Source organism: Anopheles moucheti, chromosome 2 (assembly GCF_943734755.1).
Source record: "Anopheles moucheti chromosome 2, idAnoMoucSN_F20_07, whole genome shotgun sequence".
NCBI lineage: Eukaryota > Metazoa > Arthropoda > Insecta > Diptera > Culicidae > Anopheles > Anopheles moucheti.
The window spans coordinates 10,393,456-10,465,544 of NC_069140.1; the positions used below are offsets into that span (position 1 = coordinate 10,393,456).

At 48.7% G+C, this 72,089-nt stretch overlaps 1 protein-coding gene across 1 annotated transcript; it reads right to left on the bottom strand.

Moving 5' to 3' along the window:
* Positions 1-13,981: 13,981 nt before the first annotated feature.
* Positions 13,982-40,371, bottom strand: LOC128299030 (homeobox protein B-H1-like). Its single transcript, XM_053034864.1, has 4 exons — positions 39,195-40,371; positions 14,358-14,536; positions 14,104-14,279; positions 13,982-14,030 (listed from the first exon to the last, which is right to left on the bottom strand). Exons 1-4 carry the CDS (start codon positions 40,369-40,371, stop codon positions 13,982-13,984), a joined length of 1,581 nt encoding a protein of 526 aa, XP_052890824.1.
* Between the last annotated feature and the right edge of the window lie 31,718 nt (positions 40,372-72,089).

Sequence of the window (72,089 nt, forward strand, 5' to 3'; positions counted from 1 at the left end):
ATTAATTAAACTTTGTAATCAGTTCTGTACATCGTTTATTGTACAATGTTTCAATCTTCGTAAAATATTGAATTTTATATTTCTACTCTTGAACCTGCGTACAGGTAAACTGGCCGAATTAACGTTCACTTAATCCTATTTGATGAAATGTTCACTAAATTGTGATATCTCGTTTTACCTTATCTATTTTTAAACTATTGTATAATCATGTAAAATTAACCGAAATCAATTTTGTATTGAAGAAACGAACCCTGTATTTTAAATTAGGATTTATTAAACTACAGACATGCATTTGCCGGTAGATAGCTTCCAAATAATTTTAGATATTAGTTCATTATTTGAGACTCATTATATGGAAAGAGAAAAGAGAGAAAGAGAGAACGAGAGAAAAAGAGAGAGAGAGAGAGAGAGAGAGAGAGAGATCTACACATAAATATTCTGTTGACCTTCCCTGATTCTATGCTTCTCTTCAGTGATACCGATTGCTACATTTACGCATCGTGAAGGAAGAGCAGAATTGCACAATCAAGAACGTAATGTAATGAAACGGCCATCAAATCGATACTGAACGGTACTTAATTTCAACAATCAAACTTTTGTTCCCTTTTCTGCTGCTCCACGTTAATTGTCTGACTTATTTTGCATTCCGCGCGAACGGCATCTATCGGCACGATCGTTGAGTTCGAACGTGGCGCAATGAAGATTTCCCTGGCTCGGGAAATGGTTCGGACCACCGTTTGGTGGAGGTGTTGCGTAGCTACAACTGCTACTGCCACTAGCTCTGGTTGAGTGATCGCATCAGCGGCAGACTCACACGTGCACAGTGCGGAGAGTGCTTCATATTTTTCGGCACCGTTCATCATCCCCAGCACCAGTGCGGCCGGTTGCTGCTGGCGAACATTTTCAGCATCATCAGCATAAATGGATAATGAATGAGCGGCAACACGAAATGAGGCCCTGTGCCATCGTATTTTACACTTCCTACTTTATGTTTTTGATCTTCGGCCACGGGGGCTGCACTGATTTCACGAGTGCCGAGTGGCCCACCGTGTGAGTGGATGGGTGAGCTTGTTTTTTTGGTCAGGTCAGCATGCAGGTGTGGCCTTTAGTGAAGATTGCAACCATACGTTGCGCTGGTGTATCTGGAACATAATTATATTTCCACACAACATTCGATACGCAACGCTGTTGAATGGGTATTGTAAATTAGAATTTATAAACTAACTTACTGGTTCAGGCATGATTTTTGTTTCGTACTGTGTCTATCCTAATTTCGAGTTGACTCTAAACAACCCCCATTTGTCCCACCAGCTTCCATAGAAGGTGCTGCATACTGTAAAAAATAAACACTTGTAAGCAACGTAATTAAATTCTTCAAAGGCAAACAATCGTGACAAACAATCGGCAGAAGATAAATTATCAACCATCATCACTGTCCTATCGCTGTTCCGTCCCGAAAAGGGCTTCAGCTTCACCAAATATGATGGAAAAAAACATGTAATGTACAAGTGTCCGTAACAGATTCACCGATTTGTGTTGGTGACGCCTCTCGCCATCGCCGGTGATAAGAATTTATCATCGTACACTAAACTAATGTACACAAATTCCAGCGAGTGTAGCAAAGCGGCCGGGCGACACAGGGATACAAGTGCCCCGTCATGGATTGTCACGAATTTCCACTCCGGGCCCGGGGCAACGGTAGCGCCGAGGTTTCGGGCGAGATTGAAGGCAATTTTTGATGGTCGATTTCACGCCGGCTTTTTATGAGGTGCTGAAATGAAGTGCCCATCCTATCGCTGACGCGAAGGGTGTTTTTATGAGCAAAAGGCATATAAATCTCCTCTCGCGGGCAGCTACCGCGCGCAAAAGGGCCGCATCGTTTCGGCGGGTCTTGTATCGAGGCAACACCGATAGAAGGGTACGTCGCTAAACCAGACGCCCAGGACGTGTCTCACGTTTTCTCGAAGAACTTTATAGGCTGAAAATAATCACAACAGTGAGTGAGCACGGAACGCAATTAAACCATTGGCCAACGATTTTAGTGAAAATTTACTGATAGATTGTATGGTTTATCAGGTTACAGGCTCTACAGAAGATGAAGCGTGTGTAGAAAACATATGTATGTATGTGTAATAAAGTAGTTTTGTTTTGTAAACAATTTAGTAACTAAACGCTTCTTTTGTGACTCCTTTGAAACTTAACGCCAAAAAATATCTTTCGTAAGGTTAACAATTAAATCGTGCATTGTTGCTCATGGCCCTCGCTAAATTGTATTAATTGCTGTAAATTACTTAAGCTTAAATCTCCTTGTAATCTCCCGCTCTGTTGTTGCAAAAAACCCTCTATTAGACATCATTAAACTGTTAAACAAACAAATAAATCACATTGCTGTCTCTGGCGGGCTTCATCCAGCTGCTCGCGTTAATAAAAACATTAGGGTGCAGAAACTCCGTTTCGATACCGAGCAACCCATACATAAGCAGTTGAATGACTCGTTTGAATGTGCAAAAAAAAACATTGGGAACAGTTAAAAAACGAATCAACATGGAAACATCATTATGATCGAATTGGATACAAATTTCAACAAGTTAAATAAAGATTTTTAAATTATTATATCTAAAAATTTACGACTAAATACAATTTAACAACATTCTAGTTTACTGCTATATTATTCCTATTCTTAAAACTTGGCAATTCTCTACCTGCACCAAATTAAACAGTTTCGTGAAGTGATAAAACTATAAAAAAAAATAGAGGAATTAATAATAAACTCGTCAAACCCTCAGATAATCCTTTATGAGTACAAAATAAGTAGACGAGGATAAAAAAAATCTAACATATGGTCAAAGCCTTGCGAAAACTGAAGCGAAAAGAGAAAAAATATGTAAGTTTTTTTGTGAAGTTGTATTTAGAAGTTAATAAAGAAAATGCGATGCAGTCTACTTTTGCTGTAACGAAACATGAGGTATTTATTTTTGGAATAACAATCACGGATGCTTGAAATGATTGAAGAACGATAACAATGTCAAAACAATATTGTTACTTTTTTTGTTCTTCTAATTTCAATTACCGAAACAGTTACTAAACGGATTGTCCTGCAACTCATTGATATTCTTATTTGGTCAAATGATGAAAAATGAATTTCAATGTTTATTAACAAACATCCAGAGCCAGTACTAGCAACTCCATTGTACTAGCAAACGAGTTTTCCCACAATGCGCTTCCACACAAATGGATGGGTGTTAAATGGGATGTAACAAACAGTTTCCTCTAATATTCTCACGATCTTTTTTGACAAGTTTTTCATCTTGCGGAACAATGACGATTTCAATTTACCGTGGTTCAAATTATCATCAGGTTTACGATCGTTTAAATGTTGACACGGGGAACCATTGCTGGACCATTTATAAGCTCTCTTTGTTAGTTCAAAGAATTACACCATCGAGTTGTATTGTTGTTACTTCGAAAATTAGCTTAATTCTAGGTAACATAAAATGTAAACCGAAAGTAAACATGAAATCAAAACTAACATGATCTCTAGTTAAAATGTTCCTTAACTGATCGCATTGCACCGATTTCCTCTTTTGCGCTGCGCTTTTTTCCCCACGCGAGATGAAATTAAAAAAGTAAAAAAAAACAAATAATTAAGATTGAAATCTTTAATTAACGATCCGGCAAGAAAAGCGGCGTAAACGTTTCTGTGCAAACACTTGCCGCTGCTGGTGCTGCCGTTGCTGCCGCCTTTGGCTGCTAATCGAACATGAGCTCCATCTCAGGCAGCACGGAGCTGATCGTTGGTTGAAATTGGTTTCCAAAGCCCGTTGCAGTCGATCCATCATAAATATGCTTCCGACCCGAGTATGCCACCGTCTGGCAGACCGGGTGTTGCCGCCCGTTTTCGGTTTGTGGTTATTTGTCGAATTTCCTCCCTAATATTGCCGACATCCTCGCCGCGATCATCTTCGCCGATCATCGGCCCAAACGATCATGGCTAAACGAAGGCAATTACAGACGATCGACAGCGGCTGCAGCGGCCGCAGCGCTACAGGACAGCGTCGTTGATGATCATTTGGCGGAAGGGAAAGCAGCAATAGACGATCGATTTGAAGTTTTCAGCGATTTTGTCGATTAAAGACGCAAGTGGAACCTTGTTTCGCCGTAACACCAGCACCGGGACCGTTCTTCGATTGGCCGGCTCGGAAGCGATATTAAATATATTTTTAGCAATTAGTAAATCGAGATGAAAAGCAGACGAGCTGTTGTTTCTATTTCTATGTGCCTTTGGCTCCCCTTCCAGAAGATACAACCGTAGAAATCGGTTCCAAATTGAGATTTACCGCATCCTCACTTTCCTCGATCGGTTTTTTTTTGAAGAGCTGCACACTATGATGTGAAGCCAATCGTTAATTTAGAATTGTGAAACATTTATTGACCTCTGGGAGAGCACTGTTACACGTTGGCTGTAGATTGTAAATGATGATTCCAAAAGAAGGATCACAATATCACTCGTCTATTTGTCATATATTTGCGCTTTGCTGCTAAATAGTTGAGTTGTTTGTTATGACTGACATGAATAGTGAACTTATCTCCTAATCCATGGAATAATGGTACTAATCTCATTTAGATGAAATGGGATTGATCTAACTTCGGAAAAGGACTCTAGCTCCATATCCTAACGACCAACTAAAAATATGCGAGGATCTCCTTTGTCTATGGATGTTTTTACCCACTCTTATGATACTTTACCCAAAAATGTTGTCTTCAGGTACTCTGGACAGCAGTCCGCAGCATTCTGATGAGCTAGTATCAACTCCTTGAAAAGAATCCGGGCTTGTAGTTGTAAATTCGAAGTTATTCCGTTCCGCATTCTCCATAACATTCAGGACTTTAGATATGTTGGGCCAAACACATTAAACATGGATTTCAACCTCATTTTTTATCATCTTTCGCTTAACTAGTCTAGCTGTTATACTTAACCAGCACATCGCCGCCAGCAACAATGCACTAACACACACCCATTTGCCCTTCTGGAGCCATGTACAGGAGGCTACTAATTAGACTAAAACATACCGATATGCTGCCACCATCGAACACCATTAATCGTGGCGCATTAATTAAAGGTCGCTGTTCCGTCCACGTACGGTCCTGTTCGCCCTGTTGTCGGTTGACAGCTGTCAAGTCGTCATACGATTGCCATGCTGACGCTTCAGTCTCCAATTGTGCCGTGCGGTATCTGCCGTGCCCGAACAAAAAGCAAACCGAGCTGAACGTTGTTAGTGTTTCACGTTACCGCACATGCAATGCTATCTTTATGCTCCAGTTCGCTACCGCTATCCTGGTGCAGGTCGAGCTTTTCGTCTCGAAGAAAATTCATTAAAACTGAATGATTTGTATACGGGAGCGTACGAGCGAGCGGTTTCGGTGCGGGTTGGAAGTAATGAGGCAGTCACGAGGCAAATATCGATTTACTAATTGGAATTGAATCCTTCCTACCCTACGACGGCCCATGATAACTTTTCTTGTGAGCGAAACAAAAAACCCACACGTTGTGGGATGGTGCTCCGGATCCTGTTGCGGGGATGAGGAAAACAGTGCTAAATCAACATAAAATTAATACCGATATTACATGAACTCAGTCAATATTTTACATATTTAACGAAGCAGCAAACATTACCCCATTGTCGACCAGGTACCGCGGCTATACCCCATGTTGCTTCATTCGTGTCTGATATCGCTTAGAACAAAAGCCAAAACAACAAAAACTGAAGTCCTACCAATCAGGCTAGCGCTGCAAGAAAGGAGTGCGTCTTGTGGTATCACCCTGAAAGGTGTAGTTTGCATTTTTAATAACGAGACATCCGTCATCTTCCACCCATGCGCCGCATTTCGGGTCCGGCCACGCAACGTTTCAGCAAACAAACAAGGTAGTCAGCATGGGCGTTGTTATCGTAATTATTCCTTGTGTTTTTTTTTGTGTTTGGTTTTTGGTAAATACATTCGATGAAACTCAACGAGAGCGGTATCACTAACGGTGTTTGGAAGTTAACAAGGGACCATACCGAAAAAAAACTCAAGAGCGGACTCTTTACAGGGCAGAGAAAGACACGTGGCCCTCAGCGGGAACTTCGGCTGGGTGTAACACAATGCACAAGGTGTACGAATTAATTAAGAGACTTTCATTTCTTGGGCTCCGGTTCTTCCCCTCCCAAAACGCGATACTGCTAATTTGTGACCTCTGGTCCGGGTGGCCAGATTGGCCCGACATGCCAATCTTGTTGCTCCCTGGTTGTCCCGATCGGTTGTACACCATTGTCGCTATTCGTATGGGTATTCTCATTCTTTTTTAATCAGTCCACATTTAATTAAAACGCCAAACATTGAACAACTACCCTGTGCATGTCCGTTTTCTTTGTCGTGTAGGTTTTCTAGCAAATGCTTTGTTTCCTACTGGCTACTGGCCGGAAGCCGGAACGATTCGTTCATCACGTGCGCCAAACTCCCACCGGGGTGTCCATAAATAATCGCATCTACATAACAAATCGTGTGACTAAGATGGTGTTTAAAAGGCAGTTTGTCTTTATTTATGTTGCAGTGCAGTCGGACCGGAAATCACGCCAAGCCCTTTTCTGCCCTAACCTCCGAACCACCTTCTTCCGCACCCTGCCGCAGCTTCCTTGTGGGGCGAAGTTCTAGTGGTTATGTAACGGTTCGTTTGGCGATTGTGCTCAAATAGAATAAAGAAATCTGCTCGCCCGTTCAGCCGGCAAGTGGTGTGATTGATATTGATTTGGTACATAAATAAATCAATTTCGGTGTAAACCATTTTCCTTTCCTTTGGGGTGTAAAAACAGGTGACTTTATCGGGTGTGTAAATTTGTAACCGTACACCGGGGAATAATATTTCTTCCCTTTAAGCAATGTTTAATTGTTGCAGTTCTGCTTATTCACATACTGAATTCAGTCCCCCACTCACGCATGTATGCAAATTAGTTAGTAAATTGTTACTCAATTAACTGGTTGATTATATATAGAAAAGTTTTTAACAATTTCTCAATTAAACCGACTCAAGCTTCTTCCTTCCGTAATGAAATGAAGCAATCATACTTTGCAAAACCTAAACCATCACTTAGCCCTTGTATTATTGTAATTGACTTTTGCCCGCTACGGTACTGTTAACCACAAGAAGTAATAATTATGTACCAAATGGCAACGTTCAGTGTGGATCGAATGTTACGTGGGGAACGCGAGGTACCCCGATAAAGATGTCAAGTACCAAGGGTATCGAGTTTCTGTGTCACTTGGTAAGAATGTAATGAAACCACCCTTATTTGTTTGAACAATACGCTAAGAATTCGAAATGAAGATGACCAACTGGATCGATGAAGTGCTTGTGGTAGTGAGCAGTTTTCCTTTGCATGTAGAATCATGCTTTAGACATTAAACTCGCAAGACTCGGACGATCAGTTACACCCTTTCATAAACACTTCCAAGCTCTTGTTTCTCTCCCCGGCAAAAGGTGCTGAAGATCGGCATGAGAAAAACATACAAACACCATTTTTAATCGATTCCCTAACCTTACCACAATCGTATGGTTTTTACTGCGGCCGATTGGAAGCCTTTCCCATTGGTCGGTTTTGCTGCGTGTTTTTATTTAGTTCAATCAAACACCATTTGTACGAATGCATTGGAGTGTGTAAATGGTACATACATTCACTCGTATCCTCTTTCGACCCTTTGCTGCGTTTAATACGCTCATTGTTCGTCCAGCAGCTGGTGCGATTCCCGGTGCGAAAGAAAAGGCGATGCTTTCCACCAGCAGAATATAGATTGGTAGCCACTGTTCCAGTTGTTATTCCTTCTCTGATAAAATAACACCAACAACAACAAGGATCCGTATGTTATTGTCGTGAACTAAGCAGCATCGTTTTTCCCCCGGTGTGGCCCACACACCGGTGGTGGGCTGGTGTTGCTTGTTCAAGGGCGTTTCGATTAACAGCGGCTAATAGCACCTTCGTGAATATTCGACTTTTCCACGTTCGTAACACCTTCGCCGAGAATTGCTTCCCCCCCACCCCCTGCTCTCCCTACGGAACACACACCAGCCCAGTGAACGGATCGTGTGTAACGAATTGTTATTAAATTTGATAATTTCTCGGTGTTCGTGTTTCGCGGCCTCGCTTTTGTACGCCACCCCGGATCTAACCGATTGGATTGGAGCCGCGTGTGGTCCCAGCGTTGGAAAATCACCCTTCACCGGCCATCGGGTGCCTGCACCAGCCCACCAGCACACGTACTCCCGTTTGGGGACCACACCGTTCTAAAGAAGGGTAGGTACCGAAAAGATGCTCAAGATGAACCGTTCGGTCAGCGCTTCTACTCAATTATTTAATAAAGCCATCATAATTCTCCCATGCTGCCCGGCACTGTGGTTTTGTTTTCCAAATATCATCCTCCTCTGCCCCATCATCACGCACACGGTGTGGCGGGTATGGTTGTGGTGTGGTTGTCGCACCGGGTGGCATTCGTCCGCTGTTTGGATAATTTCTTTTTTTTCGTTCGGGTGTTTTTTTTTCCTGGTTGTTCCGTGATACACCGTGATCGCCAAACCAAACAGCTGTAAGCAAGAGCTGTGAGCTCATTGGGTAGGATAATAAGCTAACCCATCATTATTTGGGAGTTTTTCTTCCCAAAGCAAACTCTCCCAGCGCACGGCCCAATCGAGGGCGGTAGGGACAGAACCCTTTCGGATGGAAAATGATGCTTAAATGGAATGCCGCACGGTCCACCCTTTTTGGGCCCCGACTCCTTCATCGTCAGCTGGCCAGTATCTCAGGATATTTGATACTGGAAATCTAACCGATCCCACCATGGCGTGCACTTTTGGGCAGTTTCAACGCTACGCGACTAGGAATGATTGAAGTTAATTGAGATCATAACCGTGCGGCTGATTGGATAAATGGGGGAAAAATTAACGCAAAGGAGGAAAATCTCGTAAACGGGCACAGTGCTGGTTGAAGTTTAACGTGTCCTACACAGGCAAGGGCTGCATTAAGGGATATTTATAAACAAGCTGTTGTTGTTGCACTATGGACAATTGAAGTAAAGGATAGGTTTAACAGACAGATAACAGTACATGACGATCAATGTTGGTAGAATTATATTAAAATAAATGTAATAAATCATTTAAAAAACCTTTAAAAATTGCAATAAATTCTGCCTGTAAGAATATAAATTCATACGACTACACTAACCGTGTTAAGTATTGCTACGAAACATGTAATTGGAAGTAAATATTATTTCATAAATTATTGTTAATTGCGAAACATAAATTTTAAAGTAATATTTTCTACATATAACATGTAATAACTTTAACATCTTGCAATAACAATATTTAAGGCCTCTTGTCTGGTATTGAGATTACAAACTTACCATAATGTCGATAAGTTGGCAACAGTTTGGCTGTTCTCGTTTCCTTACATCCAGTGGAGGATCAATCCCCTTGGAGACCCAGGGCGGAATTTTACAAGGGGGGCCCATAATTTTGCTACGGCATTATCGGTGTTAGGAAGGTGTACTTCAAACATGATTTAACAACACCAGCAAAGTCTCGGAAAGAAAGCTCCCTTGCGTACACCTCAGAGTTCTGTTGCGTAGCCCTGTAAACGGGCCTAGTAAGCTATCTCTATATATAAACGTTTGTATGCGCTAAGGAGAACCATAACGCCACTACTTGGATCACATTTTCTACGATTTACGTACATTTACGATTCCTGATTAGTCCAGCGCCTGCTACGATTTTTCGCCTAAGGTACAGTTTTCAATCGGTTTACTTTACGGTAACAATCAGAGAAATTTCTTAGAAACCTGTTTCGCTCATGTTGAAGATTTAGGCGATGAACAACACAATTGTTTTCAGATTTGCGAAACCAGGAAAGCATGTTTTTCAAGAGGTGGCACCTGCAGTATGGAATAAATTTGCCCATCACTATTGCATTGCATACTAACAAATTCGTGAGAGCGATCGCTAGTGTAAGGAAGATGGATGAAACGGAAAGCATCCTTTATTTCGCTCAAACTTTCCGTCGGCTGGTACGAAATTCCATAGAAAACCAGCTGTTTTCAGCTTTCCGATAACAGGAGAGCATACCACAGAAGAGGTAGCACCTAGTACAGCAATTTTGCTCGAAAACCACCGAAAAAACTGTTTCTAAAACTACCAGTTTTCGAATGTTTAGTACCAGGAGAGCATCCATGGAAGAGGTAGCACCTAGTACAGCAATTTTGGTCGAAAACCGCCGAATAGTATGCAATATTTAAACACTAACTTTCCCGTTGGTCGTGAAAAATTTCTTCGAAAACTACCAGTTTCCGAATTTAAAGTACCAGGAGAGCATGCACGGAAGAGGTAGCTCCTGGTACTGCGCCGTAAGGTATGCAATGTTTATACACTAACCTTGCAACCAACTTGCAATGCAAGTTTGGTGCATGCCAGAAACTTGCAGCAAGATGGCGCGCAAGATGGCGCCCAACTTCGTACTTGCATGCAACAAACTTGCATGCAAGCTTGCATGCAAACTTGCATGCAAGTTCTTGCAAGCAAATTCTTGCATGCAAACTTGCATGCAAGTTTGCATGCAAGTTTGTATGCAAGGACTTGCATACAAGAACTTGCATACAACAACTTGCATGCAAACTTGCATGCAAGAACTTGCATACAAGAACTTGCATGCAAACTTGCATGCAAGTTTGCATGCAAGAATTTGCTTGCAAGAACTTGCATGCAAGTTTGCATGCAAGCTTGCATGCAAGTTTGTTGCATGCAAGTACGAAGTTGGGCGCCATCTTGCTGCAAGTTTCTGGCATGCACCAAACTTGCATTGCAAGTTGGTTGCAAGGTTAGTGTATAAACATTGCATACCTTACGGCGCAGTACCAGGAGCTACCTCTTCCGTGCATGCTCTCCTGGTACTTTAAATTCGGAAACTGGTAGTTTTCGAAGAAATTTTTCACGACCAACGGGAAAGTTAGTGTTTAAATATTGCATACTATTCGGCGGTTTTCGACCAAAATTGCTGTACTAGGTGCTACCTCTTCCATGGATGCTCTCCTGGTATTATACATTCGGAAACAGGTAGTTTTCGAAGAAATTTTTCTCGACCAACGGGAAAATTAGTGTCCTGGTCCTGGTGCAATTTCGTTTATACTTTAAAGTCACAAAGTCGATATTCTTCTCTGCATTTAATTTATCACATAGAAACAAATGTTTTATATAACCAAGGAAGATATTTTTGATCAATTTTCTACCTTGTAAATTAATTTTTTTTGCAATAAATTAACTTTGTTGTAAAATTTTCAAAAATCGCACAATCGGCACAAATTTTTTGGGGCCCCCAACACGGCGAGGCCCTAGGCGACCGCCTACTCCGCCTACCGTTTGATCCGCCGCTGCTTACATCATTTGTGTAATGGTGAATGGTGAATGTCATGAACTGTACTGCTTCGTCAGCATGAGGGTTGAAAATTCCGATTTACTTTATATGGAAAATTTAAATAAGATAAAACTCTTCAAATAATACAAAACATATAGTCAAACGTTACTGTATCCCACACATACGTGTCTCTCCTTTTCAGTAATATTTGTGGGATGGTATCGAAACGATGGTTGTCATCATTTTATTTTGGGATATTCCATTTAACTTATGAAACTCTTTTGTTAATGGGGAGAGTGAATATGCTTAAGTTTAAGGATATTTCATTGAAAATTACTTATATTCCGGATGAGAATAAACATTAATTTTAATTCTTGAAAAATTATAACATAAATAACTAATGAAAATAAAATAAAACATTATTTTTCTACGAGGTTTATCTTAAAATTGAGCAATCATTTTATACACGGGGAAATATATATTTCTGGTGGCATTTTCGTACGAAAATAAATTTACAATGTCATAATTTTAATCATTTTTTAATAATTAGTACGTGATACACTCGTGTCGTCAATTTTCTATCAAGCACTCATATTCGTTAGAAATAAAAATTCAATCTTAAAAACATTAAAAAGAAAGATCGAAAATAGTGTCAGATTTTTCGTGTAAAAGGAAGGATTTACTCTGTTTATATATCACAAAATCATTATTATTCCTACTTATGAGGTGAGACTCACTGTATCGACGTCAGCAGTTAGGGTGCCACATACCGCAAGTTTGGTGTACAGCGCTAATATACGATAATCCGAACATGCGGTAAACATAATAGGTCTAGCAAACCGATACAACCGAGACATGACCTAGCAAGTTGGGATAGGTAATTGTGGAGTTGTCATGTGAGCTTTTTGTCAGTTGCAAGAACATTCCTCCAAATCCTTTGGGCATAATACAAGAAAACTCATTGCACATGTAGCAGCAAAGACTCCAACATTAATCTGTTAACAAACTTCCCCGGTGCTGAAGAAAATCACTTCAAGCAATTAATGTAACGATCACAATGAAAGCCAACTTTTATTACAACCGCAACGCAACGGTTCAACGCCAGAGGAACCTACGTTTGTCAACACTTCATTACGTTTCTTTCAAGGTTCGGCCCGGTTTCTTTCGTGCGCGTCACGCGTTCTTCGACACTTACCCTTGTTTTCCCGCGAGGGAATTCACGTTTCGAAAAATGGACAGGAATTATGTTCAGCTATCAAAAAACACGGTACACGGAGGGTTTTTCAATTTTAGAGCCGTAACAGCTCGTACGTTCATTTTCATGTATTTCTGATGTTTTCTTTTCCAACATTGTACGGCTTTTACACGCATACACACGCACACTCATCTATGCTATTATGAAGTTTCGTTTTGTCACAGTTTAACATCGGTGTGAGCATCGTTATCGAGCTGCAGCAGGATCGTTCGATCGAACTGCAAGCGTGTTTCTTCTTACTATACCTACGAAATTTACAATCACGAAATACACTGGGCCTTGAGAAGCTTGGGGCGTATGCGAGTAGTTTTGCTATCCGTTAGTAGGTTTTTTGTGTGTGTATGTGTGTGTTTTTATGTTTTATGCTAGATATTTTGCTAGTGCATTTAAATTAATATACCCAAAAATTGTGTAAACCTAGCTTAGCCTACTTGCTTGCTGCTTAGATTGCGTGCTGCTCTCCGAAAAACAAACACACACTGACACTGTTGCTATAATTTCGCCAAATGGAGTCGTTCAGTTTTCTGCTTCAATATGAAATATATGTACACACCAACTTCACGCGAAAGGTGTACGAAACCGACGCAATGAACCCGCTGGTGACCAGTCACAAAAAGTACACTATGGATTGGCCTTCTGCTATCCGGAGCAGTTATCACACAACAACCTAACCTATCATGGGTAAGGGACAGTAGGAAAAAGAAACTAACGAACAGTTTTGTCGCATGTGGTACATTGTTTTTACGTTCAATAATAATACTTTTCGTCATCTTTGAATCGGTGCTCTAGGCTCGTTATTCTAGCTAGCTCATTACAAGGTAGGTGTTACACAATTTACATATCTATAAACGGATCGCAGTCTTGCATCTTGCTTCTCGAACAAACAATAAAAGAAAGATACATCACATCACATGTTATTTAGTCACTATATGTACAGAACGAATACGAACGGCAAGGAAACACAAACGCTCCACTAAACATCCTCCCCGCTTGCTTGAGGTGAACACAGACTGGCAAACACACCACATGGTGGCGGACATGTTTCGACTTCCTGTACACGGCCGCGCGTACACACTTTCCGTTTTTTGGCGCTCAGAAAGTAACAAACAAACAAACAAACGCGAAAAAAAACTCGCCACCTAACCTGTACAGCCACGTGTCGAATAGCTAAAACAATAGTTTAAAACCGAATATTGCCCCTAGTCAGTCGCATCTGCGCACTGCTTAACGAACGAACTGCGTTTTGCGCACAAAAATGTCTGCACTTTTGCCAAAAACAAACTGTGTTGGACCGATTTCACACTATGCCACTGCTGTGCAGACAGTAGGGTTGTGGGTAGGAGGCGCTGTTTGCGAGGAAAATTATCTACGGTAAGTTCCTTGGGTGCTTAATGCGGATGGGTTATGATTGAAGCTTACTTCTGTGGGCTGCCACCGTCGTCGTGCATGATCTTTTTCTTGAGAATGTTCATATCGTTCACATTCTCCAGGAACGTTTTGTGCGCGGACAGGACCTTCACCGTCTCGACGTCCTTCTTCAGCTCCTCCATGTCGCGCTTCAGCTTGGCCCGACGGTTCTGGAACCAGGTGATGACCTGACGGAACGAAGCAGAAGGATACGGCCTCAGTATTCGTCTATTGATGCTCGTGCACTTAGTTGCCCACAAACTTACCTGTGCGTTGGAGAGCCCAAGGGCGGCCGCTATCTCGTCCCGATCCGACGGCGACAGGTACTTCTGGTACAGGAACCGCTTCTCCAGCTCGAAGATCTGATGGTTGGTGAACGCCGTCCGGGATTTCCTTTTCTTCTTTGGCTGCGGTCGGTTGGCGAACAGGTTTAAATGCGATTGCTCTGTGAAAGCGACGGAAGAAAAATCCCCAACCACGGCGGGACGGGAGAGAAAAAAGGTCAGCGCAACATTAGTACAATTTGTTAATTGCAACGCTAAAATTAAAGACAAACAACAAAAGCTGCGGCGTCTGTTGTGCCCGCGGCCAAGGATGGCTTTGGTTTGCGCTCAATCAGAAGGGGCAACACCGGCCACACCGGGGGGGGAGTTTCGATTACGGGGCTCGATCGACGATTGATCTTTACATTGCGCTTTTCCCGCTCGTTCGTGCAATAATCTTTACCCCGCTGGTGGACCCCCATGGGCCACAACCACCTCGCCCTCGTGTTTCGCGGTCTTTCTTTTTGGTGATCGGGCTTTTTTTGTTGCTCCTGTTTAACGCGGTGCTATAAAACGATAAAAGTTTATTGAGATCTAATTTCCTCCTCAATGAGATGCCATTCCGCGCGATTGACGTGTCCGCGCACGGTTCACTTTCTTCTTTGTTTTGAGGTGAAACATTTAAGCGGTAGAGATGAAGAAAAGGCAGCATAAGATTTGAAATTTGTTACTCAATGTTCGCTAACTAGCAAGAAGTGTGTAAGTTAGATATAAGTGATTGTTCAGCAGTTTCCATGATGTATTCCGCTGCTTTACTCAAATGGTCTAAGTCTCAGTTATACGAATAACATACTACTAATTGTCGTGTATTTTGAGTAGACTTTCCAGAGACTACTGCACTAAAGTATTTTCATCTTACACTTCGACCAGAGCTAGAGGAACTACTTTATGTCTAAGGAACCATGTTGATTTTAGGTAGAGAACCAAATGATTGATCTGGATTCTGGAGTGAATCTGGAGTTCCTGGAGTTTAGGAGTTCCTAAAGTTCCTGATGTTCCAGTTTTTTTTCGAAAATTCTAAAAGTTCCAAGGATAGTTTCAATTTAAGTTAGATTAGATTATGCTTGAATTTCTTCTCTATAAACTGCACCTAAACTAAGAAGGATTACTAGAAATTGTGTACTCCAGCAATAGCCATTGAGATGTAGAATGGGTGACTTAAAAGTTCTAAGGAAACGTTTGATAACGTAAGTAGTATTCCTAAACTCTCTTCCTTAATTCGACATTGTATTAATTGTTGCATCCATTCCATGCTCTGGCGACACATTGACTCACAAAAAAGTGGTAGCCATTTTCCGGATGCCCGGGACAACTCACCCCATGAACCATACTCTCTTTCCAGAAATTGGATATGATCCACACACACAAACACACCCGAAAACCCCCGAAAAATCTGACCAACACGTGAACCGCCGGCAACGACAACGACACTAATTAACATCCGAGTGAGAAACGAATCGATGCCAATGGTTCTCGAGCGACCAAAAAAAACCAAGGAAACCACGTAACAGGGGGCTCATTTCGAGTGAAGAGGAGAAAAAAGGGTTCGCCGCTATGTGAAACGTCACTCGCTAAGCGATCCCGGGGAAGAAATATTAAATTAAATGATAACATATTACGGCACGGCTGTTTTTTTTCTCTTCTTCTCCCCCTTTTTGTGCCGTGGCCACGGGATCTACCAGTGCTTCTTTGGTTAGCCGAAACAAGCCGCTCGAACCGTTCGCGATCACATCCGCGGCGGATATGAAAGGCACGGGATATGAATATGGAAACGGTGGAAGACGAACGTAAAGCCGAAGTGCGCCGTTTTCATTAATGTACGATCGGGCTCGGGGGAGGGGATGAGAAAGAGGGGTAAGGGTGCGGTTTCGATCCACGCCATGCGGATGCCGATGTTCCACGGACATGCTTATTATTATTACGATTTTTTTTGGTTCGTGAAGTTCGTTCGTTGTTGTTATGTTTTATTTCATTCATTTCCACCGTGGGCCTGGATGGTCCCGGTGGACGGTGGAGCCAACTCGTTCGCGAGGCAATAAAATTATTAAAATTAAAATGAAGAGAACGATTTTCGACGGCGGCGGACACAAAAAAGGGGAACCGCCACTGGTACGGACCGGGATCGGCGCTTGCGGCGGGAACCACGTGCGGAAACAACGTTCAGCTGCGAGATCTTTCACTTTTAAAAATCCATTCCGATCGCCGACCGGTGGGGACAACTGTCTTTTTGGCAAAACTGTGCAACCCACCATAGACAATAAAGATGTCAAACGTATCGTTGCACCAGCGCGCCCGCGACACCGAGTGCAGGTGTTGCAAACTTATTATTTTAGCAGATAATTAGTGCGGATATTAGGCAGCGGGTAACGTTGAACGGCAAGCGGACGATGATAGTTTCAACTCGGTAACATACGAGCGTTATTGCAATGTTCTCCCGCGCATGTGTGACAAGCCGAAAAAATCTCGCCCAACCCATCCATCGGTACAAAGTACCACATTAATTACGAAACATTATAATGATTTAGATGCCATGTAAAACGCTTTGATGAATATGCGCACCGCATCAAACAACTTTCGCGGTGCGGTGCAGCGTCATAATGTGTGTTGGTGTTGGTGAAAGCATAATTGCCTACAGGCACAGCATAAGCGACAAAAAGGAAACGATGCGAGCAGAAATGCAGCCCGGGTTCGGCATGGTACGATTGCATCTTTCGCGCTTTGCATAGGCATGCGAATTGGCAAGAAACATCGTCGCAATCCGGGGGACGGTTTGAAGCCATTCAAATCGATTCCGTCGCAAATTGACCGCACCGCAACGCCGAGGCAGCTAATTAGGCTCGCGGGGGCCCAAATCGTCACTTCCCAGAAGCGTGCAGTCGAGATCTAACTTTTTCCACTTCGTTCGACTCCACTCCGTTCGACTCCGCGGGGTCGAATCGGGATCGGGGTGGTTAATTGCCTGCTCATGCTGGATGCGGCCCGTTCTGTTCCCGTTAAATGAACCGATTAACTGCGAGACGAACGCACCAACAACGGCCGCACACACCGTACGCGGGGTTTGACGTGGGATTGCGGTGGGTGTCCCGGCCTATTCTTTGATCTCTTCGCAAAGCTTCGCGCGACCAAACCGCGCTGAACGGCACCGATCAGGAGGCTGATGCATAAGTTGGCGTTTTTGTCAATAAACTTGTCAAAAGGCCCTCTCTCCCCACACACACACAGAGAGGGGCCGAAGCAGAATGGTTGAGTTGTGGGTTCGAGTTAGTGCTGGCGACCCTTTGTTGGCGATCCCGTATCATTCGCATTCGCGTACCATTTTATGAGTTCTCACTTGGGAAGAATTAGATGCCAGATCTTGCGGTGGCCCTAGTCGCTTTGCGAGGGATGGTAAAGATGAATTTCGTTCCGAGAAAAATCAATCCTCAATGCAGCTCGCAAAAAAAAAAAAACGAAGAGGCAAAACAGAAAGGCATGGCGGTATTGCAGAAATTCCTGGGACTCCAACTGACCCTCGCTTTATGGGACTGATAATTAGCTTCGGTGTCAATGCTGGCCATCTCTTCGGCCAGATGAACCACCGCGATCGCTGTGACTCACGAGGTCGGGGCTTCTCCGGGCTTCTGCGCAAAACCGGTAGGGTCGTAAACATCACGAACAAAGAACACCTCTTTGCCACCGTGCTCCGTTTATGATGTTTCACCGAACGCCGCATTAAAGCGTTCCCCGGTAGCCTTCACTCTATTGACAGATTGACGAGCGTGGACCTCCCCGTGCGGAGACCCTTTGGACGACCTTTCTCGGACGTGCTGGCGAATGTGCCGCTCGCTGTACCGCAATCGATGCCGACTCGATGGATGAGTGCCAAAAATTAATTTCCAACGCCTAGAAGAAGACACCACAAAAAAGGATGTTCTCTTCCAACATCCAACGACCACACAAAACTTCACCAGCGCTTCTATTAACGACCGTTTTGACGAACAGTTCCAGGACGTCTTGGAGTGGAGAAATAAAAAAAAACACACAAAGCGCAACGGTACAAACAGCAATGGCGCGGACCGCGAATCGATGGCGTTCCGCGTGAGCAAACACCACGGTCAATGGAAGCCGGTGCGTGGAGCTGGGGGTGAGTTTCGAGCACACCACCACACGCAACCGGACGCAATGAATGTGGTGGCGCAGTAAAACAAACAGACCAACAACAAAAAACACACACTCGCCTGGACAAATAGTGTCCGCGCGGACCCGACCGATGAAACCGACCGAAGCAGGCGAACGTGCTTCGGGGGTCTGTTGTTTGTGTTTGTGTAATATAAGCTCGGCACAGTGCGGCATAGCCCCTATAGAACGCATCCAACAGTTGGGGCGAAAGCACCCCTACATACAATGGCGCTTGCGCTCTTGTGCGCGGTGCGTAAGAAGTGTTGGTTGATAAATTGATCCACGGGCAATAGTTGGACGTTTGGCGGAACGGAGCGAAACTACGGCCGCCCAACGCAAACGCAACGCGAACGAAAACGAGAGCTACAGCTGCCGACTTTGATGTTTGTCGGGGGCTCCAAAAAACCACGCCCCAGTCGGAAGGGATGGCGCTTTTGTGGCGATTGTTTTAGTAATGTGAGTGTGTTGCGCTGTTGTGTCCTTTTGCGTTCGTTATGTTTTATAACACTTCGAGACGTGCGCTAAGGTGCTCCTTTTTTTGGTTTGGGAGCAGTGAAGCAGAGTGTGTCAAGCATTCTCCAAACGTCAAGAATTTTCGAACTTCAATTTCGCTTAAAAGAGCGATACTGCTCCTGTTAAGTTTAGGGTGTAGTAGTATAAGTTACATAAGTGATAAGTTGCAAAAAAAAATACTATAAGTGAAAACCCAACCGAAGTTTCACCGTGGAAATGGTCATAGTACATGATAATTAAGTAGCATGATTATCGCACTCTTTTGCGTGTCGTTCTCCTCACATCCCGACACAAGCTCAGCTCCAAGCAAACTCCAAAATTGGTGCCTGGCTGACACCAATAAAACCATAATTGGAACCAGCTTGAGACGTGCCTAATTTGCAGCGTTTTATTTTCTTTTAAACTTCGTTTTGCAAACAATTCAGTACGTGTTTGCTGCAGCTTCTCAGGCCGAGACCGAAACCACCAGCGTGAATAAAGCATCGCGCGACGTCGATCGAGCTAGAGGCAGCTGTGGAGCTGTGTCTAGCTTCACCCGGTCCACCTTTGATTCCGCACGGCTTTGATTCCGCACATCAAGAAACACCATTATCGTGCATACAAATGATGAACGACATACGCCACCAGTAGCGGACTTGTGCGCTTCCAATCGGGTGCTCGATGTGCCCCCGACAAGGAGTGCCTGCGTATTCCAACCGTACACTCGCACACTCAATGCTAACGATGCAGTCGATTGCAGCCACTTGGGCTTCGTATGGCGGGCGAGTAGTGTACGACCGTACGGCGGGGCAAATTGTCACTCGTCAAAGCGGAACTATAGGACCTCGCCCTAGTCCGCTCTCGAAGGCTCCACGTAATGATAGTGGAGTTTTTTTTCTCCATCTCACCCACCTTTTATGCCTTTGCTAGCGAAAATGAGCCAGAACCAACCGGCACACTCAAAAACAGGGCCCTCTAATTGTCTGTTCAAACAGAAGCATCCATTAGGATAATAATTTGACGCGGTCCACATGATGAGAATCCTGTTAGGATGCATGCACGCAATAGGATTGTTTGTTTGGTCTGCTTAGCCGGAACTACCATTGAAACTGGGCCAAACTTATTAGCGGCCCGGACCAATTAAATTAACGTTGACTTGAGGATTAAAATTACGTGACTTTGGTAAAGGAAACCCGTAGTTAGATTTCCATTCAATTCAGGAATGAATGATGTGGTGTGCATTTACTGAATTTGTTATAAATAAATAAGCATTAAGTAAATGAGAAAACATATTTTTTGTTTTTTGTGGTAAAGTTATTCTGTTTCGTTACCTAAAACGCAAAACACCGAAATGACACTCGGTTCAGCTGCTCACTACAGCTAATCAATTACCATCGCAGCTCACAGCTTTCGGGCAACGAAACGGAAGGCATGAAATGACTAGGCATGGCGCTGAACACAATAAGGCGCACACCTCAAACAATGATCAATTAACACTGTAATTAAATCGAACTTTCTACGGGACGGTTGCACGGGGAGGTTTTGCCGGGAAGTAGTTGCTGTGCCTCTCTGCTGTCTAATTCCACCGCTGTTTTTCCCCCTCCAACAGCAGGGAAAACATTGGAACCAACCCTCTCGCCATTCGTTTAAGCTTTCCTTGTGCTTGTGCCCTTCCCTACCCGGTGGATTTCTTCTCGATCGGGGTTGGGTGAGTGAGCATTTTCCCGCTGGCAGCGAATGGGGCCCCAACTGGGGAAAGAAAATTAGCACGACCACCAGCAAACTGTCGTTTGCCGACGGGACGGGGGCTTGCTTGGTAAAAGGGAAGGGTAATTATTTTTATGACACGCCGAAATACTTCTCATGGGCACACACACACACCAACACAGCGGACCCCAATTGCGTGAATGTCGCTCGTTTTCTAAAGTGACGTTTTCGCGTCTGTGAACGATACTGGTTTGAAAGGAACAAAAAAAACCCTTTTTACCCACCAGTCAGCTCCATTCTTCGGTGGTCCCGGGAAGGTACCAGCCCGATGTCTAGCCGACGGCGTCTGTTCTCGTGCGAAATAGAACTATCGATCGAAGCGTATTTCGCTGCGTGTTGTTTTACTTGCGCCTATTCGCGTGTGATTCCTTAGGGTTGGTTTTAGGGCTCCCTCTTTTTGAGGAAGCAAATTTTCAAATCAGATCGTGACTGGCACATTTAACGAGCCTCGCAACGGCCTCGGTGCACTTCCGCTCGTGACACAACAACACCGACCACCGAGCACCGGTGGCCGTCGTTTCGATTGGGCGCTAATTTTCAATAAAAACCACCCTGGGCGGTTTTTTTGTTCTTGTTTTCGCTACAAACTGCAAAGAACAACAAAACCCTTCAAAACTCGCTGCCCTAAGGGGGTTGTGATAAAGTTAGTCAAAACGGAACAGAGTGTAGCTCGAGCGTGTGTGTGTGTTTGGAAAAGATGTTGGAATTTCCAGTTATGGGAAGTGTTTGTTTTTCCGCCGTTACCGTTGCGAAACATTCTACCACCTCGGATTACTACCACCCCGGGGGTTAGCTTTTTTGTGTTGGGGGATTTTCTTCCCCGGCGGTCTACTGACCACCGGGGTTGGTATGGAAAGAAAAATGATTACCGCTGGATGTACCCATGTACCGATGTAATGAACTTGCAATTTGAGCTTTGACGAAAGAACCAAAAAAAAAATTCAAAAACAACATAATCATGACACCAAGTAACATGCCGAAGAAAAAAGCGAACCAGAAAGCGGGAAATGGCATATTCTTCCACACGATCATTCATTCTACAGTGTTCGAACGCTGACAAAACGGAGTTCTCACCGTTTTGGACTAATTTCCCCAATTTGCTGTCAAAACAGAACGCACTCGGGTGCTGTAATTTGAGGTTTTGCCCTACATCTCTGCTGTTTATCACTTTCGTTTCGTCTAGGGCGGGGGTGAAAGTTTTTGGCAGGCTGGTGGGCTAAGAGACAAGAGCAGAGCAAAAATAAAAAAAAAGGGTCTCGATCCTTCGGGAAAGCAATAAATTAGGAGCGTGAGTGCACCGGTCATAAATATTCTCTTCGCCTTGCCGGTTCGTTTCCTCTTTTTTTTCCGATACTCGATGCCCCCTTATACGAAACCCTCATATATATGCAAATGTAACATGGTTGTAAAGCATGCCCAGACTGTGTCATGAATCTCCGCGTCGCTGTAACTCCACGCCGGAAACACGCCGCCGCTGGCTCTGCGCAGTTTGAAGTGGCCATCACTCAACACAAACGCCCGGGCTTATGGGAAACAGTTGCACTCTGGTTTTGTGTTATCTAATCGGCCGGAGTTGAGGGTTACGATCGACCCACTGCCAATATCCAATTTGAAGATTATGCTCGAAATTGTTACAGAGATTTACACACTGTAACGGGGAATTGCTTAGCATGCGGTCCGTTTGACATCAAGGATGTGTTTATCTGTTGTCTTTAGTGACTTGTCTTGTAGAAACGTTGAACTCTTTCCCACCAAGAGTAGAGGATTTACATACAACGAATAACTCACAGTAAGAAAAAGACTTAAATTTTGTGTCCCAAGATGAAGATCCACGATCTTTTAAATGTCTTAATATTTTGCAAGCTACAATTCCCTTTAAGATGCCATATAAGCAGTGTTATTTGCGCTTGATTGATAATAAATTTTAATGGAACCGGCTAATTAGTCACCAAAAATCGAACGCAAACATGTGAAGAATCGCGAGATTTCATCATTATCGATGGAACCTTCGTGTTTTCCGGTCGAAAACCTGCTCCGTGGTGCCCATCCAGCACCTTCCCCTTCTATCGCTAAATTCTTCACCCATCGTAAATCTTGACAGCACGCTACACGCTTTGTGCATGCAAATCTGCTTTCTGCGGGTCGTTCCGTTAATTCTTGCCACGATGCCCATACTAAATGGCGTTGATAGCCCGACAACTGGAACCGCGAGTGCAGTTCATTTCTTTTCCCATGGTCTTCAATCCGGCGTACCAACGCTCGTTGCAGTGCGCCCAGGATGGTCTTGGCAGACTTTTTTTCGTGTCTCACTCGAACCAACCGGCATTGCAACCAGTTTTGAGTCCCGATGATGGTCGGAATGTCCAAATGTGACAAAAAATAATAACACCAGACACCGAGTACAGCAGGGCGAGCGAAGTTACCTGGCCCCAGAAGACCGTTGGCCACGATCGAACGTTCGCGATCGTAACCCTCGCCGTGCGGGTAAGGCCGGTGCGGAATGTACGACGATCGACGCGGTGAACCGAGGCGAAGCGAATGCGGATGAACACTGGCGGCAAAAGCATAAAGCGATGCCGACAGCGGCAGTCATAAATGCTAATATTAAGCATCAATTTACTATCGTTTAAAAGCCATAAAATTAATAAAAAAAAATCATTTCACCAAACGGCCGCGTATCCTTAGCAGTGCCGGCCGACCGGGTTCCTACAGCACAAATCAACCGTTTGAAGTGGTGTGGTGTGTCCATCTGCGTATTCGAAGCGCACCGAGGGTTTGGAGTGGGGAAAAAGAAAAGATTTTACATGCTTACATGAATGTGTAGCGGGATCGGTGAGATCGACCGTGCAGCATGTCGTATCGTAACGGTTTAAATGACGTTTGCAGCCCAACTTGACGCGTCAAGGGCGTATCGGCTGTAAGCGGCAACAAGAAGGCGAGCGCCACCCCTTCCCCGAGATGCATTCGATGATGCTCTTAACCGACCCATTGCTACTTAAGATAGCACTCACGGCAACAAAGCCACAACCCGGGCGGTTCGGTACCGTTTTGGGCGTCGGGCTGCGTGCAGCGATAAGTAGATGGTAATTATGATTGTTTGAGTTAAACATAAACATTTGAGTCACTCTCTTGAGTCGCCACTTGAGGCGTGCGCTGGGACCGGGTCGGGGAAAAGGTGCAAGCCCTACTGGCCTCCCGCGTGCGCCAACCCGTCCATCTTGGGCCAGGTTGAAATGTTCCAGGTGCAGTTTGTTGTTGTGGTGCAGGGTTCCCGGGAGGGACCACGGGCTAGACGCAGTTGCAACACGCGCATCGGAAGTTTTTTGATGAGAAGTGATTAATTCACTTTCCGTCTAGCTTCCACCCGCAAAAGCCGGTCCGGTGGGGACCATTAATCCGGCGAGCATCAAAAAAGGAGCGACCGGGGAGTGTCGGAACCGTGCGGCAGCAGCCGAAGAAGATGATGATGAGGGTAATTTTTGTTGGTCATTATCGGGCATGGGTTTTTGCTCCCTTAATCGTGCCCAACGGAGCAGCTCGTGAGCAAAGTGCTGAAACAACAAAAGACGGTGAAGAAGCGCGAAGAAAGAAAGGAAGGAAAAGAAAAACACAACAAACCCCTGGGTCCGTGGTGCGTTTTGAGGTTTATTAATTTAAAAATCATTTATTCTTCGTAAAAGTGTTACCGTTCAGTCATCGTCATCGTTCAGTTCGGGCTCGGTGCCTTCGGGGCTGCAAGTCGTTTCGCTTGAAGTGATAGCGGTGTGTGTGTGTGTGTGCAGTGAAGATAAAAGTCAGGACCTCCGCACGGAACTGGTCGAAGATCGAAGAGATACAAGCGCGTGAGCCTGAAAGGATTGATGATCGTCGCAATCGTCCCGTAAGGATGATCAGCCTTCGGTCCGGCGCTGCAGCTAACCCAACCAACGGAAGCAAATGGCCAGCAAAAATTGTGCGAAATTCAAGCAAAGCACAGCAACACTTGCCAGTTTACGTGATCACCGCCAAAAGCACCACGGAACCCGCCATCAGTTTGGATGACGTACGCAACAAAGCTGGTTGCTCCACGGAGTACATTACTGCCCGTTGAGGGGAGGAAGCAGAAAGAACTCCAACGACTTAAGGACTCGCCAATGTATTGAGATTCAATTCCGACCTTTCAAGCCCTGCGGCGGGGCGGCCGTTTGCATTGGCCAGATTGCGGGTCCGCCAGTTGGAAGTAAAACTGAAAAAATTTGCCCTAAAGGGTGTGTTCACTTTTTCCAACCCCCGCTTTGATCTTTGCCGACAAACGGGTGAGAACGAAAAAAAAAAAGTGGGGAAAATACATACAAACGCAGGGAAAAAACGAATATAATAAAGACAGCAGCAATACACAAGCACAAGAGGTGCAGAAAGCGAAAGATAGAACGAACGGAAGATGCACACGCGCGCATCATTCGAAGATTTGAAGCGAGAATAGCATGGACCCAGCATCCCAGTTCCTTTCTTGCCGGTGTGCTATTGTGTATGACCTAGAATGGAGTTTGGAGGAGAATTGCGGTTTTTCGATAGTGTCAATGTACTCCGCCGCATAGCTCAAGTCTCTTTTCATCTTGATATGCAGAGTAGGCGAGATCTTCACATCGAAACATTCGAAACTACCAGATTGATCAGCAGCCGAACGGGGTGTTGATGGAGCAAGTGAAATCGAGTGCGAAAAGTCTAATGATCCAAAACGTCTAGACGGTGTGATTGCATTCGAAACATTGGAAAAACCAACACGTTACTTCCGTTCGCGATCCGATCGATCCGATCAAAGGAATTTGGTTCATCATAACACAGGTGCGCTGTGTTGTTTTTTGGCCAGCATATTCCATTCCCCAAAGCATCATTTCGGCAAAGTGAACGGCAAAAACTCTCAGACATAGCAACATTTGCTGCTCATTAGCGGAAGAATGTGTGCCGGTGGCTTGGGCAAACAGTACCGATTGTACAGAGCGTCTGGCAATAGAACATGCGGAACATATTATCAGCCCGTGTGTGGAAGGCAAAACATCCGAAAGGCATTAAAGATCTGACGGGCATACGCTGCTATTGTGTCAGCTATCAGTTTTTTCCCGCAGTAGCTCGCGTAAAAGAGCATCAACTTCTAGCAGACGATAACAAAACCAAACCGCGGTTCATTTGGCTCGCGCTCGTTTGTTTCGTTTGATCAACCATCAGACATGCCTCCGCCAGCATTTAGTCACCCACGGAAGGATGTACGAGTTTCAAGAGCAATATAAAAGATTGATTAAACGAAATTGTGTCGCTGCGTGCCACAGTTTGATCGCATTAACATCGAAGGGAAACCCCCCCCCCCCCCACAACCCAGTGGCAACGGGTCGCCCTTCGGTCGGTGTCGCGGGCGTGCGGTTTTTGGGTGCACAGGAAATTGAAATGCCCTCAACCGTGTAAATACGCAGCGTGAACATACCGGGGTTGTCTCACGCAAGCGTCGTACCGGTGGCACTGGCCGCGGGGCGGAAGGGACGCAAAAAAACAAACTAAAAGCCATTTATAAAATTAATCGAAAAACGGACGCAACGAACGGGCGAATGAAATGCTTCCAAAAACGCGTCCTTTCGCCGCGTGTTTGGGTTACGTTTCTTAATAATATTATTGTCGCGCGGTAAGATGGCGTTTGCTTGGTTGCGCAACGCAACGTTCTGCTACTAGCGGCTCCCAGGCCAGTTTATAGATAATGTTTGCCGTACAGGGAGAAAATTAAGGAACCGCGAGCATAAGGGGGCAGTTTTTTTCGGTGTTTTTATGCTTCTTCCTTCCATTTCCTTTTGCTGCTCTGCGTCGGTTTCACGCGCGTCTGTTTTGTCACCCGCCGGAGCATGACCAATGGCGGCATCGGAATCCACCAAGAAAGTACACCATCGCGGGGAACGATGAATTCGCGTCCACATCCCCCGGTTCCCCCCCCTTCCCCGGATCGTTTAGCTGCCCGTACGCTCGTTAGTTTTGGGCCTTTTTCTCCCTTTCGTCACATCCGCGTCACCGCCACGGGAGGAACAAATGGGTTTTACTAATGCGACCAATTGCATCGGTTTGCTTTAGCTTTTGTGTTTCCGACCACTTCCACGCTTCGGTAAGCCCATTGTTCCTGCTTCCCTTTTATCCACTATCCGTTCTAATGCTCGCGTTTTGTAGTGCAGGAGGGCTTTTACTTCTCCTGGAGCGAAAGAACTTCAATCCGATCATCGAATCGATCGGAGAACATTGGTGGTGTTGCTTGACAACTCTTTTGAGAATAGTCTTTACTATAAATCCTCCGTAAAGAATCATTGGACTCATGAGTCGACTCTCAATAGAGTCAAAAATCTGTAAAGAATCATGTATCTCCAAAGAGTCGTGATTTCATCTTCCTTTTTTAAATTACTAAAAGGGGTCCAAGAAGAACAGCAGTACAAAAAATATTATTTAATTAGTTATTGGAATAAAATTTATTAATATGAAAAGCTTTATTCCGGAAGTCTAAATAATGAAATATGAAAAATTCTGATTCTTCAGAAATTCAAGATTCAGAGTTGAGATTTTTGAGTCTTCAAAGATTGTTTGACTTTTAAAGAATCATGAATCTTCTTAATAGAAACTCGTAACCATTCTATTGTATTAAGGATTCTTTCAGACTCATTAATCTGAATCACTCACCTCACTCGAAGATCCAGACCTGTATAGAACATATTTAGCTTTACAACACTAGTGAGCTGATAAATAGCCGACAGTAAGCATCATCCACAACGCACAACAAAATCAATCAAACAAGCTAGTGCATTTAATTGGAAATTTAGACAGATGTTTTTCAGCCGTCGGTTCGGGAAGTATCGCACATCCCACCCAGGCACGGACCTCCGACGATGCGGACGTGATGCACTTGCCCATGTCGCGGGGCGATTTTCACCAGCAAACGGGTTCTTCCGCACGCAAGCCGGTAACGTACCGTGGGAGATTTTCTTGGCAGTCGCTTACAATTTTGCTTCGGCTCACTGACTAGCACCAGTCGGGCTAGCCACTTGCCCGAAACGGACGGAAAATTGATTGAAAACGGACCACGCATGTAGATCAACTAGACTGATGCATTGGTGGTCTAAATTTGTAATTTCACATTTCACATTTTCCTTTTGTACGGTAGATCTAGTGCGGTGTTACTAACAGCTGAAGGTAGTTAAACAACACACAATTAAACGGGATTTCGAAATTGCTCTTCGTTTGCTATATGTGCAGTCTTATTAACCAAACATTATTACTGGCCTACAAGGAGCGTATGGCATCCATTTCGTGCGGCGCGGCGTGCGGCACCAATCAGCAGCGAGCGACTAATCAAACGTTATCAAACGCAGCGGGCAGGGAAAGGGTCATCCGTCACAGAAGCGATGGTGGCTATAAAGCGGCCATCACTCTATCATCTGTCAAATTAAATTCACTACAGTTTGGCTACCGTTACGAATGATGGCGGTTGCGTTCGTGGTGATGATGCTACTAAAACATGTCAACAAGCCACCCAGCGAAACGATCGTGTGCCCCTGTGCACGCAATTGTAAAGCCGCGCTCGGCTTCAGTTCGGCCAGCCGCGGGACACGAACGCGAGGAGCGGAAGTTTCTGGCGTGCGCATACACGCATACACACCACCCAAAACGCGCGGGAATGAAGAATAATCACTCGACCATAAATCACGTCGTTTCGGCGTTCGTTCGTGTCGTCTCCATTTTTCAAACCGTCCGGACCGGGCCAGCTTTTCGACTGGCTTGGGCCCGGGGTTGGAGATTGTGTAGTTTTTCCTTTTCTTCGCCCCACACTCCGTGCGCAGCGTGGGTCGTAAAGCATTCGGCATTTATTGCTTCGCAACACGACAAACCCCGGCCGGAACAGGGCACGTTGACTTTTGGGCTTCCGTGTGCGGACGGTTGCCAAGTGTCAAGTGTTGTTTACATTGGGGATTAATGAAACAATCTCTATCACTCCCGGCCACATAAAACATCGATCCGAAGGCCGACCGGGCTGCACTGGAGGGGAGAAAGCGGCGCGTTTTGGTGTTTGCCGCGGGGTAGGTCGAATACCCGGGAAAATTCGATCCAATTGATTTATGGCGCATCGATACGCCCGATGGATCGATTACAAATTGTTTCGCCCGTATCTTTGTGCCGGGCAGGGATAGGCATCCGTTTCGGACTAACCTTTTCTTTTTTTGCGCCGCAATTTTGATTAAGTAGCCAATAATCGACCGACCCGCCAGTGTTTCGTCTGTTCGCCGGCGCACAGCAGCATCGGATGATCGGAAGACAGATTGCTCCCGGAAGGATTCTTCCGGTGCGTTTCGGGCCCCTTTCGGGTGCCCTTCGCCGGGCTAATCGTCGTCACACGTGATTTTTCATAGCGCGGCCGCATGTTTACACTAAAAATCATCACTTCGCACCGTGCTCAATGTGTCGTCGATTATCTTCCGGTCGGGGCTCCGTCGGGGTATTGCCGGGACCGATTTTCACCTCGTACCCTCGGCAACGGCAAAACTTCCGCTCCCGGTTGGTAATAGTTTAATGAAGCATGAACGCTCAACACACTGTACGCACAGAGCGTCTTCGGGAAGTGAAAACCTCCGGTCCGGCTTTTGTTAAAATCTGCTGCACCAGCTGGTCTGGCAAGCAGGCGCTGGTTTTTCGTGCCCGCACTTCTTACGTTTGCTGTGTGTTTTCACCATTTTCCTTCTTTGCGCTTCCTTCTGGTGCACTCGTGGCGCAACCAGTGCTCTTATTTGCATAACAATGCTCGATGGTAAGTGATCATAAATAAACATAATTATGGGCCCGGCACTTTTTGTTGCTGTTGTTGTTGCTGTTGCCGTGTGTGCATTAGTTTTTCCTTCATTTTCGTTACCCAGTTTGGCGCTTCTCTTTTGTCTGCCATTTTCGTGCTGTTTGGTTTGGCGTATGGGGCTGCGTTTTTATTTGCGCGTGTGATGGGAGGAAAAAAAAGCGATCCTTTATCAGTGCTGCACCATAACCTGGTTCATTTTTCACGCTTCCATCTCTATCTCTTTCTTTCTCGCCCCTTTGCTATTAAATAATACTTTAGCCGTTCGTTGCAAAATTGCAGTCAATAACTTTAATATCAATTTTGATCAGACTTTTTTTCATTTTTGACGTTTCAATTGGTTAAACTCAAAACAAAAAAGCAGTGCTCTTGCTTGAAAGTCGGATAAGATGCAGCGAGCATCGTTATGACGTCGGGGTGGTTAAGGTGCCGGCTTGTTTGGGTCATGGCCGGTGGCTCGGTGGCTAGGTGTTAGAAGCGAACTGCCCCAATCCGTGCGCGGGTGAAATGCCGCGAGCGGAAGCACTAGCGAGGCCGGTGTGTCGGGTGGGCCACCAAATCTCACAGCTTCTTTCGGGCTGGGCACGATAATTACAGGGCACGCATTTGCCGCCACTATCGAATTAAGGGCGCTCTGGACCTCTCGCCCTCAGTGCGTTCTTTGCGCGGTCGGACAAGAATGGAAGGCAAACATGCACAGGGTTTTCTGTTTTTTTTTTTGTTTTGATCTTCTCTTCCACCCCTTCCCACCCTCCTCCATGCCGGGCAAGGAAGTATCAGAACGAGGCGGTGCTACTCTTTTTGTTTTCCGCGGCCCACAGAGAGGAAGCGCACGAAGATCAAAGACAAACGGACCGGCGGTGGTAATGATGATACTTGCGGTCAATCACTGCAGACGCTTTTAAGGAGATCGCCATCGCCTACCGCTTCGAGATATATCGCCTGTCCAGAATCAATTAACAAATCAATAATTGCTGTTCATTCATTACCGGTGGGACCGTCCGCGGCGGGGACACTCCAAAAAACACTCCCGCACGATCGACGATCCCGTTCGGGTTTTCCGTATCTGTCGTGAGAAATTTTCGCTCAAAGTCCCTTAGGTTGTAGAGCATTGATAATATGGTTCTAGCCAATACATCAGAGCTTCAGAAGCTTTTAGTATTTTGCAACGTTCTTCCGATTCCCAATTCCCCAATGTTTAGCGATGATTAGGAAATAGAGAAACACATATCACGGACCAGAATCAATGTGCCTTCGGGGTAGATGTTTTGTTTCTTCGCTTTGTCTCGCGCTATAGCTATAGCGGGCTACAGCGAGCGAACGGAGCTCAGAACCGACATCGCCGGCAACGAAAGAAGGTGATTTAATTTGACAGCTGAGTGAGTGGTGAGCTTGTTACGAAGTGACGGGGATTAGCGGCCAGTGTACAGATCCCCCATACGATCGCTCGGTACATGCGTTTTTCGGATGTCTTTCAAATTCCGTTCTTTCCAAGTGCGTCCACTGCTTCGGCTTGGTGAAGGACCACTCGGTTGCAGTTGTGCTGGTCTCGTTTGTTGTGATTGTCGGTTGTCAGTCAGTGACAACAGCAGTCCAACAACACCCCAGAGCGGGGCGGAATATGCGGGGGTAGGAAGAGGAACAGGAAGAGGGATTAAAGAAAATCCCCCAACGCCACAACAACGCCGAAACCTGAGGAGGAATCTGTCAGGAGCGTCGGAGTTTCGTTTTCATCCGAACCGGCTAAAGACTTAATTGGATCGGGTTCAGCATGTGTGATTTGATGAAGTGGTACTTTCAACCACCATCAACGTGACGTTGTGAAAACAAAATGGTCAGAACATTCGACAAAGGTCAGCTACGTCGGTGGCAACTGATCAATGTGCAGCATTCGTACGGGAATCCATATGCTTCGCAGTCGGGAATGAACCAATCGAACAAATAATTGACATGTTCGTGTTCTCGCAAGTTTAATTGAGTAGATAGTGCATGAAGTATGGAAATTAAATAATTAATTCACGCTCTTCAGCATAAAAGCATAAAAACGACGGAAAATGTATCCCATCGGATGCTAATGAGGTTTTGGTCCAAGGGAAAAAAAGGGTTCTTAGTATCGCTCGCATTTGGTAGTTATTAATTAGCATTACTAAAACGAATATTCAACTAAGTTATTTAACGCAAAATGAGTAAAAAAAGCTCAACCTTCATCTCCAAAACCCGCCAAAGCAACCACTGAAAATCAGTGCCGTTGTAAGAAGACCTCCATGATCGTAGCCAGCCGATCGTTTAGCGAAAATCGAAAATTAATTGAAACTCAATTTGTCCGCGTACCTGTGTGAGTGTGTGTGTGAGAGAAGAGGTTGTTTCGTTTCTTCTGCTCATAACTACCCTCTATCCTCCGCTTCGTCCATTTATGCTCCGGCCAAGTGCGTATTGTGGTTCACACACACACAGCACACGTTTTTGCTACAAACGATTTGAACGCTACTACGCTCGCGGTTGCGGTGGCTAGTGTGAAAGAGCCGGGAAAAACTCATTGTACCAATTTATGTGTGAGGCCTCCCAAGCAGAGAGCTCAGCAGCGCGCGATAGAGTTATTACTGGCATCGATCTTCTGGCAAAATTGTGGATGGAAAAAGCATCAAAATACTCAAAGCCAGTGAAATGGTTCGATCCGGTCAGAGGCCCGGATGAGGGAGAGAGATGGCAGACACCCCTCCGAACAATGTGAAGATGGCAGCGAATCCTCCGAGATTGAGTAGCGTACGGAAACGGCAACGAAAAAAACCCGCTCGAACTCGATCTCCTTGGTTCATGTCATCTTTTCTTTCTCACCTTTTTTTTCGATCATAAGAGAGAGAGAGAGAGACACCCCTCACCCCGGAGAAGAAATGAAAACAGGCACAAAAAGCTCCGTGGCTCATTGTGCCATGGCCGAGCGGCGGCATCCTTTGATCTTCTTCCAATTAGCCCAGCCGACACCTTTGGGCTCGGTCGGCGTTGGCCTTTGATCACCTTGTTTCTGCTTCCACCATTTATACCGGAGGCCTCGCCACACACAGGCAGACACATCATCATCATCAGCCTCCCGCTACTACCCGCCACCCTCGTCTAACCCGCGCCAACCCGCGGGTATCCTGGGCCAAGGGGATGATCGAGACCGAGCGAGATGGCGAACCTCGCTCCTGCTGGAGGTTGTTCGCTCATCAACACTGCCGACGAGCAACCGGGCAACCTGGCCAGGAAGGAATGAGAGCAAACCACTTCCAGCAAACAGCAGAACCGGATTGTACCACAGCGCCGCAGTGACTCCCAAGATCGCTCAAGATGTGTGTGTGTGGTTGGCATTAAAGAAAGGCACGAGGCTCCCGGGGCCGGGGCAGTGGAGGATGGCCAGTTGAGTGAGTGAGCAATCTGGCAGCCGCACTTGGCGAAGAACAATTCGGTATTAAGAGGATATTAGTTAGCATTTACCGTGTGAGATTGTAACCAGTCATCCTACACAAAAGCGCACCAGCACACCAACACACACGCGCAAAAGTGACGATCTTCATACGGGCCTTTTTCGACACTTTGACCACTTCGATGCCTTCCAGCGGATTCCAGCCAGCCACATTCGTCATATGCGAGCGTTTCCGCTGGCACACATTCAAATCTCGTTTTGATGCGCTTGATTTTTCTCCACCCCGAAAGGTCGTCCACCGCACCCTGCTTCCACCTGCGAACCGATTGAAAGCCTACTCCTGCGTATTTGCTGGCATAAACCAGCTTCCATCGCACCCTTCATCTTCATCACCTCTTCGTACGGTTACGGATACGGTGGGCTCATGGGCTCGGACGGTCGGTCCGGTTGCTTGTTGTTGGCTTATTATGACTTTTATTGTTGTATCTAATAGTTGAATGAGTTATGCTGTTCATCCCGGCCAGGGCGAAATCGAGCTGCCCCGGGGTCGGCATCGCTGTTTGATGCTCGGAAGGTGCTGCTAATCTCCGGGCGTTGCAGAGCGGGTGAGCAGTGCCTAGTTTGGGCCTGTCGACAAATTCGGCGTCACACACAGAAGGTTTCCATGGAGCACAACCTGTTCGATCCCGCGACCATTAAGACGATGATTTAGGACCCGCGGGGGTCGGGGGAGTTGGTATTATCAATGGCTAATCGCTATTAACAGTTTTCGATTGTACTGACGGTTGCCTCACCGATGTTGCGCAGATCTCGCCGAGAGATGTCTCAAACGATATGCAGTGCAACGCTATATTGTCACCTGAATCACGCATCTTTAGCGCCTGCATGAACAGTTGATGGACTGTAATGAATGCATTAATCAAGAAAGACTTCCGATTGTTTACACCTGAAAGTACACGAAGTCCGAATGATTCCTCAAAATCTACAAAGTATCCCTCTAGCCACGGTGCCCAGTTTCGGCAAACCTTGGTTGCGTGTTAATATTACTGCCAATTCTGACATCATTTCACATGTTTTTTTATCTCACCACATCGCTGCAGCCATTCTTAGGCTTTCGGCAAACGTTATTCACACTCCTGCATTGGCGTCGATTATTGCTACGTGCCTTTATTTCTGTGTTTTTTCTTTTCGGTGCAGAATTATGATTGCTGGCGACGGTCAACGAAGAAGGCCCTGGAATGTTTGTCTTCTCTGTCGGCCGAGAACAACGAGTTAAACGTTTATTGGTATATGTCGGCCGAGTGCACCACGGTACCGGCTATACCCCGAACCACAAGCCCGGTAGTGTGCGTGTTTGTGTGCGCGCATCCTACGATCCCTTTACCGACGAAATAACAAGGAGATCAAGAACCGAAAACTGTAATCAACCGGTACTAAAGTGATTAAGTCAATCAATGAAAAATTGATGATCTGTCGGCATGTGGCCTTTGATGTAGCGAACATTTTGTATTCCACCGATTCCACCCGAACCGATTGCAGGTGGCGAGGTGGGCGAGGTGGGGTGTCCGAATCCTTCCTCACGAGGACGGGACGCCTGGCAGTGGCGGCGGCCAGGTTGGGGGATTTTATTCAAACCAATTGTGGAACCGGATCGATTGAGCGAAGCCGGCGGAACTTGCGCACGCCAAAAGCACTACCAGCGTGTGTGAGTGCTTTCGGGCAGAGATGTCGGAATAAAGCGGAGCTAAGTAGGAGAACAAGCGCTAATAAGCTTCTTCTACGGATTGCCGGATCAAAGCGGACGTCGATGGACGCGACGGCCACAGTATGGAACGGAAGGGCGCAAATTTGAATCGGTGAGTGTCGATGTCCAGCCTGATGTGTCTGATTCTGGTTCTAAGGCGCAATGGGCGAAGAAGAAAGCTGACTGAATACAGTGATCATGTCTAATAAGCCCATTTGAACCCACGGCGTTTGAATGAAAGGTGGTGAAAGCATTATACTTTCAATTACATTCCGGATTACGAGACACCTGCCCTGGAGAAGGGATGTAATTTGTCATTTATCCCGTTTGTCCCGTTTTAAATAGCAAAAACATACAAATATAGATTAGTTTTTGTTTTGTCTACCGAAACTTCTTTATAATATTGAAGAATTGTCCCGTGAAGTTCATTTCGCATGTTTATATACCATTCGTACGGCGATGTCCCCTATTTCACTACTTTGAGGCTAGTTTTGTCAAATATTATGATTACACTGCCTGGAATTATGAAGCCCGCGCACGATACAGAACCGTTTTGCATGATCAAAGAGCTCCAGCTCCGGTTGTTGTTGGACCACATGCGTCTTCTGCTTTATCAAACACCGGCCGCAAAATTGCATATTTGCATCTCGAACACAGCGCGCAGAACGTGCTCGGCCGTTAATTTGTCCCGCCAGGAAACAACTGCCGACGGGGGAAAAACAATTAAAGCGACAGCGCTCGGCTCGGACTCACCATTAGTGTCAGTGTGCAGTCGGCCAAATTTAAGGGTTCGGATGGGGTCCTGGTTCGGCTGCAAGGTAGCTCAGCTTTTTTGGCCATTGTTGGCATGAAAAAAGAACAGCAACAAAAACAGGAAGGTATCTTGACATCCGGAACGTGATAATTTAAAGTGGCACTTTACAAGCAGATCAACGGCCACCACTCGGTCGAGCTTCAAACCGATCGGTCAACTTTGAACAGCCTTCCACACTGTCAGCTGCCATCGAAACGGTAAAACGGTTCGGGCTGACGTGCAGTTAGAGAAACGCCGCAGTGTTTTTGAGCCGTGGTGAGCCGAGGCTGGTGGCGACAATAAGCGATCAACCGCGGCCACAGTGATCGTGATCGGAGATCTGCACCGAGGTTACCTTCGATTCGTTCCATCCTGGCACACCGTACGGTTTTTGCTGCTACCCTAACTGGGAGCCTTGTTTTTTTGGAGAGATGTTCGCTTTTTTTCTTCTTCCTCTCGCTCGTTTTCGGTCCGGCAGAACTGCGCCATAACGAATCGATCGATTCATCACGCACTCGCGAAGGATTTTGTTCGGTGCCGATGCCGACGTCGATGCGGGTCGGACTTGTTTGATTCCCTTGCGCGAGTGAATCACCTGGTTTTAGGACCAGGATGCACCTGATTAGTGTTCGGTTTCGGCGGACAAGTGGCCTTTTTTGTTTGGTCCATCAGCACCGCGCGAGAGCGGAAGAGCGAAATGCTCGAAAGGAAGGAGATGGTACAAAAAGGAACACATCGTTTCCCGACCCGACAATAACATAATTGTTGGATCAATCTAAATCGGGCGTAACCAATTGGACATAACGTGTTATTTTCTCTCACCTTACCCAACACTTTTTTTCCACCGTTTGGATGGTTGATTCAAAACCCGGAATCCTTTTGCAAAACCATCATGCAATTGTGTCAGTTTGAGTTGGAAGTTTTTAGTTCGTTGACGATTTGAATGCTGCGGGAATGATTTGACTTTTATTCCCAGGATGGAAACAGCAGCCAGCAGCACTGAGGACAGGAAAAAATCAATCTGTCAATGCAATGTTCAATTCCCACGCACCTCAGTCACCCGGCATGCTTAATGAAACAAGGCAATGCAGTAACCACAACATTGCATTACCGATCGGAAAGCTTATTTGTGGTACCAATTTGGGATGAGTCAAAGATTTGGGAGTCGCCGTACCGCTGATTGCACCCATAATCACTTGCGCCAGTTGCGGTAGCCGATCGATTTGATCTTGCGGCATCCTCCAAAAAGGAAAGGTTGCTGCTGCTGCGGGGCAGATTCTGCTTTACCTTGCCGTGGGTCGAACGTTTTGGGTAATTGGATTTTGATTTATTGCACACTTCTGAAACTGGTTCCCGTATGCCTGCTGTGCCCAGCAGCTTCAGCACTAGTATGGTACCGAAACCGTGAAGCCAGAGGTTGTTTCTCACGTTGAAGGCAACCGTTCAAGCACCAACCGTGGATGTGCTTTGTGTTGCGTTTGTTCTTACGGTGTTGAGAAACCATAATTTCGATTAAATCACGATCATTCGAGGTTTTATTCTGAGACAATATATGTGAGATATATTCCTTTTTTATATTTGGCATATTGTGGCAAATTTGCTAGATTAATAGCCCTCCAATACCATCTCGAAGTGACTTTAAGTTACAATTTTTGATTTGTATAAAAAATATTTTTGAGAACTCCTGTAACAAAGTATTGATCGTTCAATTACAATAAGTTCAAAATACAATAAGAGTTTCACAATTTGTATAAGTCTATAAGATGTATAAATGTCTACATCTAAGAGTAAATAAATTTATAAAAAGTGTGAAGAATATCACAAAGCTTAAGCAGCATACAAACTCAGTAAAGCATTACGAAGAAACCCCCTTCTGTAAGTACTCTGTCAACCGTAATGTGCATGAGTAATTAACCTCGAAACATGACGGCACTACGATCGCGCCTTGATTAAGCAGCATCTTGTTAGTTAATCAGTCTGCAGCTCTTCAAAAAATAGCGATCCGCAGATAACACGGTACGGTGCAATTGTGACGGAAGTAGCACTAGCTTGCCAGCCACCAGCCAGTGAATCTGCAGCCCTTCCCCAAGGGTCCAGCTCCACTCCGTTGCATACGCATCCAACCCCCGTCTCTCCATGAATCAACGATGAAAATTGCTCGTTAGCTTAACAAACGAGTCTAACTGTCGAGAGCATGGCAAAAAAATAAAGACTATATAACACGAACAGACACACACGAAACGAGGATAACTCGTGGTACATTAATGTGCCGCGTACTGTCAGCGGCACCGTGCAAAACAATGGACAATCTCATCCGTGTTCCCGCTGCCCGCTACCATTCGGCATCGCCATTGCGTTGTCTATTGCGCTTAATCGCGTTACAATCACGCGTCACAACCAGCCCAGTGCGGCCCGGGGTAGCTTGATGATGGACTGCCCGATGTTGATGGCACCCCTGCTGGGGCAACGAAAGCAACAAACGCTACAAACACCACCGAACACGAACACATCGTTTACCGAACCACCGAGCGTGCATCCGGAGGTTTGGAGAAAATGGTAATCGGATCTCATTTGTAAGTCTTGGTAATCTAATTTTAATTCCAAGTCTCACCAGCAATACCGGGTAACAAGCGGTCCAGATACTCGCTCGAACGGCTAACGTTATGCGCGCACCGGTTGGTTAGCTAGTGTCGGCCTGGTGTTATCATGAATGTTGCATGAGTAGATTTCATAAATTATCAAACGCTTTCCACCGTGCGGGGTCCTCACGGTGTTTCGAGTCGGGCGGAGAGAAAAACGTCAATAAAAGCTTGGGAAGGTACCGAAGAAAGGAGTGCAGATACACAACTGGCCTATCTTATCGTTTCAAAGGGCTACGGTTAAAGAGTTACGTTCAATGGTAGAATTTTTAGTTGCACAAAGTGCTAGCTTCCAGTGGTTCCTGCGTTTTTCGCTCAAGGATTTATCGATTCCATTTTACAACAAGGAAAACTGGGCATCAGTAAAGCAACTTCAAGTTTCCAATCAAATTTAAGGCATAAATTTGAAAAATGGCGTTATTAAATTCGCAATTCCCATTTTGCATATAATGTTAGCTTGAGATTGAGACACTGGCTTTTATTAGCTATGTTTATTAGCAGATCTCTATTTGGGAGAGTTTCTCGGCAACTCCAATATTTGAGCAATCGTAGCTACTCCGCATGTGTCAAGAGATTCTTCACTAAGTTGTACTGCAAACAACTTGAAAGCAGTTTGTTTCATGCAGCATTTATCGGTGGGAAATTCCAAGTGCATTTTGTACAAATAGAGGACCAAGGCATCGTGCCCTACAGAACAGAGTGGAGAGAGAGAGGTCACTTAGGGTTAGAATCCCTAAAACCTCAGAAATTGTACAGCAACTAAATTGTCGACTTGAAGGCAAATATGAATAGTTTACTTGTATCCTTCCGTATAGTTATAATAATCAATTCTTTAGTCATATTAATTGTAAAATAATTCAAGTAATAAGTTTAAATAAGATTTTAAGCCCAGCTGTCACTTAAAATTAATATCGAAAAGCTATAAATGTCGCTACTACTCACCACTATCTTCATTGGTTTCGTCGAAATTCTTGTTGGTCATTTGAAACAGTGCATCGAGCGGCGTCCCGTTCGGTGCCGTCTTGCTGCCGGACTTGTTTGCACCACCGGCACCACCATTCGCCCCACTGCGTCCACTCCCGTCGCCGGCACCCGCCGATCCACCACCCACACCCGACGAGGACGATTGAGACGATTGATGGCTCTGGTGGTCGGAGCCGCGTCCAATTTCCGGCGAACAGCAATCGCTCGCCGCCGAACTCGACCGCTCCGATCCACTCTCCGACGGGATAATGTCCATGCTCATGTGGCGCAGTAGCTGGGCCTGGGCGCGAAAATGCTCCTGCAGCTGCTGGTGGTAGTCGAGCGCCAGCCGATGCTCGTAGTGCAGCAGGGCCGGTGGCAGAAACGGCCTCACCGGGATCGGTCCCCGGAGATGGTCCCAGGGTCGTACTATTTTGGAGGCCGCCTGCTGCAGCGTGCTGCTGCTGTGATGATGATGGTGGTGGTGATGTGCGGCCGCCAGATGGGCCCCGGGATGGTTCGCCGACAGGTGCAGGTGATGGTGGGCGGAATGGTGCAGGCTCGGATTTATCGGCGGAGGGCTCGGCTCTCGCGCCTCCCGGCTGTTGGCCTCCGCATCGCGTCCCAGGATGTCGGCGATCGAGAACGACTTGATTCCTTCGGCTGCGGTCGAGTGGCCCGAGGAGGATTTGGTTGTGCTGGTGGTAGTGGTGGTAGCGGTGGTGCTGTTGGTGTTTGTACTGCTCGCACTGTTAATGGGCGTCGTGGGACTGGAGCCCCGGCTCGTCGATTCCTTGGGACTGCCACCGGGAGGACTTCCCAGTTCCACCCCACTGCCACCCTCCACCATGCGTAACCGCTTCAGGGGTGTGAAGTAGTCTTCGGCCCGGGCCTGCAGCGCACTGACGGCGGCGTGCGCGTGTAACGCCGGATGATGCGGATGGTGCGGGTGAACGAGCGGGTGATGGTGGACCAGATGCGTGACGGCCAGGGGATGCGGATGGGGCAGGTGGGCAGGATGGGAGTCGCTTCCGATGGGCGGTGGACTTGGCGAACCGACGGAAATTTCCGACCCGGCCGGACTGCTGCTCGGCGGTGGTGGACTGCTCGTCCGGCACAACATCTTGCCGGAACGCATTTCTGCTTCTTCGAGCATTAGGAGACCGCGTGAAAGATGTATCAACGTCTCAATTGTACAAGCAACAACCCCAATCGCTTGGAGTTGGAGGAGAGATCACGGAGTGCGACCAAGTCGACTAAAGCAATTTTTCGTTATTATCTGTCACTCAACACACGCTCACCATTGCACTGCGTCTGTACGAATAGCACACTTTCCCGCACCAATAGCTCTACTGTTGCACTTTATTTCTTAAAGTTGGACAACTTCTTCCCGTCTACCTTCAACGGTTCATGTTGTACACACGGATACACAACTGATCTTTCTTTTTTTCACCCTCAAACACTGAAGAACTTATCGCAAATTCCGATTTTCCCTACTGATTGTTACATTACACACAACGCAAATATGGCCACACAGTGGCATTCACCGGATGTTGGGACACTTTTCTTTCACAGCAAATGCACCACGAGCGGTAAAGCACACCTGCCAAACGCAGGCCACAACAACAAAACCCGCGGACGGCACCGCGAATGGAGAGCTACGTAACCCACGCACTGCGTTTGCGACGAGCACGACTTCGAAACGTGTCCGACCACGAGGCGTTCGCTTTGCCGGTTCGAGAGAAACTTGTTCGTTCTGTTCGTCGGCAGCAGCGCTGCGGGTCCGTTTGCGTTTGCGTGGTTTGCGTAAGGCCGGCATTTTTTCCTTCATTCCCGTCCATTCGAAGTAGGCGGTGCTTCGCCGGGTGCCAACCAATCAGAGTCGTCTTTCCCCGTTGCCTTCCGGTTCCGGTGGCTAATTTGTTAAGTTGGTTAATTGACTTTTGAGCGCACGTAGTTAGGAGACTAAGTGCAAAAGTGTTTTAGAAGTTAAATGTATTATTTATTGCGCTCAAGAGCGTTGTGCTTTCTGTGGCTCTGTCTCTTTCGCGAGATGCCTTTCTTGCGCTAGATGTTCTGCTTTCCTGGGGCAGTGATTCCTTTCTTTCGTAGTTTTCGCTCATATTACTTTAACATTTGACTTTCGGAGCTTTGCAATTTTAAGCATTATTATTCCTTGTTACAGAAAAGATTGAAGGATTGCCAGCTGCTCTAAAGTATCAGCATCTTTACCGATCTACTTCACAGTATTTATGTCACTTTGGTGTGTTGATGTTATTGTCACTTTAAGATGTTTGATGTTGTTAAACAGCAAAAGAATTCTAAGTTGAAATCCAATATTTTTAGTTGTGCCGTTAACGGAATAATTTCCACATTACGAAAAATTATTTTAATTTAAAAGGTTGAATGCCGAATTGGGTGACAGCAATTTTCAGCAAGCAGCGTCATCCACTTTTTGGGTGACAGCAAATTTATTCAAAGCTGAAAATTGATCATAATAAGAACACAAATATACTTCTCTTAGGAAAACGAGTTAGGTCAACATATACTTTAACATACATCTTGTGGAAAGTTTTTGTTAAAACAGAATACATCGCGAATCATGACGCTCTTTAGTGATCAAATTACGTAGAACTATCTCTTCGAATGATTATATTAACGTAATGTCTTATTTTTTTCAAGTGGGTTTGAAAAATTGGTTCTATACGCTTGATTGTGTTGCCATATCGAATCATTGTTTTTTGTCTTTTCCAAAACATATATCTTTTTCTTTAAAACCATACTAACAACCACATAAACAGCTGTTGAAAATCACTAACAATCACCCGGTGTACAAACCAAAGCCCAGACATGTGGCGATGGTGAGATTAAAAAGTCATTCCAATCCCAATGCATTAGTCAGTAATTCACCATTGAAAAAGGCTTGTACAGCATTCAAACCACACAACGAAATGTTTGTTTGAGGTTAAATCATAGAAACGATAGAATACCTTAATTACGGTCTACAAATAATCAAACCAGCTTTAACTTTCATGGAAAGAAAGAAGCGGAAATGACTTTATAATCACCCGTGTCTTGGAGAGAGCACCGTTTTGTCCAAAAATCGACCTTATGCGCCCATTTTGTAAAACCATCACTGTGGCACGCTGGTCATCTGCTCCTAATTGATGTATTACGTGTTTCGATTGTTTTGTTTCACGCACACACTCAACTAAAGTGACTAATTTTTTATTTGTGACAAGCAAATTAAAAAAAAAGACACACACGAAATTATATGAGGATAAGTTGTACAATTTGCTACAATAAAACATATATAAATAGGCTTGTTTGCTCAAAAAACTTCACTCAACTCTATTTTTTATTTTTCAAACAATCTACAATTTAAAAGGTTTCATAAATGTGCACAACATTAATTGCTTATTTACATCAAATTCCTCATCATCAAAATTGAATGCCTTGCTCAGTCGTTAGATGGACGGAAACAAATAGCCGAGAGAAAATGACCCACATGCCTTAATTACTCAATGCTCTGCTTGAATTGGTTGTTGTCATTATTGTGTACGTCAATTAAAACAACCCATCTAGGCAGCGCTGCTATCGGGTTTGATCTGAACTGCTCGCTACTACTACAAAATGATTCCAATTTTCATCAAGTCGGTACGATTACTCCTGTCTATCTGCATTGAAAACGTAAAGTGAATGGAAAATATCTCACTCTCTCCCGGGGGCCTCGCCTAATCTAAACGTATCTAGGCACACACAAAAAAAAAACGTCAAAACAAAACAGTTTATAATTAATGTGTGCAATGTTTTTAATATCAAATATTAGGGGTAATCGCTACCAACAGGCGTCAATTAGCGTGATAGTATCGCCGAACAATTTCCGGCAGCAAACTATCTCGTTGAATTGAATGGTCTCTCACTCGAATTTCTGAGCTTTAAACATTTCACAAATCCATAAAAAAGGCATTACAAAATTGTGTTATTTGATGCGAAAGATGAATGCGGTTAAATAAAATAGTAAAAAGAGTAATGATATTGAATTTCTACATAAAATCATCGAAAATCATTCATAGCAATATTAATTTCTGTTTATATAGGACTTATTCTATAGTTTTTATTTAATACCTGTCTATTACTAAATGTTTTTTATAATCAGTTTATTTTATAGTTCATAAGTTATATTTATATATTAACATAAATTAATTATTGTATGTTGTTCTTAAACTCGTGTAGTTATTGTGTTCATGTGAGGATGCATATCATAAAATACAAGAGATAGTAGAATATCATGATATGAAGGCTTGAATTAGCTCTTGATATCTCTGAAGGGAATTTACAACACGTTACATTGTAAACGGCTCAGAATATAAAGCGAATAGTTTATTCTGCTGGCGATGAACGGTAACTGGGTTGGAATCAATTGACTCATAAATATTTTTGATTGACGTCCCATAGTCTGGCCGTAAGGTACGTAAGTTAGTTGAAAGCAACACCCAAGTTAATCATTCATCGGCTCTAACGGTCGTTCAATCGATAAATTGTACATTTTCACATTCAAGCAAGATCATCAACCAATGCAAAAGCCCTGAACAGAAGCGACCAGTTGCAAACGGAATAGTTTTATCGTTCGGGAAAATTCGCTCCCCTCCGTCTCCAAGCGTCGGTACAGCCGGGTGTTTCGTGGAAAAGTGGATCGAACGGATGTCATCCGATGAGCGGTTAGCAGCGCTGTCGCCGCACATATTCACTGATTACAGTAATTTGCAAGAGGAGATTTCAAAATGAAATGTAATGAAAAGTGCATCGAAACAATCGGAAGCACACCGTCTGTACGCATTCGTCTTGGTAGCAGCGGGCGATTGACATTGTCCAGCGCTGATGATTTATCGCAGCAATCATTAGCGAAAGAATTAATGGTTGATCGAGTGTACATGGGGCGGTCGCTGTCCATTTTTCGTCCCGTCTGTACTATCACCAGCCGCACAAACGCATTCAGTTGCGATAGTGAATCAAAAACAACCTCGGATTGGTAGCTTCCTTCTCCATCCGTGTTACATGATGAACGTTTGATCAGCACAACCCCCGTTGCCCAGTGGTCATCGGGTATTCACGTTGATTTTGTACACTCCGCTTATCGGGCCGCTATGATGGAGATGGAAGTTGCGTGGCAATACGCGGTGGCACATTAGTGGCCCATCTGCAAGTGGAAAGTATCGCTTAATTAAATTGAACACTCCAACGCAATCATCAGCCTACCCACGTGTCTAGGAAAATCACAAACAAAAATCGACCACACTACCAGCGAGTTCCAAGGGATCGTGGCTGAAGGCACGAACAGCAAACGATATGTTTGTCTGCAGAAAATCACCTGTAATGCTTTGGGGTCATTTTGAAGTTTCTAATGTTTATTGCAGTATGATGAATGCATGTGGAATTACTGTCGATGAGTCAATGGATCAAGCGTAATTGCAACGCCATGCCATTAAATCCCAATACACTTAGGCGGTTGGAAAATCAAGTTATGCAAAAGTAATATCTCTCTTCGTAGCCTCCAGCAATTGCTGACGGTCACGCTAACTTCAATTGTTAGCACGACTATTAGTGTGTCGAAAACAAAAAAAAAACATTCGCCTCGAGAAAATCCTCTCTTTTTGGGAATGTCCTACCACGTTTGCGAATCAGATTGTAGACCAAAAACACTCATTGCTATTAGCACTCCAAATGTCAATGAATAAAATGCATTCATTTGCAAAGCTTGCTTGGTGTAAGCTTTCTAATGTCAAAATCCCCAGCGCTAACATTTTCCCTACTGCCATCAATCATGATGATGTTGGCAGTGATGATAATTTGTTTCCAACGGTGGCAACCATCTCCCGAGCGCCAACAACACACGAAAATCACCAATTGATGAAGCATTTTCGGTACATCCACGATCTCAATTGGATGCCGTGCCGCTGTCGCACGTCGTCAGTCACGGTTCATAATATATCTGGTTGACAAAAGTCGAGTAGTTAGGGTTTAGGTTTAGGCTGCATCAAACACTCGTTGGCGTTGCGTTGCCAGCCTGCCAGGGCACCGTGCGGTAAGCCACTGCCAGCTGAATGTCGATCTAATTGCGAATCAGTTCCGGTCGGGTGCGTGTACGAGCCCTCATGAAAATGATCGAAAGCCCATAACCAATTTCTCACAAAGCGAAATGCAACACTCCGGCGTAGTATTTGCCATTGCCCACTGAGGTGGAAAACGAGAAGCGAGAGAAGAAATCATGTCGATCTGGTTCCTGTTGCTCCTGCGGTTGATGAAGTTGTCCTACCGTTCCTACCGTTTCGTTCCGGTCGCCTAATGAAGCCATTCTCCCGAAAATGGAATGTATGCAGCATTGCTGCAGCCCGTTTTGGAAGACCCAAAACCGTGGAAGAAATCGTTAGACATTCGGCAAGAATTTAAAGTCACTCACTCGGGTTCGATCGGTGCTCGATAACTTAGCTCCTCACCATCTTAACTGTTTGTTCGGAAGTGGGAAGTGTTTGGTTTAGTGTAGAATTGCTTAACACAAAGATCAACCTTTTAATTCCGTGTGTTCTGTTTTGTTCTACTTCCTTGCTCTTTACCAGACAATCGATATCCCTTTGATCCACGCTTCATGCATTTCTTGAGGTTCGTTGTAAGTTGTTTCATCTATAATCAACCGAGCAATTAAGTTCCGAATTGATCTTGCGCTGGTGAAAAATCGATGGAATTCCATGCTCCGATCTTACATTTCCCAAGTGAATTGGAATAGGAAACGCATTTACGAAGAATGCAAACCATTTAATGTAATATACGTGCATAAAGACAAGAGTTAAAGGCTGATCGTTTAAAGAGGTAAATTGGATCTAGGTACAGCATGTACCAATGGGGGGGAGAAATACACACACACACACACAAAAATCCAAACCGCTCCAGAGCGCTCTTTGCTACTTCCACAAAAGCCGACACAAGAACAAAGGCACCGGCCACGTTACGCCCGGTTACACCCGTTTACACAAGGGTAATGATTAGAAAATCGTTTCCCTATTGGCTACCGTTTCTACCGTTTTGGGCTTTTGATTTGGCTTTTATTGAGTACATGCCGATGCCGCCACACTCTCTGTACACGACCCGCCAACGATGGCTTAATTTTGCTGCCGGCATGGAGATCTGGTCGCCTATGAGCTCGCCAAATGGGTAAGGGTGTTATTGCTACCGCTTTACTGCTGCCGGGCCCGGTCGCTTTAGCCCAGCGCTCGAAACGGAAGCTGCTGTTGGGTGCTAATTGAAGGTAGTTGGTGCCAAAGAGCAAATATCGGCTCCGCATGCGGCTTCTGTCCGAGCCGGCGAGCCGTTGCGTCGTAGGGGCAAACGGGAATCGGTCAACGATTCGTTCGGCCCGGAATGGTTAACCCGTTTAATGAGAATTGCTCGCGCGGGTTAGGCTTTGCCTTGTTTTGTTTGCACTGCCCGGTCCGGGCCGTCGCGGGCATCCGGGGCTTTTACTGCACCCGGGAGCACCCGTTTCGAACCCTGTACATGGCCGTCCAGCGGCACGGATCGTCTTTTATTGGAAGGCACGTGAGAATAGTGCTAAGTGAACCACCAACAATGCTACCGTTCCCGGGGCATAAAGAAAGGCTGGCAACCTTCAAAACGGCTTCTGGTTGTGGGATGCGATGTTTGCTGCAAACAACAATATGCTTTTGTTTTTCTACCAATAAAACCCAATATTCAATCGTTTGGGTGTACCCGAAAAAATGATGACTCTCAGTGAGAACACCCAGGAATTGGGAATTCTTGGGAAAAGGACGTCTTCTTGCATCCATTTGAAGCTATTCTAATTTATTTGTAAATAATTATTGTAGTTTGAATTTTGCCATCTAACTCCTTGGGAATGGAAAAGCCGCTTCTGCACCGTACATGCAGCCCAGTTGTATCTGTGACACTTACTCAGAACACACAGTCCCTAAATGCGACAGAGTGCGATGGAGTGGAAATTAAACGAGAACTTAATATCCATAACCGTGGGCTTCAATCAGACCGACAGCCAGCCTGGACTGTCGGCGAAGAACCACGGGACCACAAATCGAACTCAGCTGCCTCAGCGATGACTTTACGAATTTGGCCTCAGACCCGACGATAGAGGGATCTTGCAGGTCAGAAGCAAGGATCATACGAAACCGGGCCACATGCAATGCAAAAAGACTCGGCCAAAGTTGTTGACTCGGGCGCGGCGAGGGAAACAGCGCTGGAAGCAAACTGCCCTGGGTTTCGGGGCGAAAACAATGGACCGCAACTAATTAAAGTGAATAAGTAATTGAACAATTTCCATTGGCACTTCAACACGTTTGGACTCCCAGTGTTTGGTACGTTTGGCTGGCATTTAGCTATTGTTGCTCGTACGGGGTTTGCCACACAACCCTCGTCAGTTTGTCCGCCCCAGCCCGATTTCGACTTTTGTGAACAGTTTGATTTGCGCTCTGAGTCTGATGGGATAACGGTCATGCTGAAGATACTAGCATCGCAAATGCGATGGGAATGCGTTTGTTAGCCTTTTTTGTTGTGTTGTTGTCATGTTTTGCAGGTGGTACAAACATTGATGGAGTGTGACCGGGAGCAAAACAGACGTCAACTTCTCCCAGTGTGGGCCTCCGAGAGGGAGCACATTAAGCAAACAGGTATAAAAGCATAAGGATGTCGCACATTGACCTGTAGCATATTTTTAGCTTTGGAAGCATTTACCCACACCGGAGTTAACTTTGTCATCATTGTAACCAATGCTAACCCAAGCAAGGCGGCGTTAAATGATTTTAACACCAAAATTCCACATCGTAGAACTCATGAGCATATTTATTATTGCAATTATTTCAAACCATTAAGACTCGCCAAAAGATAGAAAAATTCAATATATAATAAGACCGAAAATGGCATTAAAAATGAAAGTGCTTCTAACAGATATATTGCACTAACAGAAATACAAAAAGTCCTATTAGGGTTGCCTATTAAAACAAAAGAATATCTTACACAAATTGGTCTTCTGCGTGGAAATCATTATTGAATGCGAACATTATGCTTCATTATTTCTTGTTAATAATATTAATTTTTTATCAAGAACAACTACTCGTGTTTTAAGTCGTTAGAAAATTTTTAGCTTCCATGTTGTGAGTCATAAAAGTGTTTCGTTACAGGGTTTTCTGTTTTATCTGTGATATTTTGCAGTCATTTTTGGTTTCTGTTAAAATTAATTTAGCAATCAATTTTGCCATTTAATTTGAGCTCTACTCGAACACAAAATATAAGAATTCAGATATAGCTTCGAACTTGATTTGTGGTACCCTAAATGTGGAGAGCGTTTTAAGTGTCCTAGTTGGAAAAACCTAAAGAAAAGCAATTTATTTCAATTTTTCTACGAAGATCGCAGCATAAAAACTCGAAGCTAGTCCCAAAGTAAGTTTTAAATAAATAAACGCTAAAGAATTGTACATTTAAATCAAATATTCAAACCAACATGGTGCTTTACAAACATTCCATTCCACATTCCAGCTTTTCCAATTTCCGTATGCTTCTCAAACCAATATCCTTCGCTCAGACACAATCAGACACAACCGAAACAATATTCACATCTGTTCGTAGCGTAGCTTGCTCGAACGCATCCCATTGTGTGTATCGTTACACTGCTCGGTTACCCAACGACACGCATGCTAAACGAACGAAACGCCGACGAATGATACGCAAGTGCTTATTTTGGCACGCCGACAATGGAATGCCAAAACTGGAAATTAGTAAAGAAGGTGTGACGGCAGAAGTCGGCATAAAGAAATTAAAAGGCAGTGGGATGCAGTTTTTCTCCCGCGAGATTGCCACATTGCCTTATGCTTCGCTTGTTTTTTGGTTTTTGATTTTGAGCAGCAAACATGATATTTCAATTTTATTTAATTGCAATGTTATGTCATTTTGTTGTTCGCATTGTTTTAATTGTGAAAAAAAAATCCCTTTAAACTTACACTTTTTCATGCACATCCCTGCACCAAAAGGGTATCATTCTTGGACGGCAGTATCATGTTTATTGGCTGTATGTATCGATAGTGCATTGAGATTAACTGAAATGGGTCTCGCTCGCTCGGGATAAGTAGTTGTCCCTACCGCAAAGATACCGATGGACTCCGTATTGCGTCCCATTTTCTGCAACATCATTATGATGATCTTCCCGCATCCCGCGACACTGATTCCCGGGACCAATCCGCCCAATGCTTGGTCGGTCGCCAATATTTCGTCGTACTGCTTCGCCCGTTTCACTTATAACACCGAACGAAACCGTTTTGTCCAAAACGCCAGGTTGGCAAAGAAGGTGTGTTATAGCATTAACTACAAACGGGCTGAGCGCTCATTCCACCGATCGCTGCTCTTTGATCTTTGCCGACAACGGGGCCGCGTTGAGAAGGCAAAGTATCGATTTTTAACCAGCCAAACGTGTCTATGCTGCGCTGCGGCTAAGAAGGACGGCGTGGGACGTCGGCAGGTAGGGAGGGGGAAACCCTGATGCCGGATTCCGGGGAGCAACGACTTCGACGGACGTACGAGCGCAGCGATCGGAAACAACCATTTGAACTGCTGGCCCTGACTGCAGGCCAGAGATGGAATGGGTTAGATCCATCTTGGCCGAATAGGCTGCGGTGCTGAAATTTCTTCGCCCGTACGTGTGGCCGGAAGGAATGGTTCGGTGGCGCTGATGAGACAGACGGGCGGCGTGTTGCACCGCGCTAAAGAACTGTCGTTCTCTAATAGCTGTGACTTGGCATTTGCCGACAAGTGCGACAATGGGGGGAGCAGACGGAGGCAATCATAAAGCAGCCATCGCCGTGGCGTCCTGTCCAGGGCTCGAAGAAGCATGCAAGGGCTCTTTCCCCAGAACCGGGCTCGGTTGGAAAAGGTGGAACGAGTCTTGTCTCGTTCCATCTCGCAGTGCAAAACCCCCCGAGACTGCCGGCGCAACAACGGAGAGCCGATGGAGGATTATGGTTGAAAAATCTAAAGCAATCGGTGTGTATGGGTGCAGAAAAACGGCCGGTTCGGCCAGAGCGAAAGCATCGCCCAGGTGGAAAGTCGGGGTGAGTTGAGAAAAGCGAACTAATTAGTGATATTTTAGATTGATGTTAATTGCGAAATTGGCATTACGTGCATTAGTGCAGGTTAGGAGCATCGGGCGTAGCAATCGTACCGACGGCGGCCATTTCCTTCCGTATCGCGTAATGTGGTTTTTTCGTATTTCGACGAAAATAATATATATATCCCTGCGGAGACTGGTAAAAGACGCTTCGTTGCCAAGAATGTTAAGCTTGTTGACTAACTGCCGGTGAAGTAGTAAACTGTATTACGGGTCTGCTCGTCTACCTTCTCAACCACCAAATCTCGATGCTTATTCGACCGGATATTTAATTGCATTGTGTTAGCCATTGCCGATAGTTCCGGTTGCTTCTGGACGGCTGGACTGATACATTTGTACTGCATTTGCTGCTAACCCATACCAGGGAGCATTGCCAATTTTCCACACACCTAACAGCAAGCACACCTAGCATAATGAAGATTAATTATGTGGTGTGAAGCACCGGCATGCTCTCACACTATTAGGCCACCGGGCTGCAAACTAGTACAAATCTGTTTTCCATACATGAACGCGAACGAACAACAGCGGTACAAATGTGCGAAAAACGGGGGCTATGCGAGTTTCCCGAAAAAAGAAAAGATATAATTTACTGTAATTGAGTTAGTTTAATGCCGTCCTAATGGATGTAATCGTAATCGAATCCTTTTGCCAGTGCGCGCATGTTTGTGGAAATAACTGAACAGAACGCGCAATGAAGCAAAAACTGTTGTTCTTTTCCTTTCTATATTTTCGTGTTTTGCAGGCACGCAAACACATTAGGATAATTTATGTTCCAACTGTATTTCGTGCGAGAGTTACTAAATCTCGCCCAATTGACGGTGGTACAGCTGGTACCGGTATCATGCGAAAGTGAGTAAGGTAGTAATCGTTTCCATACACCATCATCCTAGCGCTAGCCAATTGATAGATGAACATGTTCTGGATGTTGTTGGCGTTACAACAGGTGTTTCATAGTGCAGTGGAACCGGATGGAAGATTTCCGCTTTCCTCCATATGCAATCAAGAAAATGGCTGCAGAACGTTTCAATGCAGCACAATTATGATACTTTTAAACACGATAATTTGATGATATTTCTTTGAGGTTTGGGAACATTGGATGATTGTTTTAGGATGGCTGGCTCTAAAGTACCGTTTGCCACGGGTTGTGAACCAGACATTGATTTACCTTTCGCTGTCAGAGACCAACACGCAAAAAAAATTATTTAGCGGCGGATCAAACGGTAGGCGGAGTAGGTGGTCGCCGTGTTGGGGGCCCCAAACAATTTGTGCCGATTGTGCGATTTTTGGAAATTTAGCAGCAGAGTTAATTTATAGCGCAAAATCTAATTAAAAAGGTAAAATATTGATCGAAAATATCTTCCTTGGTTATATAAAAACATTTGTTTCTATTTGATTAGCTATTTCGGCCCGGTTACACGAATACGCAAGAGAAGTCGGCAGTGTACTCAAACTCTTTCTTAGACTGAAATTGTTCTAAAATTTCCAATTCTAAATCCATACGATTGGAGATCATCACCGCGAAATCGTTGATCTAAATCTAAGGACACGAGAAAAGATACTTGAAGAAATCAAGTATGCATTGATATAAAAACGATGTGTTCAGAGAAGAACCAATCACAGTAGTCTTGCTAAAACATTGTCGTGCGTGCTGAAACCGGTCTCGGTTTTTTGCCTTGAAAACTCAGTTTATTTGAGAAAGATTAGTGAGTGCTTTGTGGTGTTGTATCCTTATAATTTGATACTGACTATCAAATTGTGCCTGAGGAGCACGTAATGTGTTTCATACTGATGTAAATGTGACGAAATGATCGCAAGTGTCTTCACGATGACCGACGAGATCGGCCCAGAAATTCTTGGATTTCTTGACGCACGGATAACCGACCTAAAATTGGAGCATCAAATTTAATACGCGAAATTTAATCGAACGATCGAAATTCACATAAATATGTGCAGGGCCACGAGAGTTGACAAATTTGTCCAATGGCCAAATCAACTGGTCAACTGTGAACAAAACAATACCGTTGCCGCGCACACAATTGTTTTCAGATTTCCGATGCCAGGAGAGCATGTTTTTCCAGAGGTGACATCTGCAGCTTGGGACAAATTTGCCCATCACAATTGCTATTGCATACTATCAAACACGTGAGAACGATCGCTAATGTAAGGAAGATCAATAAAACGGAAAGCATCCTTCATCTCGCTCAAACTTTCCGTCGGCTGGTACGAAATTCCAAACAAAACCAGCTGTTTCCGATTTCCGATACCAGGAAAGCATCCACGGAAAAGGTAGCACCTTGTACAGCAATTTTGGACGAAAACCGCCGAAAGGTATGCAATATTTAAACACTAACCTTCCCGTTGATCGAGTAAAATTTTGCAGCAATTTTGCTCAAAAACCGCCGAAAGTTATGCAATATTTAAACACTAACTTCCCCGTTTTTCGTGAAAAATTTCTTCGAAAACTACCATTTTTCGAATGCATAGTACCAGGAGAGCATCCACGGAAGAGGTAGCCCCTGGTACTGCGCCGGAAGGTATGCAATGTTTATACACCAACTTTGCAACCAATTTTCCGCCGTAAGGTATGCAATGTGTATACACTAACTTTGCAACCAATTTTCCGCCGTAAGGTATGCAATGTTTATACACAACTTTTCAAACAAACCAGCTGTTTTCAAATTTCCGATACCAGGAGAGCATGTTGTTCAAGAGGTAACATCTTCCATCCCCCTCCCTCCCTTCCCCACCAAGATGACGACCAAAATGGCGGCCAAGATGGCGGCCAAGATGGCGGCCAAGATGGCGGACCAAGATGGCGGCCAAGATGGCGGACAAGATGGCGGCCAAGATGGCGGACAAGATGGCGGCCAAGATGGCGGCCAAGATGGCGGCCAAGATGGCGGCCAAGATGGCGGCAAAGATGGCGGACACAAGATGGCGGCCAAGATGGCGGACAAGATGGCGGACAAGATGGCGGACAAGATGGCGGACAAGATGGCGGACAAGATGGTGGCCAAGATGGCGGACAAGATGGCGGACAAGATGGCGGCCAAGATGGCGGCCAAGATGGCGGACAAGATGGCGGACAAGATGGCGGCCAAGATGGTGGACACAAGATGGCGGCCAAGATGGCGGCCAAGATGGCGGCCAAGATGGCGGACCAAGATGGCGGACAAGATGGCGGCCAAGATGGCGGACCAAGATGGCGGCCAAGATGGCGGACACAAGATGGCGGCCAAGATGGCGGCCAAGATGGCGGACAAGATGGCGGACCAAGATGGCGGCCAAGATGGCGGCCAAGATGGCGGCCAAGATGGCGGACAAGATGGCGGACCAAGATGGCGGACAAGATGGCGGCCAAGATGGCGGCCAAGATGGCGGACCAAGATGGCGAACAAGATGGCGGCCAAGATGGCGGACAAGATGGCGGCCAAGATGGCGGACCAAGATGGCGGACAAGATGGCGGCCAAGATGGCGGACAAGATGGCGGCCAAGATGGCGGCCAAGATGGCGGCCAAGATGGCGGACAAGATGGCGGACAAGATGGCGGACCAAGATGGCGGCCAAGATGGCGGACAAGATGGCGGCCAAGATGGCGGACCAAGATGGCGGACAAGATGGCGGCCAAGATAGCGGACAAGATGGCGGCCAAGATGGCGGACAAGATGGCGGACAAGATGGCGGACAAGATGGCGGACCAAGATGGCGGCCAAGATGGCGGACAAGATGTCGACCAAGATGGCGGACAAGATGGCGGACCAAGATGGCGGCCAAGATGGCGGACAAGATGGCGGACCAAGATGGCGGCCAAGATGGCGGACAAGATGGCGGCCAAGATGGCGGCCAAGATGGCGGCCAAGATGGCGGCCAAGATGGCGGCCAAGATGGCGGACAAGATGGCGGACACAAGATGGCGGCCAAGATGGCGGCCAAGATGGCGGACACAAGATGGCGGACAAGATGGCGGCCAAGATGGCGGCCAAGATGGCGGCCAAGATGGCGGACAAGATGGCGGCCAAGATGGCGGACAAGATGGCGGACAAGATGGCGGACAAGATGACGGACAAGATGGCGGACAAGATGGCGGCCAAGATGGCGGACAACATGGCGGCCAAGATGGCGGACAAGATGGCGACCAAGATGGCGGACAAGATGGCGGCCAAGATGGCGGCCAAGATGGCGGCCAAGATGGCGGTCAAGATGGCGGCCAAGATGGCGGCCAAGATGGCGGCCAAGATGGCGGCCAAGATGGCGGACACAAGATGGCGGACAAGATGGCGGACAAGATGGCGGACAAGATGGCGGACACAAAATGGCGGCCAAGATGGCGGACAAGATGGCGGACAAGATGGCGGCCAAGATGGCGGACAAGATGGCGGACAAGATGGCGGCCAAGATGGCGGACAAGATGGCGGACAAGATGGCGGACAAGATGGCGGACAAGATGGCGGACCAAGATGGCGGACCAAGATGGCGGCCAAGATGGCGGCCAAGATGGCGGACACAAGATGGCGGCCAAGATGGCGGCCAAGATGGCGGCCAAGATGGCGGCCAAGATGGCGGACACAAGATGGCGGACCAAGATGGCGGCCACGATGGCAGACCAAGATGGCGGACCAAGATGGCGGACCAAGATGGCGGACAAGATGGCGGCCAAGATGACGGCCAATTTTCAGCCGTAAGGTATGCAACACAACTTTTCACACAAACCAGCTGTTTTCAAATTACCGATACCAGGAGAGCATGTTGTTCAAGAGGTAACATCTTCCATCCCCCTCCCCCCCTTCCCCACCAAGATGACGGCCAAGATGGCGGCCAAGTTGGCGGCCAAGATGGCGGACAAGATGGCGGACAAGATGGCGGACACAAAATGGCGGCCAAGATGGCGGACAAGATGGCGGACACAAAATGGCGGCCAAGATGGCGGACAAGATGGCGGACAAGATGGCGGCCAAGATGGCGGCCAAGATGGCGGACAAGATGGCGGCCAAGATGGCGGACAAGATGGCGGACAAGATGGCGGCCAAGATGGCGGCCAAGATGGCGGCCAAGATGGCGGACACAAGATGGCGGCCAAGATGGCGGCCAAGATGGCGGACCAAGATGGCGGCCAAGATGGCGGACAAAATGGCGGCCAAGATGGCGGACCAGATGGCGGACAAGATGGCGGACAAGATGGCGGCCAAGATGGCGGACAAGATGGCGGACAAGATGGCGGCCAAGATGGCGGACAAGATGGCGGCCAAGATGGCGGCCAAGATGGCGGACAAGATGGCGGACAAGATGGCGTCCAAGATGGCGGACAAGATGGCGGACAAGATGGCGGGCCAAGATGGCGGCCAAGATGGCGGACAAGATGGCGGACAAGATGGCGGACCAAGATGGCGGCCAAGATGGCGGCCAAGATGGCGGCCAAGATGGCGGCCAAGATGGCGGCCAAGATGGCGGCCAAGATGGCGGACACAAGATGGCGGACAAGATGACGGACACAAAATGGCGGCCAAGATGGCGGACAAGATGGCGGACAAGATGGCGGCCAAGATGGCGGCCAAGATGGCGGCCAAGATGGCGGACAAGATGGCGGCAAAGATGGCGGCCAAGATGGCGGCCAAGATGGCGGCCAAGATGGCGGACACAAGATGGCGGACAAGATGGCGGACCAAGATGGCGGCCAAGATAGCGGACAAGATGGCGGACAAGATGGCGGCCAAGATGGCGGCCAAGATGGCGGCCAAGATGGCGGACAAGATGGCGGCAAAGATGGCGGCCAAGATGGCGGACAAGATGGCGGACAAGATGGCGGACCAAGATGGCGGCCAAGATGGCGGACAAGATGGCGGCCAAGATGGCGGACCAAGATGGCGGCCAAGATGGCAGACCAAGATGGCGGACCAAGATGGCGGACAAGATGGCGGACAAGATGGCGGACCAAAATGGCGGACAAGATGGCGGCCAAGATGGCGGCCAAGATGGCGGACTAAGATGGCGGCCAAGATGGCGGACAAGATGGCGGACACAAAATGGCGGCCAAGATGGCGGACAAGATGGCGGCCAAGATGGCGGACAAGATGGCGGACAAGATGGCGGACACGATGGCGGACAAGATGGCGGACACAAGATGGCGGCCAAGATGGCGGACAAGATGGCGGACAAGATGGCGGCCAAGATGGCGGACAAGATGGTGGCCAAGATGGCGGACAAGATGGCGGACCAGATGGCGGACAAGATGGCGGACAAGATGGCGGCCAAGATGGCGGACCAAGATGGCGGCCAAGATGGCAGACCAAGATAGCGGACCAAGATGGCGGACAAGATGGCGGACAAGATGGCGGACAAGATGGCGGACAAGATGGCGGCCAAGATGGCGGCCAAGATGGCGGACAAGATGGCGACCAAGATGGCGGACAAGATGGCGGCCAAGATGGCGGCCAAGATGGCGGTCAAGATGGCGGCCAAGATGGCGGCCAAGATGGCGGCCAAGATGGCGGACACAAGATGGCGGACAAGATGGCGGACAAGATGGCGGACAAGATGGCGGACAAGATGGCGGACAAGATGGCGGCCAAGATGGCGGACAAGATGGCGGACAAGATGGCGGCCAAGATGGCGGACAAGATGGCGGACAAGATGGCGGACCAAGATGGCGGCCAAGATGGCGGCCAAGATGGCGGACACAAGATGGCGGCCAAGATGGCGGCCAAGATGGCGGACCAAGATGGCGGCCAAGATGGCGGACAAAATGGCGGCCAAGATGGCGGACCAGATGGCGGACCAAGATGGCGGACAAGATGGCGGACAAGATGGCGGACAAGATGGCGGACAAGATGGCGGACAAGATGGCGGACAAGATGGCGGCCAAGATGGCGGCCAAGATGGCGGACAAGATGGCGGACAAGATGGCGGCCAAGATGGTGGACACAAGATGGCGGCCAAGATGGCGGCCAAGATGGCGGCCAAGATGGCGGACAAGATGGCGGACCAATATGGCGGACAAGATGGCGGACAAGATGGCGGACAAGATGGCGGACAAGATGGCGGACACAAGATGGCGGCCAAGATGGCGGCCAAGATGGCGGACAAGATGGCGGACACAAGATGGCGGACAAGATGGCGGACACAAAATGGCGGCCAAGATGGCGGACAAGATGGCGGACAAGATGGCGGCCAAGATGGCGGCCAAGATGGCGGCCAAGATGGCGGACAAGATGGCGGCAAAGATGGCGGCCAAGATGGCGGACAAGATGGCGGACAAGATGGCGGACCAAGATGGCGGCCAAGATGGCGGACAAGATGGCGGCCAAGATGGCGGACCAAGATGGCGGCCAAGATGGCAGACCAAGATGGCGACCAAGATGGTGGACCAAGATGGCGGACAAGATGGCGGACCAAGATGGCGGACAAGATGGCGGCCAAGATGGCGGACTAAGATGGCGGCCAAGATGGCGGACAAGATGGCGGACACAAAATGGCGGACAAGATGGCGGCCAAGATGGCGGACACAAGATGGCGGACAAGATGGCGGACAAGATGGCGGACACAAGATGGCGGCCAAGATGGCGGCCAAGATGGCGGACAAGATGGCGGACAAGATGGCGGACAAGATGGCGGACAAGATGGCGGACAAGATGGTGGCCAAGATGGCGGACAAGATGGCGGACAAGATGGTGGACACAAGATGGCGGCCAAGATGGCGGACAAGATGGCGGACCAAGATGGCGGACAAGATGGCGGCCAAGATGGCGGCCAAGATGGCGGACAAGATGGCGGACACAAGATGGCGGCCAAGATGGCGGACAAGATGGCGGACAAGATGGCGGACAAGATGGCGGACAAGATGGCGGACCAAGATGGCGGCCAAGATGGCGGCCAAGATGGCGGACAAGATGGCGGACCAAGATGGCGGCCAAGATGGCGGCCAAGATGGCGGCCAAGATGGCGGCCAAGATGGCGGACAAGATGGCGGACCAAGATGGCGGACAAGATGGCGGCCAAGATGGCGGCCAAGATGGCGGACCAAGATGGCGGACAAGATGGCGGCCAAGATGGCGGACAAGATGGCGGCCAAGATGGCGGACAAGATGGCGGCCAAGATGGCGGACAAGATGGCGGACCAAGATGGCGGCCAAGATGGCGGACAAGATGGCGGCCAAGATGGCGGCCAAGATGGCGGACCAAGATGGCGGACTAAGATGGCGGCCAAGATAGCGGACAAGATGGCGGCCAAGATGGCGGACAAGATGGCGGACCAAGATGGCGGACCAAGATGGCGGACAAGATGGCGGCCAAGATGGCGGACAAGATGGCGGACACAAGATGGCGGCCAAGATGGCGGACACAAGATGGCGGCCAAGATGGCGGACACAAGATGGCGGACAAGATGGCGGACAAGATGGCGGACAAGATGGCGGCCAAGATGGCGGCCAAGATGGCGGACCAAGATGGCGGCCAAGATGGCGGACAAGATGGCGGACCAAGATGGCGGACCAAGATGGCGGACACAAGATGGCGGCCAAGATGGCGGACAAGATGGCGGCCAAGATGGCGGCCAAGATGGCGGCCAAGATGGCGGCCAAGATGGCGGCCAAGATGGCGGACAAGATGGCGGACACAAGATGGCGGACACAAAATGGCGGACAAGATGGCGGCCAAGATGGCGGACAAGATGGCGGACAAGATGGCGGACACAAGATGGCGGCCAAGATGGCGGACAAGATGGCGGACAAGATGGCGGACAAGATGGCGGACAAGATGGCGGACAAGATGGCGGACAAGATGGTGGCCAAGATGGCGGACAAGATGGCGGACAAGATGGCGGCCAAGATGGCGGCCAAGATGGCGGACAAGATGGCGGACAAGATGGCGGACACAAGATGGCGGCCAAGATGGCGGCCAAGATGGCGGACCAAGATGGCGGACAAGATGGCGGCCAAGATGGCGGACAAGATGGCGGACACAAGATGGCGGCCAAGATGGCGGACAAGATGGCGGACAAGATGGCGGACAAGATGGCGGACCAAGATGGCGGCCAAGATGGCGGCCAAGATGGCGGCCAAGATGGCGGCCAAGATGGCGGCCAAGATGGCGGACAAGATGGCGGACCAAGATGGCGGACAAGATGGCGGCCAAGATGGCGGCCAAGATGGCGGACCAAGATGGCGGACAAGATGGCGGCCAAGATGGCGGACAAGATGGCGGCCAAGATGGCGGACAAGATGGCGGACCAAGATGGCGGCCAAGATGGCGGACAAGATGGCGGCCAAGATGGCGGCCAAGATGGCGGACCAAGATGGCGGACAAGATGGCGGCCAAGATGGCGGACAAGATGGCGGACACAAGATGGCGGACCAAGATGGCGGACAAGATGGCGGCCAAGATGGCGGCCAAGATGGCGGACCAAGATGGCGGCCAAGATGGCGGCCAAGATGGCGGACACAAAATGGCGGACAAGATGGCGGACAAGATGGCGGCCAAGATGGCGGACAAGATGGCGGCCAAGATGGCGGCCAAGATGGCGGACCAAGATGGCGGCCAAGATGGCGGACAAGATGGCGGCCAAGATGGCGGACAAGATGGCGGCCAAGATGGCGGACCAAGATGGCGGCCAAGATGGCGGACAAGATGGCGGCCAAGATGGCGGACAAGATGGCGGCCAAGATGGCGGCCAAGATGGCGGACCAATATGGCGGACAAGATGGCGGACAAGATGGCGGACCAAGATGGCGGCCAAGATGGCGGCCAAGATGGCGGACACAAAATGGCGGACAAGATGGCGGACAAGATGGCGGCCAAGATGGCGGTCAAGATGGCGGTCAAGATGGCGGCCAAGATGGCGGACAAGATGGCGGACAAGATGGCGGCCAAGATGGCGGACAAGATGGCGGACAAGATGGCGGACACAAAATGGCGGCCAAGATGGCGGACAAGATGGCGGACAAGATGGCGGACACAAGATGGCGGACCAAGATGGCGGCCAAGATGGCGGACAAGATGGCGGCCAAGATGGCGGACACAAGATGGCGACCAAGATGGCGGACAAGATGGCGGACCAAGATGGCGGACCAAGATGGCGGCCAAGATGGCGGACCAAGATGGCGGACAAGATGGCGGACAAGATGGCGGCCAAGATGGCGGACAAGATGGCGGCCAAGATGGCGGACAAGATGGCGGCCAAGATGGCGGCCAAGATGGCGGACAAGATGGCGGCCAAGATGGCGGCCAAGATGGCGGACCAAGATGGCGGCCAAGATGGCGGACAAGATGGCGGACACAAGATGGCGGCCAAGATGGCGGACACAAGATGGCGGCCAAGATGGCGGACAAGATGGCGGCCAAGATGGCGGCCAAGATGGCGGACCAAGATGGCGGCCAAGATGGCGGACAAGATGGCGGACACAAAATGGCGGACAAGATGGCGGACAAGATGGCGGACAAGATGGCGGCCAAGATGGCGGCCAAGATGGCGGACCAAGATGGCGGCCAAGATGGCGGACAAGATGGCGGCCAAGATGGCGGACAAGATGGCGGACAAGATGGCGGCCAAAATGGCGGACAAGATGGCGGCCAAGATGGCGGACAAGATGGCGGCCAAGATGGCGGACAAGATGGCGGCCAAGATGGCGGCCAAGATGGCGGACCAATATGGCGGACAAGATGGCGGACAAGATGGCGGACCAAGATGGCGGCCAAGATGGCGGCCAAGATGGCGGCCAAGATGGCGGACAAGATGGCGGACACAAAATGGCGGACAAGATGGCGGACAAGATGGCGGCCAAGATGGCGGACCAAGATGGCGGTCAAGATGGCGGCCAAGATGGCGGACAAGATGGCGGACAAGATGGCGGCCAAGATGGCGGACAAGATGGCGGACAAGATGGCGGACAAGATGGCGGACACAAAATGGCGGCCAAGATGGCGGACAAGATGGCGGCCAAGATGGCGGACAAGATGGCGGACCAAGATGGCGGCCAAGATGGCGGACAAGATGGCGGACAAGATGGCGGACACAAGATGGCGGCCAAGATGGCGGCCAAGATGGCGGACACAAGATGGCGGACCAAGATGGCGGCCAAGATGGCGGACCAAGATGGCGACCAAGATGGCGGACCAAGATGGCGGACAAGATGGCGGCCAAGATGGCGGCCAATTTTCAGCCGTAAGGTATGCAACACAACTTTTCACACAAACCAGCTGTTTTCAAATTACCGATACCAGGAGAGCATGTTGTTCAAGAGGTAACATCTTCCATCCCCCTCCCCCCCTTCCCCACCAAGATGACGGCCAAGATGGCGGCCAAGTTGGCGGCCAAGATGGCGGACAAAATGGCGGCCACGATGGCGGACAAGATGGCGGACAAGATGGCGGCCAAGATGGCGGACAACATGGCGGGCCAAGATGGCGGACAAGATGGCGGACAAGATGGCGGCCAAGATGGCGGCCAAGATGGCGGCCAAGATGGCGGACCAAGATGGCGGTCAAGATGGCGGCCAAGATGGCGGCCAAGATGGCGGACACAAGATGGCGGCCAAGATGGCGGACAAGATGGCGGACAAGATGGCGGCCAAAATGGCGGACAAGATGGCGGACCAAGATGGCGGCCAAGATGGCGGACAAGATGGCGGACAAGATGGCGGCCAAGATGGCGGACAAGATGGCGGCCAAGATGGCGGACACAAGATGGCGGCCAAGATGGCGGCCAAGATGGCGGACAAGATGGCGGACAAGATGGCGGCCAAGATGGCGGTCAAGATGGCGGTCAAGATGGCGGCCAAGATGGCGGACAAGATGGCGGACAAGATGGCGGCCAAGATGGCGGACAAGATGGCGGCCAAGATGGCGGCCAAGATGGCGGACAAGATGGCGGACACAAAATGGCGGACAACATGGCGGACAACATGGCGGACAAGATGGCGGTCGTGATGGCGGCCAAAATGGCGGACAAGATGGCGGACAAGATGGCGGACTAAGATGGCGGCCCAGATGAAGGACAAGATGGCGTACAAGATGGCGGACAAGATGGCGGCCAAAATGGCGGACAAGATGGCGGACAAGATGGCGGCTAAGATGGCGGCCAAGATGGCGGACAAGATGGCGGCCAAGATGGCGGACAAGATGGCGGACACAAGATGGCGGCCAAGATGGCGGACAAGATGGCGGCCAAGATGGCGGCCAAGATGGCGGACCAAGATGGCGGCCAAGATGGCGGCCAAGATGGCGGACACAAAATGGCGGACAAGATGGCGGACAAGATGGCGGCCAAGATGGCGGACAAGATGGCGGCCAAGATGGCGGCCAAGATGGCGGACCAAGATGGCGGCCAAGATGGCGGACAAGATGGCGGCCAAGATGGCGGCCAAGATGGCGGACAAGATGGCGGACAAGATGGCGGCCAAGATGGCGGACAAGATGGCGGCCAAGATGGCGGACAAGATGGCGGCCAAGATGGCGGCCAAGATGGCGGACCAATATGGCGGACAAGATGGCGGACAAGATGGCGGACCAAGATGGCGGCCAAGATGGCGGCCAAGATGGCGGACAAGATGGCGGACACAAAATGGCGGACAAGATGGCGGACAAGATGGCGGCCAAGATGGCGGACCAAGATGGCGGTCAAGATGGCGGCCAAGATGGCGGACAAGATGGCGGACAAGATGGCGGCCAAGATGGCGGACAAGATGGCGGACAAGATGGCGGCCAAAATGGCGGACAAGATGGCGGACCAAGATGGCGGCCAAGATGGCGGACAAGATGGCGGACAAGATGGCGGACAAGATGGCGGACAAGATGGCGGACCAAGATGGCGGCCAAGATGGCGGACAAGATGGCGGCCAAGATGGCGGACAAGATGGCGGACAAGATGGCGGCCAAGATGGCGGACAAGATGGCGGCCAAGATGGCGGACAAGATGGCGGCCAAGATGGCGGACAAGATGGCGGCCAAGATGGCGGACCAATATGGCGGTCAAGATGGCGGCCAAGATGGCGGACAAGATGGCGGACAAGATGGCGGCCAAGATGGCGGACAAGATGGCGGACAAGATGGCGGCCAAAATGGCGGACAAGATGGCGGACCAAGATGGCGGCCAAGATGGCGGACAAGATGGCGGACAAGATGGCGGACAAGATGGCGGACAAGATGGCGGACCAAGATGGCGGCCAAGATGGCGGACAAGATGGCGGACCAAGATGGCGGCCAAGATGGCGGACAAGATGGCGGCCAAGATGGCGGACACAAGATGGCGACCAAGATGGCGGACAAGATGGCGGACCACGATGGCGGACCAAGATGGCGGCCAAGATGGCGGACCAAGATGGCGGACAAGATGGCGGACAAGATGGCGGCCAAGATGGCGGACAAGATGGCGGCCAAGATGGCGGACAAGATGGCGGACCAAGATGGCGGCCAAGATGGCGGACAAGATGGCGGCCAAGATGGCGGCCAAGATGGCGGACCAAGATGGCGGCCAAGATGGCGGACAAGATGGCGGACACAAGATGGCGGCCAAGATGGCGGACACAAGATGGCGGCCAAGATGGCGGACAAGATGGCGGCCAAGATGGCGGCCAAGATGGCGGACCAAGATGGCGGCCAAGATGGCGGACAAGATGGCGGACACAAAATGGCGGACAAGATGGCGGACAAGATGGCGGACAAGATGGCGGCCAAGATGGCGGCCAAGATGGCGGACCAAGATGGCGGCCAAGATGGCGGACAAGATGGCGGCCAAGATGGCGGACAAGATGGCGGACAAGATGGCGGCCAAGATGGCGGACAAGATGGCGGCCAAGATGGCGGACAAGATGGCGGCCAAGATGGCGGCCAAGATGGCGGACCAATATGGCGGACAAGATGGCGGACAAGATGGCGGACCAAGATGGCGGCCAAGATGGCGGCCAAGATGGCGGACAAGATGGCGGACACAAAATGGCGGACAAGATGGCGGACAAGATGGCGGCCAAGATGGCGGACCAAGATGGCGGTCAAGATGGCGGCCAAGATGGCGGACAAGATGGCGGACAAGATGGCGGCCAAGATGGCGGACAAGATGGCGGACAAGATGGCGGACAAGATGGCGGACACAAAATGGCGGCCAAGATGGCGGACAAGATGGCGGCCAAGATGGCGGACAAGATGGCGGACCAAGATGGCGGCCAAGATGGCGGACAAGATGGCGGCCAAGATGGCGGACACAAGATGGCGGCCAAGATGGCGGCCAAGATGGCGGACACAAGATGGCGGACCAAGATGGCGGCCAAGATGGCGGACCAAGATGGCGACCAAGATGGCGGACCAAGATGGCGGACAAGATGGCGGCCAAGATGGCGGCCAATTTTCAGCCGTAAGGTATGCAACACAACTTTTCACACAAACCAGCTGTTTTCAAATTACCGATACCAGGAGAGCATGTTGTTCAAGAGGTAACATCTTCCATCCCCCTCCCCCCCTTCCCCACCAAGATGACGGCCAAGATGGCGGCCAAGTTGGCGGCCAAGATGGCGGACAAAATGGCGGCCACGATGGCGGACAAGATGGCGGACAAGATGGCGGCCAAGATGGCGGACAACATGGCGGGCCAAGATGGCGGACAAGATGGCGGACAAGATGGCGGCCAAGATGGCGGCCAAGATGGCGGCCAAGATGGCGGACCAAGATGGCGGTCAAGATGGCGGCCAAGATGGCGGCCAAGATGGCGGACACAAGATGGCGGCCAAGATGGCGGACAAGATGGCGGACAAGATGGCGGCCAAAATGGCGGACAAGATGGCGGACCAAGATGGCGGCCAAGATGGCGGACAAGATGGCGGACAAGATGGCGGCCAAGATGGCGGACAAGATGGCGGCCAAGATGGCGGACACAAGATGGCGGCCAAGATGGCGGCCAAGATGGCGGACAAGATGGCGGACAAGATGGCGGCCAAGATGGCGGTCAAGATGGCGGTCAAGATGGCGGCCAAGATGGCGGACAAGATGGCGGACAAGATGGCGGCCAAGATGGCGGACAAGATGGCGGCCAAGATGGCGGCCAAGATGGCGGACAAGATGGCGGACACAAAATGGCGGACAACATGGCGGACAACATGGCGGACAAGATGGCGGTCGTGATGGCGGCCAAAATGGCGGACAAGATGGCGGACAAGATGGCGGACTAAGATGGCGGCCCAGATGAAGGACAAGATGGCGTACAAGATGGCGGACAAGATGGCGGCCAAAATGGCGGACAAGATGGCGGACAAGATGGCGGCTAAGATGGCGGCCAAGATGGCGGACAAGATGGCGGCCAAGATGGCGGACAAGATGGCGGACACAAGATGGCGGCCAAGATGGCGGACAAGATGGCGGCCAAGATGGCGGCCAAGATGGCGGACCAAGATGGCGGCCAAGATGGCGGCCAAGATGGCGGACACAAAATGGCGGACAAGATGGCGGACAAGATGGCGGCCAAGATGGCGGACAAGATGGCGGCCAAGATGGCGGCCAAGATGGCGGACCAAGATGGCGGCCAAGATGGCGGACAAGATGGCGGCCAAGATGGCGGACAAGATGGCGGACAAGATGGCGGCCAAGATGGCGGACAAGATGGCGGCCAAGATGGCGGACAAGATGGCGGCCAAGATGGCGGCCAAGATTGCGGACCAATATGGCGGACAAGATGGCGGACAAGATGGCGGACCAAGATGGCGGCCAAGATGGCGGCCAAGATGGCGGACAAGATGGCGGACACAAAATGGCGGACAAGATGGCGGACAAGATGGCGGCCAAGATGGCGGACCAAGATGGCGGTCAAGATGGCGGCCAAGATGGCGGACAAGATGGCGGACAAGATGGCGGCCAAGATGGCGGACAAGATGGCGGACAAGATGGCGGCCAAAATGGCGGAAAAGATGGCGGACCAAGATGGCGGCCAAGATGGCGGACAAGATGGCGGACAAGATGGCGGACAAGATGGCGGACAAGATGGCGGACCAAGATGGCGGCCAAGATGGCGGACAAGATGGCGGCCAAGATGGCGGACAAGATGGCGGACAAGATGGCGGCCAAGATGGCGGACAAGATGGCGGCCAAGATGGCGGACAAGATGGCGGCCAAGATGGCGGACAAGATGGCGGCCAAGATGGCGGCCAAGATGGCGGACCAATATGGCGGACAAGATGGCGGACAAGATGGCGGACCAAGATGGCGGCCAAGATGGCGGCCAAGATGGCGGACACAAAATGGCGGACAAGATGGCGGACAAGATGGCGGCCAAGATGGCGGACAAGATGGCGGCCAAGATGGCGGCCAAGATGGCGGACCAAGATGGCGGCCAAGATGGCGGACAAGATGGCGGCCAAGATGGCGGACAAGATGGCGGACAAGATGGCGGCCAAGATGGCGGCCAAGATGGCGGCCAAGATGGCGGACAAGATGGCGGCCAAGATGGCGGCCAAGATGGCGGACCAAGATGGCGGCCAAGATGGCGGCCAAGATGGCGGACACAAAATGGCGGACAAGATGGCGGACAAGATGGCGGCCAAGATGGCGGACAAGATGGCGGCCAAGATGGCGGCCAAGATGGCGGACCAAGATGGCGGACAAGATGGCGGACAAGATGGCGGCCAAGATGGCGGACAAGATGGCGGACAAGATGGCGGCCAAGATGGCGGACAAGATGGCGGCCAAGATGGCGGACAAGATGGCGGCCAAGATGGCGGACAAGATGGCGGCCAAGATGGCGGACAAGATGGCGGACCAATATGGCGGACAAGATGGCGGACAAGATGGCGGACCAAGATGGCGGCCAAGATGGCGGCCAAGATGGCGGACAAGATGGCGGACACAAAATGGCGGACAAGATGGCGGACAAGATGGCGGCCAAGATGGCGGACCAAGATGGCGGTCAAGATGGCGGCCAAGATGGCGGACAAGATGGCGGACAAGATGGCGGCCAAGATGGCGGACCAAGATGGCGGACCAAGATGGCGGACAAGATGGCGGCCAAGATGGCGGACAAGATGGCGGCCAAGATGGCGGACACAAGATGGCGGCCAAGATGGCGGACAAGATGGCGGACAAGATGGCGGCCAAGATGGCGGACACAAGATGGCGGCCAAGATGGCGGCCAAGATGGCGGACACAAGATGGCGGACCAAGATGGCGGCCAAGATGGCGGACCAAGATGGCGACCAAGATGGCGGACCAAGATGGCGGACAAGATGGCGGCCAAGATGGCGGCCAATTTTCAGCCGTAAGGTATGCAACACAACTTTTCACACAAACCAGCTGTTTTCAAATTACCGATACCAGGAGAGCATGTTGTTCAAGAGGTAACATCTTCCATCCCCCTCCCCCCCTTCCCCACCAAGATGACGGCCAAGATGGCGGCCAAGTTGGCGGCCAAGATGGCGGACAAAATGGCGGCCACGATGGCGGACAAGATGGCGGACAAGATGGCGGCCAAGATGGCGGACAACATGGCGGGCCAAGATGGCGGACAAGATGGCGGCCAAGATGGCGGCCAAGATGGCGGCCAAGATGGCGGACCAAGATGGCGGTCAAGATGGCGGCCAAGATGGCGGCCAAGATGGCGGACACAAGATGGCGGCCAAGATGGCGGACAAGATGGCGGACAAGATGGCGGCCAAAATGGCGGACAAGATGGCGGACCAAGATGGCGGCCAAGATGGCGGACAAGATGGCGGACAAGATGGCGGCCAAGATGGCGGACAAGATGGCGGCCAAGATGGCGGACACAAAATGGCGGACAAGATGGCGGACAAGATGGCGGCCAAGATGGCGGACAAGATGGCGGACAAGATGGCGGACCAAGATGGCGGACAAGATGGCGGCCAAGATGGCGGACAAGTTGGCGGCCAAGATGGCGGACACAAGATGGCGGACAAGATGGCGGACCAAGATGGCGGCCAAGATGGCGGCCAAGATGGCGGACAAGATGGCGGACACAAAATGGCGGACAAGATGGCGGACAAGATGGCGGCCAAGATGGCGGACCAAGATGGCGGTCAAGATGGCGGCCAAGATGGCGGACAAGATGGCGGACAAGATGGCGGCCAAGATGGCGGCCAAGATGGCGGACAAGATGGCGGACAAGATGGCGGCCAAGATGGCGGACAACATGGCGGCCAAGATGGCGGACAAGATGGCGACCAAGATGGCGGACAAGATGGCGGCCAAGATGGCGGCCAAGATGGCGGCCAAGATGGCAGACCAAGATGGCGGCCAAGATGGCGGACAAGATGGCGACCAAGATGGCAGACCAAGATGGCGGCCAAGATGGCGGACAAGATGGCGGACAAGATGGCGGCCAAGATGGCGGACAAGATGGCGGCCAAGATGGCGGCCAAGATGGCGGCCAAGATGGCGGACACAAGATGGCGGCCAAGATGGCGGACAAGATGGCGGACAAGATGGCGGCCAAAATGGCGGACAAGATGGCGGACCAAGATGGCGGCCAAGATGGCGGACAAGATGGCGGACAAGATGGCGGACAAGATGGCGGCCAAGATGGCGGACACAAAATGGCGGACAAGATGGCGGACAAGATGGCGGCCAAGATGGCGGACAAGATGGCGGCCAAGATGGCGGCCAAGATGGCGGACCAAGATGGCGGCCAAGATGGCGGACAAGATGGCGGCCAAGATGGCGGACAAGATGGCGGACAAGATGGCGGCCAAGATGGCGGACAAGATGGCGACCAAGATGGCAGACCAAGATGGCGGACAAGATGGCGGCCAAGATGGCGGCCAAGATGGCGGACAAGATGGCGGACAAGATGGCGGACAAGATGGTGGCCAACATGGCGGCCAAGATGGCGGCCAACATGGCGGCCAAGATGGCGGCCAAGATGGCGGACCAAGATGGCGGACCAAGATGGCGGCCAAGATGGCGGACCAAGATGGCGGACAAGATGGCGGCCAAGATGGTGGCCAAGATGGCGGCCAAGATGGCGGACAAGATGGCGGACACAAAATGGCGGACAAGATGGCGGACAAGATGGCGGCCAAGATGGCGGACCAAGATGGCGGTCAAGATGGCGGCCAAGATGGCGGCCAAGATGGCGGCCAAGATGGCGGACACAAGATGGCGGCCAAGATGGCGGACAAGATGGCGGACAAGATGGCGGACCAAGATGGCGGCCAAGATGGCGGACAAGATGGCGGCCAAGATGGCGGCCAAGATGGCGGACCAAGATGGCGGCCAAGATGGCGGACAAGATGGCGGACAAGATGGCGCACAAGATGGCAGACCAAGATGGCGGACCAAGATGTTGGCCAAGATGGCGGACAAGATGGCGGCCAAGATGGCGGCCAAAATGGCGGCCAAGATGGCGGACAAGATGGCGGCCAAGATGGCGGCCAAGATGGCGGACAAGATGGCGGGCGGTGGTGGGTGGTTATCCGTGGGAGGTGGATGGTGACCCGTGGGAGGTGGGTGGTGACCCGTGGGAAGTGGGTGGTGACCCGTGGGAGGTGGGTGGTGACCCGTGGGAGGTGGGTGGTGACCCGTGGGAGGTGGGTGGTAACCCGTGGGTGGTGGGTGGTGGCCCGTGGGAGGTGGGTGGTGGCCCTTGGGAGGTGGGTGGTGACCCGTGGGAGGTGGTTGGTGACCCGTGAGAGGTGGTTGGTGACCCTTGGGAGGTGGGTGGTGACCCATGGGAGGTGGGTGTGCTAATTTACGTCAAATTGACAGCTAATCGATGGCTAATCGACGGCTTATCGACGGCTAGTTTTCGGCCAAATGACGGCTTATTGACGGCTAATCGACGGCTAATTGACGGCTAATCGACGGCTAATTGACGGCAAATTGACAGCTAGTCGACGGCTAATTGACGGCTCTTTGACAGCTTTCAGGCACTCAGGCACTCATGAGTGCCGGTCACTCATGAGTGCCGGTCACTCAGTAACTCAGTAACTCAGTACTTTAGGGTTTCAGGCACTCAGGGGCTCAGTGGCTCAGGTGCCTGAGTGTCTGAGTGGCTGAGGGTCTCCTCTTGAAGTACATGCTCTCCTGGTATCGGAAATCTGAAAACAACTGCTTTGTATGGAAAGTTAGTGTTTAAACATTGCATACCTTTAGGCGGGCAAAATTACCAGGTGCTACCTCTTCCGTGGATGCTCTCCTGGTACAATACATTCGAAAACTGGTAGTTTTCAAAGAAATTTTTCACGAAAAACGGGAGAGCTAGTGTTTAAAAATTGTATACCTTTCGGCGGTTTTCGACCAAAATTGCTGTACTAGCTGCTACTTCTTCCGTGGATGCTCTCCTGGTACTTTACATTCAAAAATTGATAGTATTCGAAGAAATTTTTCACGACCAACGGGAAAGTTAGTGTTTAAACAATGCATACCTTTCGGCGGTTTCGAGCAAAATTGCTGTACTAGGTGCTCTTCCGGGGATGCTCTCCTAGTATCGGAAATCTGAAAACAGCTGGTTTCGTATGGAATTTCGTACCAGCCGACGGAAAGTTTGAGTGAGATGAAGGATGCTATCCGTTTCATCAATTTTACTTACACTAGCGATCGCTCTCACGGGTTTGATAGTATGCAATGGGAATAGTGATGGGCAAATTTGTCCCAAACTGCAGTTGTCACCTCTTGATAAACATGCTCTCCTGGTATCAGAAATCTGAAAAGAATTATATACGCGACAACAGTATAGTTGTTTTTCGCAGTTGACAAGCTAATTTTGTCACTTGGCAAATTTGTCAGCATTTTGTCAACTCTCGTGGCACTGCACCTAATGGATCGAAAAATGCTTTAAAACATGGTCAATTGTAGAATAAGTTCAGTAAGTAAAAGCTCACCACAGAAATCAACTGTTTTTGTTTATGTTAATTGCTTAAAACATCAACATGAGCGAAACAGGTTTCTAAGAAATTTCGCTGATTGTTACCGAGAAGTAAACCGATTGAAAACTGTACCTTGGGCGAAAAATCGATGAAGGCGTTGGACTAATCAGGAATCGTAAATGTACGTAAATCGTAGAAAATGTGATCCAAGTAGTGGCGTTATGGCTCTCCTTAGCGCATACAAACATTTATATATAGACTAGCTTAACGGCCTGTTTACAGGGCTACGCAATAGAACTCTGAGTTGTACGTACAAATTATAATTATTATTATTATTATATAAAATTTGCGTTGTTTGCTTAATGGGATACACAATGTTAAACAATCCACTAAAAAACAAATAAATAAAAGAATCGAAATTCACAACTTAGTAACTCGCTCGTTATGTATTGCAAATCGTACTATATACCTGTTATCAAGGCTCGGATTACAAGTCACGAACAATGACCATTGAGTTTTGATACTGTGCCCTCTTGTATCCGCTGCAACCGAGTGTTGCATGGCAAATCTCCCGGAAGCACTGCGAGTGAACCAATTCGATGGCAAAGTGGTCCTTCAATGTTGTAGTTGTAAAATCCACCACGTGCAGCTTCTCGAAGCTGGCGCACGTATGATTGTAGTTCCTTTTAGAAGAGTACATATACAGTGGTAACTGGTGTTGTTGGTGATAAAGCCGGTTCCGATATTGTATTCGAAGATGATGTTGGCCCTGGCGGACCACATGAAGAAGATGATTAGGGGTGGCCCAGCGGCGGATCAAACAGTAGGCGGAGTAGGCCTTTTTTTACTGCGCTTTTCGCTTTGCATCATTTCAAGGGCCTAAACGTCCCCCTCCCCTCCTGCATCGTTTT

Bases quoted from the DNA above. Each gene is read 5' to 3' on its own strand.
- LOC128299030 (XM_053034864.1), bottom strand. From the start codon at position 40,371: ATGCTCGAAGAAGCAGAAATGCGTTCCGGCAAGATGTTGTGCCGGACG. The intron at 14,537-39,194 runs GTGAGTAGTAGC...TCGCTTTCACAG, and splicing joins CGAAACCAATGAAGATAGTG to AGCAATCGCATTTAAACCTG. The intron at 14,280-14,357 runs GTAAGTTTGTGG...TCGTTCCGTCAG, and splicing joins TTGGGCTCTCCAACGCACAG to GTCATCACCTGGTTCCAGAA.